Source organism: Polypterus senegalus, chromosome 6 (genome assembly GCF_016835505.1).
Source record: "Polypterus senegalus isolate Bchr_013 chromosome 6, ASM1683550v1, whole genome shotgun sequence".
NCBI classification, from domain to species: Eukaryota; Metazoa; Chordata; class Cladistia; order Polypteriformes; family Polypteridae; genus Polypterus; species Polypterus senegalus.
In genome coordinates this window covers 173620351-173692439 of record NC_053159.1, presented here as the reverse complement: position 1 = coordinate 173692439, position 72089 = coordinate 173620351, and the positions used below count along the sequence as shown (strand labels likewise).

At 41.2% G+C, this 72089-nt stretch overlaps 2 protein-coding genes across 3 annotated transcripts; one reads left to right on the top strand and one right to left on the bottom strand.

Annotated features, from left to right (window-relative positions):
• Window positions 1-13603: 13603 nt before the first annotated feature.
• On the bottom strand, window positions 13604-68950 carry zgc:172182 (coiled-coil domain-containing protein 89). 2 transcript variants are annotated; one of them, XM_039757569.1, is made up of 9 exons: window positions 68879-68950; window positions 54685-54739; window positions 54457-54575; window positions 44553-45025; window positions 37432-37529; window positions 36219-36355; window positions 30472-30548; window positions 27578-27677; window positions 26817-27200 (listed from the first exon to the last, which is right to left on the bottom strand). In XM_039757569.1, the coding sequence occupies exons 3-9, from the start codon at window positions 54514-54516 to the stop codon at window positions 27114-27116; spliced, it is 1032 nt and encodes a 343-aa protein (XP_039613503.1). In that variant the 5' UTR covers window positions 54517-54575; window positions 54685-54739; window positions 68879-68950; the 3' UTR covers window positions 26817-27113. The 2 variants fall into 2 exon arrangements, with proteins under 2 accessions (XP_039613504.1, XP_039613503.1); XM_039757570.1 differs by lacking the exons at window positions 26817-27200; window positions 27578-27677 and adding an exon at window positions 13604-13908.
• Window positions 19109-25363, top strand: atp5f1b (ATP synthase F1 subunit beta). Its single transcript, XM_039757568.1, has 10 exons — window positions 19109-19243; window positions 21624-21806; window positions 22329-22503; window positions 22700-22821; window positions 23026-23210; window positions 23430-23588; window positions 23669-23791; window positions 23875-24087; window positions 24294-24495; window positions 25107-25363. The coding sequence occupies exons 1-10, from the start codon at window positions 19138-19140 to the stop codon at window positions 25202-25204; spliced, it is 1566 nt and encodes a 521-aa protein (XP_039613502.1). The 5' UTR covers window positions 19109-19137; the 3' UTR covers window positions 25205-25363.
• Window positions 68951-72089: the final 3139 nt, after the last annotated feature.

Here is a 72089-nt window from a genome sequence, read left to right as displayed (position 1 = left end):
TGTACCGGATATGTGCGGGGTAAGTGTAACAGTTGTGGGGTCTGCGGTAGGAGTGATGGATGCATTCAAGGTGGACGTGTGAATTACATCAGAGATTGGCTCTCAGCCTTTTCTTATTTGCAGTGGTGATGGACAGGTTGGCAGATGAGATTAGACAGGAGTACCCGTGGATTATGATGTTTGCTGATGACATTGTGATCTGAAGCGAGAGTAGGGAGCAGGTTGAGGAGACCCTGGAGAGTTGGAGGTTTGCTCTATAGAGGAGAGGATTGAAGATCAGTAGGAACAAAGCAGAATACATGTGTGTGAATGAGAGGGAGGTCAGTGGAATGGTGAGGATGCAGGGAGTAGAGTTGGTGAAGGTGGGTAAGTTTAAATACTTGGGATCAACAGTACAAAGTAATGGGGAGTGTGGAAGAGAGGTGAAGAAGAGGGTGCAGGCAGGGTAGAATGGGTGGAGGAGAGTATCAGGAGTGATTTGTGACAGACGGGTATCAGCAAGAGTGAAAGGGAAGGTCTACAGGATGGTAGTGAGACCAGCTATGTTATGTGGGTTGGAGACGGTGGCACCGACCAGAATGCAGGAGAAAAAGCTGGAGGTGGCAGAGTTAAAGATGTTGGGAGAAGGATGTTAAGGATGGATCTGCCAGGCAAGAGGAAAAGAGGAAGACCTAAGAGAAGGTTTATGGATGTGGTGAGAGAGGACATGCAGGTGATGCGTGTAACAGAACAAGATGACGACGACAAAAAGATGTGGAAGAAGATGATCCGCTGTGGTGACCCCTAATGGAAGCAGCCAAACGAAGAAGAAGAAGAAGATCAGACAGTGTGATACTGTTCATATTAAATGCTTATTTGTAATTTGTTTGATTATACATTGTGTTATTTGGAACTGTCATTGAAATAAATAAATGTGCTTATAATTGTTGATATTCTGAAGTTAAATAGATTGATTGATAGATTGCAGTATTATTTTTGATGATGAATTACTGAGTTGTATAGTACATATTTTCTTTCATATTTATAGTCAGACGTGTATCTAGCAGACAACCTCAGGGCTCATCCACTGAGAATTACATTCCAAACCACAGGATGGCACTGTTGCCCAATGTCTTTTCTCTTCCTCCTTTTGCAGAACAGATGATTGACGGTTAGTCCACCTGTGATGTCACACCCGGCTTCAGTCTTCCTGAACTCGCCCTTTCTGTCTCTAGTCTTTAAAAACTGGCTCTGGCGCCATCTTGGGGCAGTCTGAAGAAGAGTCGTGTCTAAGTAAGATGACATTGCTTCCTTTGTACATTTTTTTGTTTACGATCCAACTATTCATAATTCAGGGCAGAGTGGTGGCTCTGAGGGTAGGGATCTGTGCCAGCAATTGGAAGGCTGATGGTTCAAATCCCGTAAATGCCTGAAGGGCCCTTGAGCAACGCCCTTAACCTGTAGTTATTCTGCCCTGTGGGTATGATGTTAACCTGCAAGCTGGAGGATCTCAAGGGTTGGTGGTGTCCAAAAATTGTATTTGTGATTATTTTGCTTACCCCTTTGGCAGATGTTTTTGCTAAATACAAGTAAAACAACTCCCATTTAAAGTTTTTTTTTTTAAATCTAGGTTTTGCAAATGCATTTTTGTACTGTATCTTATTGGTGAAGTGTAAAGGCCGTTCTCTGCTAGGGCTCAAATAAGACTAATGACAGAAAATGGCGGAGATCAGGAGAGGATCAGAGGACTCTTAATGCTGTGACTTAAATGTTTGGGCTGCATTTTCCATACTGCTGACAGGGCTGTAGAAATGAATGTGCACTTTGATTTCTTTGTAACCAGGGCTCATGAGGTTACCTCATTACAAAGTATATACAATTCTCATTTGGAACTTCCATACAGCTGCTGTTTCATTTCATCATTCGAGAAACAAACATCTGGTTAGTCGATGCCCTTGAAGTGGCTCTCTATGAGTGTGTGTGGGTTTTTGTGTTGGCGGACCCTGCAATACAGCAGCTTTTATGCTGTGGCCAATATGAGCTGATAAACACCCCATACTAGCAACAGAAGCAACAGAATAAGAGGAATTGGAATATATATGAATGCACTATTTATGAAATATCTTTGCATTTGCTGGCCTTTTGTTAGGCTACTAGGTTAGGGGGCATGCATTATCATTGAAAACAATGCAGGGGGTTTCTAAATAAAGAAAAATACTCATTTAAAAAAAAATAAAATACCACTTCAAAGTCATACTGTAAAATTATCATTTTATAATAATAATAATAATCTGTGGTGTAGCAATGGATTGTGCAGATTGTGCAAAGCACAAGAGCGTATGAGCTTGGAGGGCCCACTCCGGGCCATATAGAATTAAAAAAAATTGAATAACTTAAATCACTTGCACAGTTCATTGCGTTATAATTCACAGTTTCAGTGACATGTTTGCACCATCGCCAGGCAAGTCCAATCCAATCCATGATGATATTACATATTTGGCAGGCCTACAGTTTACAGAAATTTAGACTTCGGGAGTTCAGAGGCTCAGAGCCTAATCGGAGGGACAACACATCTTAGGCCAGGGGTCCTCAATCCCAGTCCTGGAGAGCCGCAGTGGCTGCAGGTTTTTGTTCTGACCTTGTTGCTTAATTAGAAAGCAATTCTTGCCAATAAAGCACTAACAAGCTATGAAATTAAATGAACTCTGCTATGTCAGGTCATTCTCGTATCCTAGATTTTCTTTCCCTTTCTATCATGCAAATGATTTGAAGGCTAAAATGGACGAGTAATTCTCAGTCCTTCACCTTTTTCTCTTCATTTTTCTTCCAAGTATTTAATTAAACCCAATAGTGCAGATAAATACACACAGGTGTAAATGTAAATAAGCTAAATAGAGAAATGCTGCTCTCTCTTGTCATTTGCATGTTATTGATAGGCGCTCCGGTTTCCTCCCACAATCCAAAGACATGCAGGTTAGGTGGATTGGCGATTCTAAATTGGCCCTAGTGTGTGCTTGGTGTGTGGGTGTGTTTGTGTGTGTCCTGTGGTGGGTTGGCACTCTGCCCTGGATTGGTTCCTGCCTTGTGCCCTGTGTTGGCTGGGATTGGCTCCAGCAGACCCCCGTGACCCTGTATTCGGATTCAGCGGGTTAGAAAATGGATGGATGGATGGATGTTATTGATAATAAGGAGCAATTAAAATAGCTGTTTAAGACAAAATTAAGCAATAAGGGCTCAAAATCACTAAAGTGAAGCAGAAGTGTTACTTTAGCAATAAGTGCTTTTTATTAAGCAACTGGGTTGGAGCAAAAACCTGCAGCCACTGCGGCTCTCTAGGACCGTGATTGAGGACCCCTGGGCTAGGCCACTTTACAGAGAAGTGCACATTCCCAAATACGCCATATGTGCCATAGCGGACGTGAACGGAAGAAGTTTTGAAGGACGTCACATGAATAGAGTAAATATACATTATTATCGTAAATAACTGTTACTTTTGTACTTTGGTTTGATGTCAACAGTTTTCGAAGTTCGAACTCGTAAACGATAAATCATAACAATTTTGTTGCCAAGTTGTGGTCCCCGTTAGTCAGCAAACGCTGAATATTTGAACAATTTGACGCTTTTTATACTCTCACCATACCACGCCATGTTGGCCAGCAGCAGCGGATCTGGCAAACATTCTAGGAGTGGTGCTGCTAAATAAGGCATGCCTGCAACAGGAATTGAAAAACGCTAAGCTTACCAAGATTTCTACCTTTCTCAAAACTGAGCAAATGGCCAGCGGTGGTAACTGAGAATGCTGATGCTCGTGAATCGTCGCAATGGCCACAAGCAGGTTATGCAGACAGTGCAGTGAGTGGAATGGTTGCAACTACCGAGTCAGGAAGTAGTGATACGGCTTCAGATCAGGTGCTCTCTGCTAAAACCGTTAACAATGGAGAAACTACTAAAGACAAAGAAGTAATATACTGTATATGACAAAGCAATTTCCAACCGGAAAGGCAAATTTCTTGGAACCATTGGACATCTCAGTTTATGATGTTCGTTTTCTAAAACGGGTCGATTATGTAGTAGTATCCTGTCAGCCGGTTTTGTCGTTTTAAATTGTCACAAATTGAAATGGTTTCATTTTATAGCACAGAACAGTTTCTACTTTCTAGCTTATTTTACATTATAATCATCTTCCTTCACAAAGTTGTCTTGGAAAGGCAAGGGGGTCCACATCTTACAAATATTTATGTACTAGTAATACTACCCACACCTCCTACATCCCATTCTCAAAATGTACTTTATTTTTGCTAACTAACAGAAGCTATAATAAAGCGATTAAAAAACTTATTACAGATTCCATTTCGTTTAGTTTTGTTTGTCACCAGTGTGTGATGTGATAGTGTCGTACCCAGCCAGCTCTTAGGATCTAGTTGTGGATAAATTATTAACAGTTATGCTAGACAGGAGGGGCCCACATCAGGGTGCTACAGAGGGACCTTCAGCAAGCTGGCTACGCCACTGATAACAACAACAACAACAAAATAATAATAATAATAATATAATAATAATAATAATAATAATAATTATATATTATTATTATTATTATTATTATTATTATTATTATTATTATTATTACTAGTAGTAGTAGTAAGTCTCAGCATGAATCAAGTCTGCAGCTCTACACTCACTGGTGTTACTAGACTCGTTTTTAATATGATTTATTGAGGTTGGGAGCATGCGCAGATTATAGCGCGCTGCCGCACCTGCCACACGATTTAACACCCGGATTGAGATCCGAGTGCAGCTGTGCAGCGGGTGACACCCACAGCACAAACAGTGTTGTTGCATGCACCAATTTCAAAAGAGCACGTTCATTGAACACGCTAAGTTTTCTAAGAACGGTAAACTTAACGTAACGTATTTGCAAGTGAAAAACTTGAACGCGAGCGAGTTCAGTTTTATGTGACACTAGCAAAATACCCGCGCATCGCAGCGGCGAAGTACTGCCTTCAATTTTTTATTAAGATGAAAATTAAACATTTTTAAACTGAGGGAAAATATACCAATAATTATTTGTTAAGGATCTCTTTGTATACCACATTGCGAGTTCGGCCCTCCGGTTGTAATATGACCAAGCTGTGCGCTGAGCTTACTCTTGAGTATGCAACGTACAGTTGGCCATGTGAACAGTAATCTTGTCTCAAATCTCACGGCTTGGATTGCTGCTGTCATAATCGGTTTGAGTTTCATGGTTTGTTTTAGTTACAACAGTATTTGCAGAACTTGTGTTAAAGTGACATTCGGCATCTGTCAAGCGTTGTATGCATACAGCCGGGTTCATCGATAACTTCACATCCAGCTTTTGAGAGTTTAAACATTCATAAACATCAAAGTGTCCACTACTGAAATCGTCACCTGTGAGTCTAAGATGTTTAAGAGGCACTGGCAGTTGTCGAAAGGTGTAAAATATTTGGCCATTTCAGTACACTTGAAAGCGACAACCGAACAATTCAGCGGCAGCCATCAACTCACATGCAGAACCATAAGTGAAGGGCTTAAGCGTTTCACTCTTTTAGTGCTCCCGTGTAGTATAATTATCTCCTGTACCGTCATCAGTCCACACCTTGAACCTGTCTCAGTCATTCAATACATAACACACAATGTTCCTCCGGATATCAAGAGTGAGCCTGATATGGCCGTGCAATATGTAACAAAGAGAATGGAAAAGGTAGGTGCCACCACCGGGCTTGGAAACCACTCAGTAAGTGACAGTTCTTTGATCGATGGTGATCACCTCGATAGACATGTTAATGGGATTACGGTTGGAACGATAAAGGAAATGGGTACCTGAACAATGTAAAGTAAGTCTAAAATACCTACATAATAACTATAATCGTAATAAACAAACAAAACAGCGGAGAAGCCGTGGATTAAATAAAAAGGCTGTAGTTATCAGCAGGGAGACGTGAATCCCGTGGCGAAGCAAGGAAGGGAATGTATGGACCGGAGCGACGGACGGCCTTATATAGGCAGGCAGCCAATAACGTGGGAGGCGTGAGGATGGGGACCCAACACCGCCTCACACGGTGACCGAGCTGCAGGCTATGGACGTATATATGTACGTAAGTAGGATTTAGTTAGCATTGGGAACCTGCGTACCAAATTTCTTGAAGATGGGCCCATAAGTAACAAAGACCGTTGAAAAGTTCAATATGGCGGCCGACCGTGGCATCATACCACCGAAATAAGAACGTACATCTGTTTCGGTTAGCGCAGGGAAGCCACCTACCAAATTTCGTGAAGATGGGGCCATAAATAAGAAAATTCAACATGGCAGACTTTGTCGACCGTTATGACCGTTACGTGTAGAATTTCGAAATGAAATCTGCTCAACTTTTGTAAGGAAGCTGTAAGGAATGAGCCTGACAAATTTCAGCCTTCTACCTACACGGAGAATTAGTGATGAGTAAGTGAGTGAGTGAGTGAGGGCTTTACCTTTTATTATTATAGATTATGGATCTGGTTTAGGTCCACATTAAACGTTCTGCCTTACCGTGTAATGTAGGGGTAGAGCCGAATCCGAATACAGTATTTTGATAAGTACACATAGTTGATTTTTACGAATTTCGTAGGGTGGCGCAGTGGGAAGCGCTGCTGCCTCGCAGTTAGGAGACCCAGGTTCGCTTCCCGGGTCTTCCCTGCGTGGAGTTTGCATGTTCACCTCCTTGTCTACGTGGGTTTCCTCCCACAGTCCAAAGACATGCTAGGTTAGGTGCATTGGCGATTCTAAGTTCTAAATAGTGTGTGCTTGGTGTGTATATGTGTGTGCATGCCCTGCGGTGGGCTGGGATTGGCTCTAGCAGACCCCCGTGACCCTGTAATTAGGATATAGCGGGATGGATGGATTTATTTCGTACGAATTGTTTGCCATTTATTTCTATTCGGAAAAAATAACGTCAAATCAAATAGGCACTGTCTACATCTGCCTGCTTGAGCTTAAGCTGCACCTCCGCTGACACGAGTACGCGGTGAAACTCCGCTTTGGCTTTTAGGAAGACGTTGTACTTCACGGGGCCACTTCCCCGTTGGACATGTATGTGACGTGAATTTTGACCGGCAGTGTAATCGGTTAGTTCACCTACACGCTGATTCCACAGTCACCATTTCTATCACGCGGTTGGAAATAGAGCGATAATTTATATGTATACTTGCATCTATTTAATTTCCATTTTGATCGGGAGGATATTAGTATATATATAGTTATACGTGTTTGTTGCTGGATATAAGTCAATATGAGTGTATTTAAATAAAAAAAGTCTTCATAACTATTATATTTTATTCAAGAACACTGTAATAGCCTAATATAAGGCATGTACAATTGAACAAAGTAAACTCAGGTGTCATTTATTCTCACTCCTTAAAAATGAAACTCGTTAAAAATTGAAACGGTGAACTATGAACGTGAATTTATTCATTTTAATCTGTGTGAACTGAACTAGTTCTTGTGAGGTATGAACTTGCACAACACTGAGCACCACACTGAACAGTGTGAATTCAAACCCCATGTTTTCCCTGCAATTTGGAGGACCTGCCTACAGGGCTGGATGCTGGTTAACGTCATACCCAGGGCGGAGCAACTGCCGATTTAATAATAATAATTTATTTTATTTGTGTGTGATATTATGTTCATTCAAGGAACATCGGCAATGTCACATACATAATTTACACATTATGTAATTCATTATTACAATGTTTCAGTGAAACTGTTCTAACAGATGTGAATATCTGGAATGAGCTGCCTGCAACTTTTGCCTGTTAAGCTGATTTATTAGCCTACGCTGCCCACTAGTGGCAATGAATTTAATTGTCATTTTGCCTGTCCTCACTCTTAAAAGATACGCATACTGCAGTGGTTCTCAACCTGTAGGGCGGGCCCCCGAAGATGCGAACAAAAGAAAAGAAGAATAACAAATATGAAAAAAACATCTGTTAAAACCAAAACAAATGAACTTAAACTACATTCTGATACTAGAAAAATAAATATAGAGCAGCGCTTCCCGATTGGGGGTACGAGCATTTGTTGCTGGGGGTGCCGAAATCCATCGAGGAAGAAAAATGAAAAACATTATTTGTACAAAATGTTAATTTATCTATCCATTCCTAAATAATTAAATGGGCAGGCTATTTCGTATCAGTGCAATACGCTGCTTGTTAAAACGGATGACTCCCGCTCTTACGTGCACTTAGTGCTGCGTGGTTATTATGAACTATCATATGAACTCATATTTTTTCATACTTCTTCTCAAACCAAGGGGGTGCGAAATCGGCCTCGTCCGTCACAGGGGGAGCGAGGGTAAAATGAATCGGGAAGCGCTGATATAGAGTTAGATAAATGTCGGTAAAAAGTAAGTAGGTATAATAAAATATGTATCTAAAAAGCGTTACGGGGGGCGCGATTAAAACTGTTATGAAAACTCGGGTCGCAAATACTTAAAGGTTGAGAAACGTTGATATACTGTATTAAAAAATCGAGAGTGCGTTCCCCTTGACTTTCTCGTATACTGAGATAGAGGAAAAGGTAATCAGAACCACTTCCAGTTGCGCAATATTTTCTTAAATGTGATATCTCTTTTTATTAGCATATAAATCGAAAAGAGCAGCGGACCCTGGATAGAGCCTTGTGAAACACCATATAGAATATCAGGTGTCTTTAAAGTATAATTACCACAACTAACTAAGAATTTTCTACCTGCCTGGTAAGACTCAAACCAATTTAAGACCCTGTCGGAAAGGCCCACCCATTGACTAAGGCGGTTTCTAAGAATATTGTGATCAATGGTATCAAATGCGGCAGTCAGATCTAAGAGGATGAGAACAGATAAACGGCCTCTGTCTGCATTTACCCGCAAGCCACTGACTACTTTAACGAGTGCAGTTTCTGTGCTGTGATTTGTTCTGAAACCCGACTGAAATTTATCAAGAATAGCAGGTTTATTGAGGTGGTCATTTAAATGCATAATGACTGCCTTCTCTAGGATTTTGCTTAAGAAAGGTAGGTTAGAAATGAGTCTAAAATTTTCAAAAGCAGAGGAGTCAAGATTATTTTTCTTGAGCAGGGGTTTAACTACAGCAGTCTGGGAAGACCCCCGTGTCTAATGACGAGTTTACTATGTCAAGAATATTATCAATTACCACGCCGAATACTTCTTTGAAAAAATGTGTTGGTATTGGGTCGAGGACACAGGTGGAGGGTCTCAGTTGAGAAATTATTTTATATAAATCAAGTAAATCTATCCTGGTGACAGAATTGATTTTGTTTATAATAGAGTACTGGGCTTTAAGAGGATCAGTATTGGGGAGATGTACTATATTATTTCTAATATCATTATTTTTTTATGAAAGAATACAGCAAAAGCCTCACAAGTTTCACTGAAAGTATTTTGGAGGCATTCCACTGGGTTTAGCAGACGATCAATTGTAGAGAACAAGACTCTGGGATTACTAGCATTGTTATTCATAACTCTAGAGAAATAGCAGCGCCTCTCAAGACGGACAGAAAATGACACATCATATAAAATTGACGAAAGTATAGGATAATTGTTATAATTGGAGACATTTTCCAATTGTTTAAGAGTTTTTTTAAAGGAATCTATGTATTTTAAATGAATTAAATTAACTTTTCTATGGGCGCCCCACTATTTTATTTTTAGTCACATATGACCAATAAAATCTTAGAACAAGAAAAAAATATTGTTTAGTTTTTTGTGCATTTTTGAATAAAATTGTGTTACTTAAAAATCTTTTGTGTGTGTGTGTATATATATATATATGTATATATATATATATATATGTGTGTGTGTGTATATATATATATATATATATATATATATATATATATATATATATATATATATATACATACATACATATTTTAGCCACTCTAATGCCACATGGACCTTGGCACGTTATTAAAACCTTGACTTGACTTGGGAGGAGATTCGAGAGAAAAGACATTAGTGACAGAGGGGAATCAAACCTGCCATCTTAAAGTGAAACGCAAAATTCATTCCTGTTCACTTCCAATTTCTGAAAATTCAAACCATGGTGAAACATCACACGTGTGAAGCAATGGAAATGTGCATTTGTCTGTTGGAGAATCGAACCTACAATCTTTCTTAGAAAATCCCAAAACTTTATTCACTGAGCCAATATCACTAAATCATTGAAAAGAGCATTTAATCAAATTTGTATTTAAATGATGAAAATCTGGTACATTAGTTTCAAACCTTCGACCATTCGACTAAACATTCCACCTGCTAACCACTTGACCACTGCTGCTTAACTGTCATTTTGAAGTAATTTGACAAAACTTCAATATCAATTAATCAAAAAATATTTTTTTATGAAATTAACTTGTGTACATTGGTCATGAACACCTTCAACCGTTTGATTAAAAGTCCAATGTGCTAACCACTTGACCAACACCGCTTATTAATATACGAGTTAATCTGTTTTGGCTAATAGTGCTATATACAGTATACTGTATATATGTGTATTCAGTAAAAGTATAATATAAGGACATGAGAAATTGAAATTTGACAAATTAACGTACAGATCTCCCATTGTCACAGGAGATCAGCAAGTGTACAAAGTCTGAAGGAAATCAGTTTAGTAAAAAATTGATTTTAAAATTCGACTCAGACAAACAGAAAGGGCAAATTGAATAAAATTGTGTGTAACAACAACAACAACAATAATAATAATAACCTTCTTCTTACATATCTTTCTGTCCTCTGCATCTTCTTCTGTTACACTCATCACTTGTATGTCCTCTCTCATCATATCCATAAACCTTTGTTTAGGCCTTCCTCTTTTCCTCTTGCCTGGCAGCTCTATCCTTACCATCCTTCTCCCAATATACCCAGCATCTCTCCTCTGCACATGTCCAAACCAACACAATCTCGCCTCTCTGACTTTCTCTCCAAACCTTCCAACTTGAGCTGACCCTCTAATGTCCTCATTTCTAATCCTGTCCATCCTCGTCACACCCAATGCAAATCTTAGCATCTTTAACTCTGCCACCTCCAGCTCTGTCTCCTGCTTTCTGGTCAGTGCCACCGTCTCCAACCCATATAACATAACTGGTCTCACTACCATCCTGTAGACCTTCCCTTTCACTCTTGCTTATACCAGTCTGTCACAAATCACTTCTGACACTCTTCTCCACCCACTCCACTCTGCCGGCACTCTCTTCTTCACCTCTCTTCCACAATCCCAGTTACTCTGTACTGTTGATCCCAAGTATTTAAACTTACCCATCTTCACCAACTCTACTCCTTACATCCTCACCATTCCACTGACCTCCCTCTCATTCACACACATGTATTCTGTCTTGTTCCTACTGACCTTCATTCCTCTCTTCTCTAGAGCATATCTCCACCTCTCCATGGTCTCCTCAACCTGCTTCCTACTATCGCTACAGATCACAATGTCATCAGAAAACATCATAGTCCACTGGGACTCCTGTCTAATCTCGTCTGCCAACCTGTCCATCACCATTGCAAATAAGAAAGGGCTCAGAGCCGATCCCTGATGCAATCCCACCTCTACGTTGAATGCATCCGTCACTCCTACCGCAGACCTCATCACTGTCACACTTCCCTCGTACATATCCTGTACAACTCTTACGTACGTCTCTGCCACTCCCGACTTCCTCATACAATATCACAGCTCCTCTTGAGGCACCCTGTCATGTGCTTTCTCCAGGTCCACAAAGACGCAATGCAACTCCTTCTGGCCTTCTTTAAACTTCTCCATCAACATTCTCAGAGCAAACATTACATCTGTGGAGCTCTTTCTTGGCATGAAACCACACTGCTGCTCACTAATCATCACCTCACTTCTTAACGTAGCTTCCACTACTCTTTCCCATAACTTCATGTTGTGGCTCATCAATGTTATCCCCCTGTAGTTACTACAGTCCTGCACACCCCCCCTTATTCTTAAATATTGGCACCAGTACACTTCTTCTCCACTCCTCAGGCATCCTCTCACTTTTCAAGACTCCATTAAACAATCTGGTTAAAAACTCCACTGCCATCTCTCCTAAACACCTTCATGCTTCCACAGGTATGTCATCTGGACCAACGGCCTTTCCATGTTTCATCTTCTTCAAAGCTGTCCTTACTTCCTCCTTGCTAATCCATTGCACTTCCTGATTCACTATCTCCACATCCTCCACCCTTCTCTCTCTCTCTCTCATTCTCTTCATTCATCAGACTCTCAAAGTACCCTTTCCATCTGCTCATAATAATTATAATAATACTGGTGCCTTAATGGGTTGTGTGGTTCCTCATAGAGCCATTGCTTGACAAGCACCATTTTATTCTTTTCATTCTTGTCGTTTATGCAATAAAAAATTATTTACTTTACTTTTAAAGATAAACACAAAGTGTAACACACCACAAAGCATGGGATGAACAGGATAAACCAAGTAAAGCAGTATCAATGTGTTTACAGCAAGCCCCATTGAACAACATACAACCACTAGAAGGATGAAAGACTAGAAATGATATTTTAATAAAACAAAAACATATGGGACTGCTAAACTTTGTGCCACACATATTAGAGAAAACTTGTTAAATGTCAATCATCTTTAATTAAATACAGCATGTCTGTAAGCCAGGGAGGCACAATGGTGTAGTAAGCAGTCAGGGTTCGAGTCCTGCTTGGAGTTTGCATGTTCTCCCCATGTCTGTGAAGCTTTCCAACGACACTCTTACTGGTTCTTTAATGACACTCTATATTTCATTACTGGGTTGTGTGGTTCCCTGTAGAACTATTGCTGACACAGCACCATTTTATTTTGGGATGGATTCTTTGTATATGAAGTTGGTTCTTTGTGCTTTGAAAAACTCCCAAATATAAAGGGTGAAAAAGCCCAGAAATCTTACACGTATGGTAGGCTGCCTAGCAGGACACTAACAGATTAAGAAAACCCTGGAGTTATCCTGAATTATTGTATAAGCAGCTAAAGTCCTTTTTACAATCATGATTTATTGGTATTTTACATATCTGTTATCATTTATTCATGGTTATTTAATGTGTAAAGCCTGAATGCATCTAAATAAATAAAAATTCTTTCTGAAACCTTCTTGTGGATTGGCCTTTTGGGAACCAAAAATATTTCCCCTATGGCATTGCTCTGAAGATCCACTCTGGTACCTTGATTTTTAAAACATGCAGATTAAGTGCATTGGCCGTAGTGTGTGTGTGTATTTGTGTGTATGTGTGTGTGCTCAACCTGCATCATGTCCAGGGTTGGTTCCTGCCTGGTGCTCATTGATTGCTGGGACAGGCTCCAGCTTCTCCATGATGCTGCTCAGGGTAAATGGGCTTGAAGATGAATGGATGGATTTCAGTTTAACTTCCAGCAAATGATGATTTGTGAGTATAAAATCTGAATGCTAAACAGGAAGTGGTGATGATGTTACCTTAATTCATGTGACCTATGTTGGCTTCATACCCCCGAAACCCCACAAGCAGGCCTAGTGTAGATTAAGCAGGTTAGAAAATGACATGTGTCAAAGACAAGATGAGGAATTAGAAAAAAAAAGGTTTGGGGATAGCCAGCCATCTATTATTCTTGGCTGCAAATGGATTATTAAGCACACTGACGTGACAGGGTCGAGTCCAACACAGAACTGATTGCATGTGGAAAAGATAGCACTTTTATGGCAGACCAGAGGAAATGACGTAACTGGAGTTGGAACTGGAAGTGAGGTCATCTGTGGAGCCGGAACTGGAAGTGAGGTCATCTGTGGGGTCGGAACTGGAAGTGAAGTCATCTGTGGGGTCGGAACTGGAAGTGAAGGTCATCTGTGGGGTCGGAACTGGAAGTAAGGTCATCAGGGCCAGGTGGAATTTCCCGTAACTGGTCTGCAGAGAAGGGAGAGAAAGGGTCAATGCACATCACCTCCCCCTGGTCAGGTATGGTGTTACTTTCATTCAAGCCCTTTTAGCTGCATCCCATGCACGCATGTGTGACACATGACACATGTTTATATGACAGGCAGGCATTTTCATGTTTATAAACTATTTCACAAATACGAATGTTAAAATCAACCAATGCATATCTCAACCCATCAGTTCCATGATGAGGTCACTGGGAAGAGACTCGGGATCAGAATCAGAATTTATTGGCCAAGTATGCAGACATACAAGGAATCTGACTCCAGTTTTGGTGACTCTCCAAGTATATGTTGCATAATTGACATACACACAACAGTTAATCACACAATAAAAAGAAAAAACACAAGATTGGGAATGTAAATATATATATATATATATATATATATATACAGTATCTATGCATACAAAGTGCAGAGTGCAGCTCAGTGCAAGAAATGCTGAAATAAACGCTGAAAAGAACAAAAAGTATTAACAATATGTGAACAGTATTGTAAGACCCTGGGAAGCCTGGGCCATATTGCAGATGGTGTGTTGACTGATATGACACAATTTGTTTTGTAATGACAGCACTTTAATATGAGGAACAACTAGTAATTCACCCTAAATATTAAACGCTTACATATATTGAGTAATATGTTCCTTCACTCTCTCTTTTACTGAAGAATTTTCAATTCTCTACAGGACTGCATTCTTTTTATTAACATTAAATAACATGTGCACTTTGAGCTACACTATTTGTATGAAAATGTGATATATAAATAAATGTTGTTGTTGTATTATATGTGATATGGTATCTGCCAAATTATACAGAGAGTACATGACACGTGCATCTCCGTTATTGGGGCTTGTCAGGCGTACGCACCTTTGTATCCCTTTACGGGGATTGAACCTCGGCGCCTGAGACGATGCCTCTGATGCTGCGCTATGGTGGCTGGTTTGCTTATTTGACAGGGTGAAGATCTTAGTATTACATTGTTAGGTCTGAGTTGCAATCTGATTATTTAGGTGGTTACCTACCAGGTAACACTTGTGATTGGTTGGCCAATTAGCAAACATCTGCCATGTCCTCTCAGTTGCGAAAAGAAGCTCATAGATATGTGATACAGCAGGGGTCCTCAACTCTGGTCCTGGAGGGCCCCAGTGGCTGCAGGTTTTCATTTTAACCCTTTTCTTAACTAGTGGCCTGTTTTTGCTACTATTTAGCTTCTTTTAATTTTCATTGATATGTTTTGTTAAGATTTGTTCCCCTCAATTGCTTTATTTCTTTCCTTAAATGACACCCAAACAGAAATGAAATGTGAAGTGAGTGAGCCAACAGAAGACCAACTAAGTCAGGGCCTCAAACTCCAACCAATTTCACTCCAACCAGTTTCTTAATTAGGCGCTGATTCTTGTTGTTAATTGAACCCATTTTTTAATTCCATGGCTTGTTGCTGCTCTCAAGGTGCAATAGCAGACATTTTGGAAATTGCTGATTTTTCTCTATTTTGGGGACCTGAGCAGATCAGCATTCCTGAGACCTTCATGTTTCTTTATTTTCCAATATTGTATGATGGTCACAGATTGCTGGTCCTGTTTTGGTTCATTTTGTATCTCATTATTATTTGGCTGCTAATTAAGGAAAAAGAAACAATTAAGGGGTGGGCTGGCGCGCTGCCCGGGGTTTGTTTCCTGCCTTGCACCCTGTGTTGGCTGGGATTGGCACCAGCAGACCCCCGTGACCCTGTAGTTAGGATATAGCGGGTTGGATAATGGATGGATGGATGGAATCTTCAAGAGAAAGTCAATCGACATTAATTTAAAAGAAGTTAATTAACAGCAGAAATAGGTCACTAATTAAGAAAAGGGTTAGAATGAAAACCTGCAGCCACTGCAGCCCTCCAGGACTAGAGTTGGGGACCCGTGTGATACAGTATCTGCCAAATAATACAAAGAGTACAGAGGAGATTATAGTGTTACATTCTTAGGTCTGAGTCACAATCTGATTACTTGAGTGGTTATACTGTATATTGTATACTTTCTTAATGAGCTTCATTATGGCACAGTGATTAGCATTACCGTCTTTTAGGTTCTTCATCAAGAGGGCCACAGTGGCTATAGAGTTTCATTCTACCCTTTACTTAACTAGCGACCAGTTTTTTCTGCTAATCAACTTAATTTCTTTGATTTGCTATTTAAGACTCAGACAGTTTAAATCAGGGCAGAGCAACGTCAGTCCTGGAGGGCCACAGTAGCTGCTTCATGAGAGGCCATTTATTAGTAATAAACCACTTATTGCTCAAGTGCCATTTTTGTGCTTCATTTTAGTTTTCTCCCTTGTTAAGATTTTGAACCTTGGCTCTGCAGGAAACAGATAACTAGTTTTTTGAGACGAAGTGGGAGATGCATGCAAAAGGCAAAAGAAAACAAATAAAATATAATGAAGAGACTGAAACCTAGACGAGGGGATCAACGTAAAAACCAGACAAGACACTAAGGTCAATAGCAAAGAGAAGGTTTAGAGGATTTATCCACCAATCGGATAAAAGCTGGGTGCAAGTGCCTAACTTTTATCCCAGCATGCTGATAAACTCGAGGTCACACCCCTAGAAACGCGGGATGCGACCCTAATAACGGTTGTGCAAAATGTAATAAGAAAAAGAAATAAGACCCTAAAATTCAGCCCTGATCATAACACTTAAATGTTTCTCTTAATCGTAAAGAGTGGCATTCCCTGTTTTGTGGCTATTAGCAATAAGATGTAAATGACAATTATAAATGCGTGTATTCATTTACATTCGTTTGCTGCGCATACACTTTTACCCAAAACGGCTTACAACAGGGGTAAACATTATCGAGTAACATTATTCATCATGCACTATTTGGTTTAATAAAATACTCAGAAGGAAACTGAAGAGAAAATGCATAACTGAAAATGACTCAAATCATTTGGATGATACAATTAAAATGATTTAAAAATCATATGACGCTAAGCTGCATCCGGACCTGTAAGTGGTCCTCCAACTTGCAGGGAAATCATGGGAGTTGGTGGCAGGAATGGCACCTCATGCAGCTCTGAGACGACAGACAGGACTCCTTTCGGTTCTCTGTGTGAGTAGCTCTGCTGCAGCCGCCAACAGGAAGGCTGCTCGCATTATGAAAGGGATGGGGGAAAGCTAATATTAAATCCACGCGTTTGAGAGTTAACTTCCTTGTAAAATAAAGCATAAAACCGTTTTGTCAAAGAAAAATCTTCTAACTGTGATGTCTTGCAATTAAACACCCCTCTCAAATCTTTCAATTTACCTTTCAGCGCTGCATCCACTGATGAGTAAATTATTTGCAGTATATGGTTATTTTATTGTTATTTTTGTCAGTCATTCAGAGAAGTGTGCAAGAAAGAATTTCATTGTACTGATTAGTAGTGCAAGCTGTCTCCGCTGCAGTTCATTTCACATAATTCGATAATTTGTTTATTTCGCAACTTTCCTCTTGAGCCTTTTTCTAGTTTGTGTCGGTGAGGGATGGTCGACAGTTAGTCCGATGACGTGATTGGACGGACAGGAGCACGCAGGATCCAGCCTTGGCCACTCGCGCCGCGCCCCAACCTCTCTCTGTACACCTTGTGGCTCAACAGTGCAGCACTGAAAGGAAGTGCGCGTCGGGGTTTGTGCCGTTAGTCCCAATGGCCAGTCCATCCCTGTAGGTAATGTAAGATGAATCGGTAAAATAACAATGATAACAAAATATATTGTTTTAAGCAACTGGGACCGTATAGTCAGTCCGGGCCCCCAGTCTGCGATCTTGGTTAACCTATTTTGTTAATCCACCCCCGCTGGTACCCTCCATTATTATTGTATGTTATTTTGCAAGCAGATTCGGCAGGGGTGTACGGGGCCGGTTACGTAAAACGTTGTTACCGGTATGTGTGGACTGTGTACACTTGCACGCTAATTTAATAAAAATAATGTTAACACACACCGGAGTTTCTCATTACAGTATTCAGCTACATTTTTCCAAGATAACACGCGGACTTTATCAACATATAACTAGAGAATATAACTTGACAAATCTGCTCGAACGGGACCTCAAAGCGTCGCCCCACTTGCTACCCCCAAATGCCGCTCTTGTTTGCAAGTTTGGCATTTGCTATCTACATGCTAATGTTATAATCACTATGTTAAAATGTCACTCCCTTCTAACTTATTTTAAAGGACACCAGTGCATATCAACATCCCAGAGATATGTCTCAGGTGAACTGGCAACTCCAATTGCCCATATGAGTTTGCGTTAGTATGCCCAGTGATGAAGTGGCACCCGGCCCAGCCTAAATTTTCTTGTTTTTCACCACCTAAAATCTGGAATAGCCTGCCAATAGGAATTCGCCAGGCAAATACAGTAGAGCACTTTAAAACACTGCTGAAAACACATTACTTTAACATGGCCTTCTCATAACTTCACTTTAACTTAATCCTGATACTCTGTATGATCAATTCATCACAATAACTATTCATAGTGGCTCTAAAATCCGTACTGACCCCTCTTTCTTTGTGGTGGCGGCCTGCTATGTGCTATATAAATAAATGTTGATTGATTGATTGATTGATTGACCTGATGGCGATAAGGGAGGCTTCAGCCCCATGACCTTTAAAACTGAATAAAAGTAGATCTGAAAACTTAATGAACAAATATTTAAAATGTGTCGAAATATTAACACTTAATTTTGATAATTTCTGCATTTCCTTTATATTAAACTACGACTGAATTTGTGTTTTTGATCAAATACTTAACCCATTTGCTCAGTCATTGCGAATTCTGTGAATGACGCTATATTAAATTGTGACTGTGCTTCTGGTTACACTTTAAGCAAGCATAGCCAAACGAGCTACATTACTGTCGTCAGACAAAAAGCTGTTAAAAAAGAATTACAAATAGGTTGAATTGCACCTTTTAAATAAATATAACACAAGTTAGAAATAATTTCAATTCACGTACAGTACTGAAATCGTTATAATTAAAACTAACTAACAGGAACTAGACGAACATGAACGTGACGCTATCGATGGCAGCGCCTGAACTCCACCCCTCGCTCTCTTTTGCGCATGCACCAAACGCCACGGGCCGTCACAGGTCGCGCATGCTCAAAGACAACGCTGTGCGAGTCTATATAAGAGCGAAAACCGGCGCCGTCCCCTTCCACCTTCAGCCATTTTAAGCATGTTAGGAGCTGTAGGACGCTGCTGCACCGGGGCGTTGCAGGCCCTTAGGCCTGGGGTTAACCCCCTGAAAGTCATCCAGGGATCACCTGCTGCTTTGTATTCACGTAAGACACGAATATTTTATATTGACTTTAATTGCTAACGAAGTTAACGTGTAGCGCTTTAGTTTGGCTTCCTCTTAATGGCAGCGCCTCGCATTTCTATGACTGGGCCTCAAGTTTCTTAATATGTTGAATTGTTTTGATTGATTTCTTGTAATAGGCACATTAAATTGTTAAAGTGAAAGCCTTTGTCATCCATCCTTTGTTTTATCAGCCGTTTAAATGGGACGTTTGGTGTGAATCTCAAGAGTGACCTTTATTTGACATGCATCTAAGTATGGGCTAATTGCAGCCTTACTTGTAGGCCTACACAAAAACTTATATTGCAAAGTGATCAACGATTTGATAAACGAGATTACCGGCCAATTAATGATATTCAGTATTCTGTTGGAAGCGTAATTCCTGAACCCGAGATGTATATAGACGTTGTGTTCGATTTGTCCTTCGCACTTTGACATCCTTGAAGTTGAATGGCCGTTTCCCTCGCTTGCTTCAAGGAAGAAGCTTTTAACCTTTCACTTGAAGGATCTTTATTAAAGTGCTCGAGCTGATGCGAAAGTGACAGTGAAGGTGTTTGTATACTGCGTGCTTATTTCGTTCCACCTTCACGTAGGTTTGCTTTTTTATTTTTTCCACATTCACGTAGCTGACACTATGAAGTCATCAGTGCTGCCGACATTTGTACGTGTAATTTGATGACTTTTGCTCTTGTTCATTAAGTCGGATACTGATATAAAAGGTGGTAATTCAGCATTTTGTTACACTTGATTTGTAGCTCTTACATGAATATGTATAATTTAGCGAAACATTTACAGCCGCGATTACAGTAAATCGGATTTTGAATATAATAGTTCATTTAATTGTTAAAGTCTTCTCTGAACATATTATCTGTTAATTTGCATTGCTGAAATCTGTATCGGAGAAGGCTCTTTTATCAACTGTGGCAAGTTAGATCTAGCTCCAAACATTGTGGTGTCAAGGGCAACTTACCCACTTTTTAGAGAACACATGTCCTTGATGCCAGCTAATTCTGACTGTAAATATAAAGTAGTTTTGTGGTTTCTAACAGTGATTGAATGTAAGGATGCATGTAATACAAGGAAAGTTGCAACTGCCAAGTGTACTGTAGCTTTGGACATTCCCGGCCATTTATTCTTTATATACCTTGCACTTGAAGTATAGGTATGGACAAGGCATGTGTAAGGAAACAGTCTCCCAAACAGCCATACTCCAACATGGGATTCAAAACACTGCTCTCAAGATTACAGGTGAATTGGGCTTCAATTTATAAAACGGGGCGTATTGCAAAGATAATTTTAATTTAAGGTCATTCTAATACTTTTCTGTGTAAGGGTGACATTTTGTATGTTAGCTTAAGCATTACATTCTTTTACTTTAAACTAAGACATGGTTTGTACATTATGTAGCTATCTGCAGGCCTAGTCTTGTACATAAGGAATAAGCACAGGTAAACCTGTTTATTTTAATAGCACTAGACATTAACACGTTTTTGTTTCCTCTCCAGCATTGTACTGTTGAAGCTATACCTACATTTAATAATACAAATAACATGTTGCATATTTAAGTACTTCAAAATAATTGAAGGCCTGTTGAATGGCAATATTTGTACACAGTTGCACTGAAAACCTCTTTGATATCACATTAGCCTTTTAAAAGATACTATATACAGAGCCACTTATGAGATCTGGTGCTCCTTCTCAAACACTCAGGTCTGCAAAAAAAAAAATTGGCAGGTAATGCCACCCCATTATGGCATGAAATCTCAATTCAGACCCTTCATGCTGTCCATCTACATTTGAAATTCCGACTCCCTCAGTGTGTTAAGAAGCATTTGGATATTCTCTTGTTTGGTGAATTTCTGTCAAACCGATATTAGCTGTTAGGTTTTGGAACCCAGCAGGTGTAACTAGCTTGTATTTTGTTCTGAGCTGTTCACTTGTGATGGTTCATTTTCTAATGGCCCTGTAACACTGATTTCCCACAAAAACAGTCCTCACAGACTAATGTTTACTCGATTATGCTGACCTGTTTTGTAAGTCACTTTGGGTAAATGCATCAGCTAAGCAAGTAAACCTACTAAAACCTAATTCAAAACATGGTGCACCTCATGTGCAGATTGTAACATGCTGAAAGAATTCAAGACCCTGTTTAAAGTGACCTCTTATATAAATGCTTGGATGGTTAAATGTTCTGTCGGCTTGAAAAACTGCAGGGAAATGTCAAAACAAATTCCATGTCTTCAGACTCATGACATAGTATGGAGAAATGTTTTTTTCCTTAACCGAATTAACCACCTTTTTGTAACGATGTTTCTTGCATTGCATTTTTTTATTTGTAAATGTTAAATTGTTGACTTTTGCAGGTAGAAACTATGCAGCACAGACTGCACCCTCTGCAAAACCCGGAGTTGCAAATGGACGTATTGTGGCTGTCATTGGTGCTGTTGTGGATGTCCAGTTTGATGAAGGTCTGCCTCCAATCCTCAATGCATTGGAAGTATCGGGGCGTGACACTAGGCTCGTGTTGGAGGTGGCCCAACATCTTGGTAAATTCCTCATTTGTTAATAGTTTTGTTGATTTGTTTATTATGAGTCTTGTACCCATGGTTGTAGTGTGTGTGCGCAACATGAATATATATCTTTTAAAATATATAAATGTGTATATATATATATTTATATATATATATATATATTTTTTTTTAAAGTTAATGCCATGGGTTGGGAGAATTCTTTTACAATCTGATATAGCCCTAAATTATTTTCAGTATTACATAGTAGGCTTCCATAGTTAGCGTCTTAATTTTAAAAACTTGTATAACTGGTATTTTTTTTGAGTGAGGTTGTATACTCTTAACATATTTGTATTTAATAGATAAGTTAACTTTGAGGAATTGTAAAAAAGTGAAAAAATGTTTTAAAATCGGTCTACTACTCTTTTGGGGATGTCACTGAAAATTTAATAGGTGCTTTTAAAGATTTTAAAAATATCTATTTGTACTAGTATTAAGAGCTAGTTAGTTTCCCTTTTAACAGTTTACTATCCTAACGTAAACCCCTCTCTTTTTTAGGGGAGAATACTGTCCGAACAATTGCCATGGATGGAACAGAGGGTTTGGTGCGTGGTCAGAAAGTTCTTGACACTGGAGCTCCAATTCGAATTCCAGTTGGTCCTGAAACATTGGGAAGAATTATGAATGTAATTGGCGAGCCTATTGATGAAAGGGGACCAATTACCACCAAGCAGTAAGTGTTAACTATGTGTTTAAAATACAGTCAAATTAAGCAGTTCAATATAGGGGTAGAGTATTGCCTTAAGATATTCTTTAGAATCAAGGATAGATTTTTGTTGCATTTTTACTTTTTTGTAAATGTTGCTTATTCCTATGGACTCTGCTTTGTTTATAATTAGCAAATTATTAAAAATACCCTTTCTTTCAAGGACGGCTGCCATTCATGCAGAAGCTCCAGAATTTGTGGACATGAGTGTTGAGCAAGAAATCCTGGTGACTGGTATCAAGGTGGTAGACCTTCTAGCTCCCTATGCCAAGGGTGGGAAAATTGGTGAGTATCAAATTTTAGAGTTAAGGTTCACCTCATTTCTGCTTTTAAAAACTCCAAAAACCTGTTAAGTCGAGCCGTTAATTTTTGCCAGAGCATAATAAATGCAATACTTAATATCTGTTCCAAAACATCTAGAGTAAAGTGACTCGTTTTATGTTTTCTATCGAGCAAGTTAAATTTTTTTCCTTTTGTCTCCCCATTAAGGCCTGTTTGGAGGTGCTGGTGTAGGCAAAACTGTACTTATCATGGAGCTGATCAACAATGTGGCTAAAGCCCATGGTGGATATTCAGTGTTTGCTGGGGTGGGAGAGCGCACCCGTGAAGGCAATGACTTGTACCATGAGATGATCGAGTCTGGTGTAATCAACCTGAAGGACACCACATCTAAGGTAAAATATTAGACTGTCATCAATGTTGGATAAAATTGTAAGCCACTCAGATTTAGATTGTTTTTGTTTTTTTTTTGTAACATCAGCCTAAACCTTTTTTTTAAAGTATAAATTAGAGTTAACAATATTAGTGAAACTGATTTAACCCCCTTGTTTATAAACATGTACATTTAGAACCATGCAGCACTGATGTTTTTAATTGGTGGCATACTTTTACAGGTAGCACTTGTATACGGACAAATGAATGAGCCCCCTGGTGCTCGTGCTAGAGTTGCCCTCACTGGTCTAACTGTTGCTGAATATTTCCGTGATCAAGAAGGACAAGATGTGCTGCTTTTCATTGACAACATTTTCCGATTTACTCAGGCTGGATCAGAGGTAAATCTCTTGCCATTTGGTGTTTTATGTCACTAAGAGGCTGTGTTTTGTTGTGTGTATATAATACCATTGTGTTGTAGGTATCTGCCTTGTTGGGTCGTATTCCCTCAGCTGTAGGTTACCAGCCAACCCTGGCCACTGACATGGGTACTATGCAGGAAAGAATTACGACAACCAAGAAAGGCTCCATTACATCAGTACAGGTAAGTTTGTGTTCCCATTTGTATTAAATCTTGAGTTCATATTTGTGCCGATTGTGAATGTGGTCCATGTTTTAATTTTTTAGGCCATTTATGTGCCTGCTGATGACTTGACTGATCCTGCTCCAGCTACCACCTTTGCTCACTTGGATGCCACAACTGTGCTCTCTCGTGCAATTGCTGAGCTGGGCATTTACCCTGCTGTTGACCCACTGGATTCTACATCACGTATCATGGACCCCAACATTGTAGGACAAGAGCACTATGATGTAGCTCGTGGAGTGCAGAAAATCCTTCAGGTAACTTGCTGTTGAAGTTTTCAAATTTAAGATCCTTAAATGTTTACTGTTTCATTATAATTGTACATGTTAAATATTGTGCAGTTCCTAAGACTTTGTAATGGTTGGCTGTAGTTTAACTCTGTACATATAATGCCAAAATATCCTTATTTTGTTCCAGTGAAAGCACAGCTTTTTTATTGGTGAACTTTTCAAATTTTTTTTAGGACTACAAATCCCTGCAAGATATCATTGCTATTTTGGGTATGGATGAATTGTCAGAGGAAGACAAGCTGACCGTGGCCAGGGCTCGCAAGATTCAGCGCTTCCTGTCTCAGCCCTTCCAGGTAGCAGAAGTATTTACTGGTCATCTTGGAAAACTGGTCCCACTTAAAGAGACAATCAGTGGATTCCAGAGCATTCTTCGTGGTAAGTGTACTTGTACATTTGTTTGATTGTTGGTTTCTGAAACATTGCAGTACTTGAAGCTAAGATGCTTAAAAGACTGTTTCAGGTAACACGTGGTTGCAACGGGTGGTCTCTTGATGTTTAGTACTGCATTGCCATTGATCTTTTAGATGGCTTCTAATTTTTAGAGCTATAGACTTCTTAATGTTAAGGATTAGAAGTATTCTAAATTCTGCATATCCATATCAATTTATAAAGTATGAGGGATGTTCAAAAAGTTTCCACATTTTTTTTTTAACTATTAATTTAAAAAATGAATGACATCACTTTTCTACATAGTCACCTTTATTTGTGATGCAATTTTCCCAGCATCGTACCAACTTTTTATTGCCCAATTACTACTACTCCTGACTTTACAGTTTCCGATGAAATATAAGTGTGGAAACTTTTTGAACATCCCTTGTATTTTGAGGTCCTGTTTAGTCTATAGTGTCTATTTTAAGGATCTTAAATACATTAGTTGAAAGAAGAGTAACATTTAAAATACTGAAATTAGTGAGTAATTTGATCTAAATGTGATTGTTTTAATCTTTTTTTTTTTTTTACAACTGTACTTTCATGATTGATTCTAGGTGAGCATGACAGTCTGCCCGAACAAGCCTTTTACATGGTTGGCCCAATTGCGGAGGTGGTCCAGAAGGCAGAGAAATTGGCTGAAGAACATGCGTAATCAAAATATTGACTGAAACATTCAAGGGAGCACTTGGCTTTATGACGGGGTGTAAAATTCAAAACTGGTCAACTGTCTTGTCATCTGAGGTTTTGTTCTATTTAATGTTTTCCATTTAAATCTGGAGTTGGAAATAAAATCAATTATGACAACAGTTCATTTTTTTTCCCCCGAAGGATTAATCAAGTTTATGGAGATTGGGGTTGGAGAGGGGGCACTCTGATCCAAACCATGCTATGTAGAATGTGGAAATGCTTGTGTTCTGGGATTGATGTCAGCATACAGTACAGGCCAAAAGTTTGGACACACCTCCTCATTCAATGTGTTTTCTTTATTTTCATGACCATTTACAGCACTCCATCACTCTCCTTTTTGGTCAAATAGCCCTTACACAGCCTGGAGGTGTGTTTGGGGTCATTGTCCTGTTGAAAAATAAATGATTGTCCAACTAACGTGACTTCTGCACAACACAACTGCTGGTCCCAACCCCATTGATAAAGCAAGAAATTCCACTCAATAACCCTGATAAGGCACACCTGAGAAGTGAAAACCATTTCAGGTGACTACCTGTTGAAGCTCATCGAGAGAATGCCAAGAGTGTGCAAAGCAGTAATCAGAGCAAAGGGTGGCTATTTTGAAGAAACTAGAATATAAAACATGTTTTCAGTTATTTCACCTTTTTTGTTAAGTACATAACTCCACATGTGTTCATTCATAGTTTTGATGCCTTCAGTGAGAATCTACCAAAGTAAATGGTCATGAAAATAAAGAAAACACATTGAATGAGGAGGTGTGTCCAAACCTTTGGCCTGTACTGTATGTGACATCTTTGAGAATTAAGCTTGGTTCTTACCCATCACACTTTTATGATATACATTTATTCCCGATGGGAAGTTTAGTTTAATGTCTAATTTTTGGGAAGAAAATAAAGTTCTTGGGGTATTTATGCCAACAGTTGTAGTAAGTAAATGAAATCAAACAGCCACCAACTAGCTTTCTCAAGCTTGCAATTCAAATCTGTCAATCTACAATGCCAGTTTGCTTAATGGCATGTTATGTTTTTAGGGTATTGTTGGATTTTCTGTTTTCAGTAAGAACTAGAGAACAAAAGATCAGATAAAAAGCATGATGTATTTATTTGATTTTCTAAGTGAATTTCACGAAATTTTTTTCCATGATTTTTCTTGGCCATAAATTAGTTTTGGATTATGAATGGACAGTTTTTTTTCTTCATTTAGATCAATGGCTTGTAATGGGGAGTGTGGAAGAGATGAATAAGAGTGCAGGCAGGGTGGAGTTGGGTTGAAAAGTGTCAGGAATGATTTGTGACAGACTGGTACCAGAAAGAGTGAAAGGGAATGTCCACAAGACGTTAGTAAGATCACCAGCTGTTATATGGGTTGGAGACCGTGGCACTGAGACAGAGTTGGAGGTTTGCATTGGGTGTGATGAGGTTGGACAGGATTAGAAATGAGTGCATTAGAGGGTCAGCTCAGGATGGACCGTTTGGAGACAAAGTCAGAGAGGCGAGATTGCGTAGGTTTGGACATGTGCAGAAGAGAGATGCTGAGTATATTGGGAGAAGGATGTTAAGGATGGAGCTGCCAGGCAAGAGGAAAAGAAGGCCAAAGAGAAGATTTATGGATGTTACAAGAGAGGACATGCAGGCGATGAGTGTGACAGAGCAACATGCGGAGGACAAAGACATAGAACAAGATCTGCTGTGGTGACCCCTAATGGGAGCAGCTGAAAAAAGAAGTTCTTGAGTTGCAGCTTCAAACCTGCAGTTTTGGCTGCCGTGCTACTGATTTAAGCTTGGGGTGACTAAATTCCTGCAAAAGAGGAGGAATGTGCAGGATATTTCACAAATGGCTATCTAATACAGAACATGTGGTTTCTCTAGTACTCGTTACTTTATCATATGACGCAGTTTTGCATTCAGTTCCTTTTCCTTCATGAGAAGATCACTGCTGTGTTTCTTGTAAGCTTCATATTCCTGCAAAGAAAAAGTTAAAAAGTAAATGGCTTTTTTTAAGACACATTGAGGTCTTACCAAATGCTTTCTTTGGAGAGCCTGCCAATTTGTGTTATCCAGAAGGGAAAACTTAACTTTTTTTTCAGTCTTAATGTTCTAAGCAATGGCTCTGAACACAGCACCTATAGAAAGTACTCACATCTTCAAAACAGTTTACTTAGTAGCCAACACCCTGAAAACCTGATGCACAGTATGTTTTAACTATTTACATTGGGTAAAAACTATAAGGTAAATTATTAATGTTTGAAAAATACTGTGTACGCTCTCTGTAGGTGTTATGTGTGGTTTACAGCAGCACATTACAAAATGAACTTGAAATAATTTGCTTTGTTTTTTACCTTTGAAAGTTCGCTGTAATTCACTTGTGATTCTTCCAGTTGGCTTTGGAGCTCCTGAACTCGCAGATCTGCATTGACTATTGAAGCCTCCTTTTCAAACCTAGGTGAGATTTTTTGTAAAATGATAGTTGTAAATTCTATCAAACTATAAAATTTGAAATTGCTTATTAAGGTAGAAGTAATTTGGAATGTATCGGAGTATGTTCTCTATTTTAATTTAGATCAGTGACAGTAGCTGAAAAGATCTGGTACTTGACTGGTGATTCCAGAATATGGTACTGCATTTATTGAGGTCCTTTTTACCATATTTGACTTTCTTTTGCTGGCCTAAATGCGCTATATTTTTGTATTTCTAGCAGTGAGCCCTGTATATGACAAGTAATATTTGCCTTTAATTGCTAGAATAAATGGATTTGTCGTGGGTATGACATTAATCTGCATCTAGCACTGCAAGCATGTCCTTCAACTTGAAAGGAAAACTTGGGGGCTTGTGGTAGGACAGGCACTCCAGCCACCATAATAAAACCTCACACTGTTTCAGTGTGGCACTGAGTTGTCACCCACTGCACTCTGGGCCCAATCCGGGTGTTTCGTCTTGTGGTGGGTGCAGCAACGTGCTGTAATTGGCACAGGCTCCCAACCTCAACCAGGGTGCTAAAGGCATATGCACTACCAAAAAGGTAGACCTCATTACTTCTGTGTACACAAGCCATTTGGCTTATCACGATGCAGTGTCGTCGTCTAAACCAGACTGTACTTTGAATCGCTACACAATGAAGTGAGGTGGCAAACTTAAAAGCAGGTTTGTAGGTATTTGTCTACTGAGGTTTGGGTACAGTGGCTGTAGAAAGTTACCACAATTTGCTGTTACAAGTGAAACTTACAACACTGACTTTTTTTTTGACATATATAGTTTACTCTGTTGACGGATGCATTCAAGGTGGAGGTGGGATTACACCAGGGATCGGCTCTGAGCCCACCTTTATTTGCAATGGTGATGGACAGGTTGACAGATGTGATTAGACAGGAGTCCCCGTGGACTGATGATTGCTGATGACATTGTGATCTGTAGCGATAGTAGGGAGCAGGTTGAGGAGATATGATCTAGAGAGGAATGAATGTCAGTAAGAACAAGACGATACGTGTGTGAATGAGGGAGGTCCGAGGAATGATGAGGATGCAAGGAGTAGAGATGGCGAAGGTGGTTGAGTTTCAATACTTGGGATCAACGGTACAGAGCAATGGAAATTGTGGAAGATGGTGAAAAAGAGTGCAGGCAGGGTGGAGAAGAGTGTCAGGAGTGATTTGTGACAGATGGGTATCCGCAAGAGTGAAAAGGAAGGTCTACAGGACGGTAGTGAGACTGGCTATGTTATATGGGTTGGAGACTTTAGTGCTGGAGGTGGCAGAGTTAAAAATGTTAAGATTTGCATTGGGTGTGACGAGGATGGACAGAATTAGAAATGAGGACATTAGAGGGTTGGGAGACAGTCAGAGAGGCGAGATTGTGTTGGTTTGTGCAGAGGAGAGATGCTGAGTATATTGGGAGAAAGATGTCAAGGATTGAGCTGCCAGGCCTACGAGAAGATTTATGGATGTGGTGAGAGGACATGCAGGTGATGGGTGTGACAACAAGATGACGAGGACAGGAAGATATAGAAGAAGGTGATCCGCTGTGGCAACCCCAAACAGGAGCAGCTGAAAGACGGCGACATGTATAGTTTGACTGCTGCCCAGAGTGTTACCAAACACTTTCGGCTTCGCTTTTGTTAAATAGAGACACGGTGTCATACCTCATGCAGTTGTGGTTGCATTTAGCTCGTTTTATGACCTGCTAAGCATCAATTGATTTTTATGTCCTGATATGTAAATCCTTCTAAGTGAGTGGGTGTACTTCACTTTCTTTTTCATATGACTGTAGGATATAATTAAGTGAGCAAACTCCAGGAAAAAGATCACACGCCATGACATTCTCAAACACACCTAATGCAAGTCACGTTTGTGCATGCCAGTTTGACAGATCCCAGCCGGGTGGCACTAAGTGAAAGGCAGGAATAAGCCCTAGACAGGAGGCCAGACCATCACGTAGGATCAAATAAAAAAAAAAAATCCTCCTTTTCAATGCAATAATTGAGGATATGCATATCACACTGATGAGCATCCTGCTTACTGTGCTGCTCCTCCTCCTCCTCCTCCTCCTCGTGCTCTCACCCGCCGACACATGGGAGTCTACATGAACTCTGACGGTGTCTCATGGATGTTAGCCACAGATCCTCTAACCCTTTTAAGCTGTGAGGTCGGAGCTGCCATGGTCACATCTGCCCGTTCCCCCAGATGCTTGCTGGGATTGAGAGCTGGGAAAGCCAGAGTCCATGGCTTCATTGTGTGCCTCAGACCATTCACAAATGATTTGGGTGGGGTGCATTATCCCGCTGAAGGATACCACTTCCCTCAGGGAGTACTGTTGCCATGAAGGGGTGTACTTTGTTAGCAATTACATTTAGGTAGGTGGTACGCGTCAATTTCACGTTCACTCTATGCAAGGGTTACCCAGTAGAACATTGCCCATCGCATCACACTCTCCTCCGCTATCAATATGCTTGGATATTTTCATTCAATCGGCCTCGTTCATTTCATGATAGACCCCACGTATTTACACAAACTGCTTTCCTGTCCTTACCCACCGGATTCCTCCCTGCTCATATTCAGTGGCAGTTAAAATGGATGTTTGTATGGTGCGCGGTAGGTGAAGATGAAGTCAGTCATGGTTTCTGGACACACCAATTACTGTACACCAGAGGTTTGGACCCTGGATGGTCAACTGAATGGATGCACAGCCATTTTGTATGCCCCTCATTCTCACGTCTGTCACACATCAACACAAAAAAAATTACCTTTTTTCTGCCTTTTTTCGTGCGTCGTCAATTTCATCAATATCATTTTCTAGTTGGTCAATCTCACTCTGTTTCTCCTAAAATAAAATAAGAGTTGTAACAAATGTGCACCACACACATTCTTTATGTTCTTTCCCGTCTATTTTCCAAATTCACTTTTTTTTTCTAAATATGCAGACCTGTGGCTTCACACAGCACACCTCTAACCCCCACTGCTCTAGCACAGCCGACCCAGAAGAAAGAAGGATGTTAATGGTGGGACCCTGGAGCCAATCTGGACAGTTGCAGGACCCAGCACAAGATGGGATGCCAATCAATGGCAATTTATAAGTGTTGCCCAAAAATGTTTCCAATAACTTTTCTATTCAAGTTACAATTAACAGAAAATATTTTGTTAATTTGAAATGTCCTACTCTTGACCAGTCCTACTCTCACATGTATGTAACATTTATCTGGAGCAGGGGACCCCAACTCCGGTCCTGAAGGGCTGCAGTGGCAGCAGGTTTTCATTCCAACACTTTTCTTAATCAGTGACCTGTTTTTGCTGCTAATTCATTTCTTTTGAATTCATTCCCTGTGTTTGGATTCAGCGGGTTAGGAAATGGATGGATGGATGGATGAATTCATTTTATTTAACTTGCTCTTGAAGAATCAGACCCCTTAATTGTTTCTTTTTCCTTAATTAGCAGCCAAACAATGAGATATAAAATGAGCCAAAACAGGACCAGTAAACTGTGTCCATCATACGAAATCTGAAAATAAAGAAAGGTGAAGGCCTCAGGAATGTTGATCTGCTCAGCTCCACAAAACATTTTAACGGAGCTCTTAGAAAAGAGAAAATCGACAATTTCAGTAATGTCCGCTATTGCACAATGAGAACAGCAACAAGCCACGGAATTAAAGAACAGGTTTAATTAACAAGAAGAATCAGCGCCTCATTAAGCAACTGCTTGGAGTGAAATTGGTTGGAGTTTGAGGCTCTGACTTAGGTGGTCTTCTGTTGGCTCACGCACTTCAAATTTTATTTCTGTTTGGGTGCCATTTAAGAAAGAAATGAAGAAATTAGAGGAACAAATCTTAAAAAAAAAGTTAATTAGCACCAAAAATCAGTGCACTAATTAACAAAAGGGTCAGAATGAAAACCTGCAGCCACTGGTGCCCTCCAGGACCCCGGAGTTGGGGACCCCTGATCTGGAGACAACCATTAGTGAATCTGTTTTATAAGTGGGCGGAAGCAATTAGATGGTTCACTGAGTGTCACATTTCTAAACCAATCCAGTGCCTCATGAAGGCGGAGCTCAGAATAGGGGCGGGGATTTAAACAGCAAAGAGCACCACTGTGCTTATTAACTCGATCCTGGCATTAGACAGCCCATGCGCATGATGGATACACCTTGTATGGCTGAAAGTTCTTCTGAAAAGACCCTCATAAAACATGTTGTGTGTGCGAAGAGCAGGCTATGTGTTAAATCTTGCTTGAAGATGCCTCAAAAGCTTGGATATTGTAATCTTTTTAGTTAGCCCATAAAAGGTGTCATTTTGCTTGGCTTCTCACTACATCCGTAATGGCTAACGCGGCACTTGCAACATTGTAAATGATTTGTTGATTATTGACCAATAACGTTCCATTCAAAACTCTTTCTTTCGTCAACTGGTATGGCAGACCCCCGTGACCCTGTGTTCGGATTCAGCAGGTTAGAAAATGGATGGATGGTATGGGTGTTTGTATGAAAGTGCCTTGTGATGGACTGGTGCCCCCGTCCAGAGTTGTTCGCTGCCTTGCACCAAATAATACCAGGGCAGGCTCTGGCTTTCCATGATGCTGAATTGGGTGGTTCAAGTTAGAAAATATATGGGTGGAGGAAAGGATACTAAGAAGATGTGTTGAATGTGAAACATGTAAAGTCTTTCTTTCTTTCATCAAATCAAATAGGCGGTGTGACATGATAAGATTTCAAGGCCGTGTGAAATCCAGAGTGTACTTAGAATATAAATTCTACAAAATACTCGCAATTGTCGATTCTTTTGCGGATCTGAAATATAAATTAGTCATTGTTTCCTTTTGGGGCGAGCTGGGCTTTTCTTTACTTTCTTTACTTACAACAGTGTAAATGATTTGTATTTGGGGGGGTGTGAGTTGGTTTTTCTTTTTTTTTTTTTACTTGCGACATTAGTACTAGGGTGTTGTACCATGTTAGCCATTATGGATGCAATGAGAAGTCAAGCAAAATGACACTTTTTATTGGCTAATTAAAAAGATTTGTCAATGTCCAGGCTAAATTGCCCTCCATGGCCTAGTCATTCTGGCTTCTAATCATGCCCTGTCTCTAACTGGCTATTTCACTCATTCCTTACCCACCTACAGTATCAGCTCATGTGTTGTTAGCATACTGGCAAAACAATGGCTGCTGTCGCAATATCCAGGTGGATGCTACACATTAGTGGTGTCCCTACTCACTACGAAAAGTGCCTTGAGTAGTAAGAAAAGCGCTATATAAATGTAAAGAATTATTACTTATTGTTAATGAAGGTTATTACTAACAAATTTGTGATGCGACATATTTTGGAATGACGGGACAATGCAACCGGATGGACACACAGACAGACACTCATACTTTTATTAATGTGGGTTGCAGTAATAAAACACCTGAGGCCACAGATCCGCCATGCCCTCAACCCTCTGCAGTTCGCATACCAGGAGAAGGTGGGAGTGGAGGATGCCATCATCTATATGCTACACCAGGGGTCCTCAATCACGGTCCTGGAGAGCCGCAGTGGCTGCAGGTTTTTGCTCCAACCCAGTTGCTTAATAAAAAGCACTTATTGCTAAAGTAACACTTCTGCTTCACTTTAGTGATTTTGAGCCCTTATTGCTTCATTTTGTCTTAAACAGCTATTTTAATTGCTCCTTATTATCAATAAGATGCAAATGACAAGAGAGAGCAGCATTTCTCCATTTAGCTTATTTACATTTACACCTGTGTGTATTTATCTGCACTACTGGGTTTATTTAAATACTTGGGAGAAAAATGAAGAGAAAAAAGGTGAAGGACTGAGAATTACTCGTCCATTTTAGCCTTCAAATCATTTGCATGATAGAAAGGGAAAGAAAATCTAGGATATGAGAATGACCGGACATAGCAAAGTTAATTTAATTTCGTAGCTTGTTAGTGCTTTATTGGCAAGAATTGCTTTCTAATTAAGCAACCAGGTCAGAACAAAAACCTGCAGCCACTGCGGCTCTCCAGGACTGGGATTAAGGACCCCTGAGCTACACCAATCCCTTTCCCACTTGGACAGAGGCAGTGGTGCTGTAAGAATTATGTTTCTGGACTTCTCTAGCACCTTCAACACCATCCAACCTCTGCTCCTTAGAGACAAGATGACTGAGATGGGAGTAGACTCACACCTGGTGGCATGGATCGTGGACTATCTTACAGACAGACCTCAGTATGTGCGTCTCAAGAACTGCAGGTCTGACATTGTGGTCAGCAGCACCGCAGGGGACTGTACTTTCTCTGGTCCTGTTCAGCCAACATACATCAGACTTCCAATACAACTCGGAGTCCTGCCACGTGCAAAAGTTCACTGATGACACTGCTATCGTGGGCTGCATCAGGAGTGGTCAGGAGGAGGAGTATAGGAAACTAATCAAGGACTTTGTTAAATGGTGCGACTCAAACCACTTACACCTGAACACCAGCAAGAGCAAGGAACTGGTGGTGGATTTTAGGAGGTCCAGACCCCTCATGATCATCTCGTGATCATCAGAAGAGACTGCAGAGGGTACAGACCTATAAATATCTGGGAGTGCAGCTGGATGGTAAATTGGACTGGACTGCCAATACTGATGCTCTGTGTAAGAGAGGACAGAGCCGACTATACTTCCTCAGAAGGTTGGCGTCCTTCAACATCTGCAGTAAGATGCTGCAGATGTTCTACCAGACGGTTGTGGTGAGTGCCCTCTTCTACGCGGTGGTGTGCTGGGGAGGCAGCATAAAGAAGAAGGGAACAGGATTACTTGGCCACTAACCTGGCCACAACTCTCTGTCTAACTGCTGTGTCTGTGTATAGGAGAGCAGTAGATCCCGCGACAATAAATAACCGTGCTGTTCCCTGTTTCAAGCTGAATAAAGCTGGTTTTGCTAAAGTACTGAGACTCCGCCTCGTGCAAGACAGGGACTCCCACGTCACACTATATATAAGGTTATTTTATTTTTCATTCCAATTCAACAATTTGGACTACTGTATATACTCACGTATAAGTCGATCTTGAAGCCTGAAAAATCGGCCCGTTCAAAAATGCGACACATTTTTTTTTTTTTTTAACATCTTCTTGCCTCCTCTAATCTTGCCTCAGTTTCTCAGACACATCGAATTTTGTTGCAGCAGCGCAGTTACCAATTTCTTTTGCCACTTCAACGACGTTTAATTTAAAACCAGCTTCATATTTTCTTCTGATTGAACGCTCCATCGTAGATGAGGGATGCTCTTACGATAAAGGTGTATGAGGATGTGAGATACAAAAAACACAAAACAGTGCAAATGTCAATTTGTAATAATTTGGGTCTTCCCGTGTCGTGTGGTCACGTAGGCACAATAGAGAGAGAGGTAAGGAGCACATGCTGATACAGCGCATTGCCGGACCCACATAGAAGATAAAAGGCCGTGTGCTCTGTGGTTACTCTCTCAGGTGGACGTTAACATATCGTAATCTCTTGGACCAATAGCGTGAGTTTACCGCATTCAACTTATATGACCGACATTATAAAATACCAGACTTACACGTATCTGTGAGTATATAGGGTATATTATTAAGTCCATTACATGAAAATACAAATGAAAAGCTATTTTCATTCCGTATTGTAATGTGAAAAAATAGGACAAACATCGAGGGGGATGCATATTGTACTTTCACAAGGAACTCTATATATCCATTGTGGTGGACAGCCGGGACCCCTGCCCAGCTAGGATGCCCCTTCAGTATATGTTCAGATGGAACAACCATGGACTATTCAATACCTCCCCTTGGATGATAGATAGCAACCCCCCTGGGCTGGAGCATTGCCGCAGTTTCCAGCAGGGCTCCATGAGAACTGGAGTTTGGTGCCACCAGGGGGTGCTGCTGCTGGGACTCCTTAGCCCTTATGGGCAGTGTTTTTGCCACACCCGGAAATGCAGCCGGAACTCGGCAAGCAAGCACCTGGAGCACTTCCGGGTGCCTTCTAAAAGGAGCCAGCAGCCACCACACAGGGGCGTGAGAGTCAGGAGGAGGAGGACAAGGCAGCCTAGGAGGAGTGGTGGAGGAAGAAGAGTGTGCTTTACTCTGTGTTGTGGTGACTTTATTTGTGTTGGTTGATGTGCTTTGGGACTGTGTTATACCTGAGGGACATGGAAAAGGCGTGGACCCCAGGTGAAGAAAACGAAATCATTTTGTTGATTTTAACGTGCCTCCGTTGTCAGTCTGTGTCAGGTCGGGCGCATGTATAGCGCCTTTTCACACCATACACACTATTTCAACATAGAGACACCAATGAAGCGAACAAGCAGGGATTTGGGATGCGGAGAACCTTGGGATACATAGACAGGGCTTCACACTCCGTTTCCAAGAATTGTGAGATAGCAGCACTAACCACCATTCCACCCACTACTTTATTTTCAACATCAAAAACCAAACCCACCCTAAAGGAAACTATTAATGAGACAAATGCCGTGTCACACAAACCCTGAGGTCCGGCTGGCTTTACCTCAATGAGTTTGCCCCGCTGCATCGACAGCTCCAGCAGCTCTTCTTTCTCTTTAACTGCCACTTGTAATTTGTGCTGCAGCTCGGCCTCCTTCTGGGCAGACTTCTCGGCATTTTGTTTCAGTGTTGCATCTAATTCTAAAGAAATGAAAATAAAGATTAAAATTGGTAGTCGCTTGTCTCATGTCCTGGCACACTTCTCTTCACTGATTGATAATGGAACTGCTGACGGCAGCGGTACAATGAATTCTGAGGTGTGTAGAAACATCTGTATCTGCTCGAGTTCAGGAAAGGCCACCAAAGTCATTGGACATCACTTCATCCTACAACAAGATAATGAGCCAAACATACTGCTGAGGCCACATGGGATTTTATCAAAGCTAAAAGATGGAGAATTCTTGAATGGCCAACTTAGTCACCCGATTGAAATCCAACTAAGCAGGCCTTCCATAAGCTGAAGAGAAAACTTAAAGGGACAAGCCCCCCGAAACAAGGAGGAGCTGAAGATGTCCGCATTAGAGGGTTGGCAGAGCATCACCAGAGAAGACCCTCGGCACCTGGTGATGTCTGTGAATGGCAGACTTCAAGCAGTCATTGCGTGCAAGGGATACACGACAAAGGACTAAACATGACAATGGCTTTAACAGACCTGCCATTGCTGTGCCCCAAACATTATAGTGCCATGAAATGGAGGAGCCATGTATGCAGACACCTTCAAATGAAAGTCTGCAAGGTGCACTTTAATCACATCTGACGTGGTTAGTTTGTAATTTTAAACTGGGGAGCAGGTGGGGAGATCAAGGAAAAATGAACCTTTACCCCAAACATAATGGAGGACACTGTAGTTTTTCCACCGTAATTTCAGTCCAAATCCATTAACACAAGCATTACAGAAAAAAAAAATAAAAAATCAATTGGCTTTCTGGGGGCTTGGCATGCCTGACTTTCATGCCCCGCAGTGGACGACCTAAACAGGCAGCATGTTTGTTATTGTCACAGTGATATTTGTAACGAGGCCACAAGAGTGAAGGGCCTGAGTTGCCTCGAAAGCTTGCATATTGTAATCTTTTTAGTTAGCCAATCAAAGGTGTCATCTTATAACTTCTCACAACATTCATAATGGCTAACACGGTACAACACCCAAGTACTCAAGAATTTCAATATAATTTATATCGGTTTTGTTTTTGTAAAAATGAAGAATGAATGGCACTTACTTCTGCACCTCTCTTTAGATTCCTTCAACTCTTTCTTCAGAGAGTCACTCTCACTTAGATATTGCTTATTCACGATTTCAAAATCACTCGACTTCTTCCTAAAAGATGAGCAGAAAGAAGACAGTCAGACGACCATGATCGCCTTTGTCAAAATATTGGGAGCACATGGAAACGGTTCCAAATGTTTGGTAGGAGAAGGTGGCACAACGGGTAGCTCTGTGGCTTCACGCATCCAGCAGTCCTCGGAGTGGAGTTTTCACGATTTAATTGTATTTGTGACTGTTCCTTCATCTACTCTCAAGATGTATGTTCGTTGTGTGTGTGTTAAGTTAATGGTCCTTGTTTGGGGGGGTGTGTGTATGAGTGGACCCTATAATGGACTTGACCTCCTGTTTAGAGCTGATTTGGATTAACCAGATTTGAGATGCAATCCGAATTACAAGAAATCTGCTACTGCCAACTCTAAGAAGCCAGCATCATCACGTCTGCAGATGATCCCACAGTTATTAGGTTAACCACTGGGGGACCGCATGCAGAAGAGAATTGGCAGGACTGGTAACCTGGTGTCATGAAAATAATCTCTCCTTAAATGCAGACAAAACCCAAGAGATGATTATTGATCCTAGGAGGAGGAGGAGGAAGGAGCAGCATACCCCAATATACATCGGTGAGATAAAGGAAAGGAGGGTGAAGACCTTTAAATTCCTTGTAACTTACATCAGTGAGGTTCTCACCTGGTCCCACAACACTCGGCAGCTTTTTTTTTTTTTTTTAATTTTATTGATTTTTATTGTAATCACACAGCATTCCATATAAATAGATCAATTTTAACAACAACAGCATCGAAAACAAATCAACCCCCACTCCTGATAGATAGATAGATAGATATGAAAGGCACTATATGATAGATAGATAGATAGATAGATAGATTATACTTTATTAACCCCAAGGGGAAATTCACATAAACCAGCAGCAGTATACTGATACAAAAATCAATATTAAATTAAATAGTAATAAAAATGCATGTAAAAGCAGACAATAACTTTAAATAATGTTAGCATTTACTCCCCCGGATGGAATTGAAGAGTCGCATAGTGTGGGGGAGGAACGATCTCTTTAGCCTGTCAGTGGAGCAGGACGGTGACAAAAGTCTGTCACTGAAGCTGCTCCTCTGTCTGGAGATGATCCTGTTCAGTGGATGCAGTGGATTCTTCATGATTGACAGGAGTTTGCTTAGTGCCCGTCGCTCTGCCACAGATGTTAAACTGTCCAACTTTACTTCTACAATAGAGCCTGCCTTCTTAACAAGTTTGTCCAGGCGTGAGGCGTCTTTCATCTTTATGCTGCCGCTCCAGCACACCACCACGTAGAAAAGGGCACTCGCCACAACCGTCTGATAGAACATCTGCAGCATCTTATTGCAGATGTTGAAGGACGCCAACCTTCTAAGAAAGTATAGTCGGCTCTGACCTTTCTTGCACAGAGCATCAGTATTGGCAGTCCAGTCCAATATGTCATCCAGCTGCACTCCCAGATATTTATAGGTCTGCACCCTATGCACACAGTCACCTCTGATGATCACAGGGTCCATGAGGGGCCTGGGCCTCCTAAAATCCACCAACAGCTCCTTGGTTTTGCTGGTGTTCAAGTGTAGATGGTTTGAGTTGCACCATTTAACAAAGTCCTAGATTAGGTTCCTATACTCCTCCTCCTGACAACTCCTGATGCACCCCATGATAGCAGTGTCGTCAGTGAACTTTTGCACGTGGCAGGACTCCGAGTTGTATTGGAAGTCCTGTGTATATAGGCTTAACAGGACTGGAGAAAGCACAGTCCCCTGCGGCGCTCCTGTGTTGCTGACCACAATGTCAGACCTGCAGTTCCCGAGACGCACATACTGAGGTCTGTCTGTAAGATAGTCCACGATCCATACCACCAGGTATGAGTCTACTCCCATCTCTTTCAGCTTGTCCTTAAGGAGCAGAGGTTGGATGGTGTTGAAGGCACTAGAGAAGTCCAAAAACATAATTCTTACAGCACCACTGCCTCTGTCCAAGTGGGAGAGGGATCGTTGTAGCATGTAGATGATGGCATCCTCCACTTCCACCTTCTCCTGGTATGCGAACTGCAGAGGGTTGAGGGCGTAGCAGACCTGTGGCCTCAGGTGGTGAAGCAGCAGCTGCTCCATGGTCTTCATCACATGTGACGTCAGAGCGACAGGCCAGAAGTCATTCAGTTCACTAGGACGTGATACCTTTGGGACTGGGGTGATACAAGATGTTTTCCAAAGCCTCGGGACTCCGTTTGAAGATGCACTGTAGAGGACTCCCCAGTTCCAGCGCACAGGCCTTCAGCAGTCACGGCGATACTCCATCTGGACCCACTGCTTTGCTGACATAAAGTCTCCTCAGCTCTTTGCTTACCTGGGCTGCTGTAATTGTGGGTGGGGATGTCTCTCCTATGCTGGTATCAGCAGAAGGATGGGTGGAGGGTGCAGTACTCTAAAGTGAGAGTGAGTTAGGGTGGTCAAACCTATTAACCTATTAGACGTGCTCTCTCCATGTCTCTCTCAATGGTGGCACCCCGCTTCGAGCTGCAGCCAGTGATGATCTTCACCCTATCCCACACTTCCTTCATGCTTCAAAGACTTTGTTAAATGGTGCGACTCAAACCATCTACACCTGAACACCAGCAAAACCAAGGAGCCGGTGGTGGATTTTAGGAGGACCAGGCCCCTCATGGACCCCGTGATCATCAGAGGTGACAGGGTGCAGAGGGTACAGACCTATAAATATATGGGAGTGCAGCTGGATGATAAATTGGATTGGACTGCCAAAACTGATGCTCTGTGTAAGAAAGGACAGCGCAGACTATACTTCCTTAGAAGGCTGGCGTCTTTCAACATCTGCAATAAGATGCTGCAGGTGTTCTATCAGACGGTTGTGGCGATCACCCTCTTCTTTGTGCTCCCTCCCCAGCACACCACCGCGTAGAAGAGGGACGCCTCACGCCTGGACAAACTGGTGAGGAAGGCAGGCTCTATTGTAGACACGGAGCTGCACAGTTTGACATCCGTGGCAGAGCGACGGGCGCTGAGCAGGCTCCTGTCAATCATGGAGAATCCACTGCATCCACTGAACAGGATCATCTCCAGACAGAGAAGCAGCTTCAGTGACAGACTGCTGTCACCGTCCTGCTCCACCGACAGACTGAGGAGATCGTTCCTCCACCACACTATGCGACTCTTCAATTCCAACCGGGGGGTAAAGGTTAACATTATACAAAGTTATTGTCTGTTATACCTGCATTTTTATCACTCTTTAATTTAATATTGTTCTTTATGTATGTTGCTGCTGGAGTATGTGAATTTCCCCTTGGGATTAATAAAGTATCTATCTATTCTATTTAAGAAGAGACTTCTTGATCCTAACCAGTCAGGCTTCAAGAGGAGCCATTCTACCTAGACGGCTCTACAGGTCAGACCATGAGATTTGTGGATCCGCCTATTCACAGGTTTGTCACTGATAATTTGATGGAAATTATTCTGTGACCATGCTGTAGCCCTGCTACTTAAATGGACTGTGAATCCCAGCAACCCTGTGAGTAGTGCAGTCATTAGGTTGCTTCAGTAGTTGCCACAAGGACTGCTGGGTGATGGCAGTTAGTGGTATTTGTTGTTTCATTGCTTCACTGCACAACTGGATTACCATCAAGAGGTTTAAAGTTTGAGGAAATAAGCAGTCCCTTGCGGTTCATTGAAAGCGTTGGTGAGTTTTGCTTGTGATTTTTCTGTGCTTTGGGATTTATGGAATTTCTGACCTCTGGGCTCTGTTTTTGTCTTTTCTTTAGATTTATGTGTTGGGACATTGTCTTTCTTGACTTGCCTTTGTAGTTTCAGGCAACCCCTTTGGCCTCTTGTGCTCCTCACATCATATTTATTTACATCTGTATAAACTGCCAAATGGCAGTCAAGGTGCCGTTGTCTAGCCTGTAGAGGTCTGTGCATCCCTCCATGGATATGCCTCCCCAGACCATCACTGACCCACCACCAAATCGCTCATGCTGAACAATGTTACAGGCAGCATAACGTTCTCCACAGCTTCTCCAGACCCTTTCACGTCTGTCACATGTGCTCAGGGTAAACCTGCTCTCATCTGTGAAAAGCACAGGGCACCAGTTGTGAACTGTGAACCTGCCAATTCTGGTATTCTATGGCAAATGCCAATCGAGCTTCACGGTGCCGGGCAATGAGCACAGGGCCCACTAGAGGACGTTGGACCCTCAGGCCAACCCTTATGAAATCTGTTTCTGATTATTTGGTCAGAGACATTCATACTAGTAGCCTGCCTGCTGTAGGTCATTTTGTAGGCTTTGGCAGTGCTCATCCTGTTCCTCCTCGCTCAAAGGAGCTGCAGGTTTTCATTCTAACCTTTTTCTTAGTTAGTGATCTGTTTTTTCTCCTAATTAACGTCTTTTGAATTAATTTTAATGGACTTGCTCTTGAAGACTCAGACCCCTTAATAGTTTCTTTTTCCATAATTAGCAGACAAACAATAAGAGACACAAAATAAGACAAAACAGGACCAGCAAACTGTGTCCATCATACGATATCTGAAAACAAAGAAAGGTGAAATTCTCAGGAATGTTGATCTGCTCAGGTTCATAAAACATTTTAACGGAGCTCTTAGAAAAGAGAACATCAGCAATTTCAAAAATGTATGCCATTACACAATGAGAGCAGCAGCAAGTCATGGAATTAAAGAACGGGTTTAAATAACAACAAGACTCAACGCCTAATGAAGCAACTGGTTGGAATGAAATTGGTTGGAGTTTGAGGCCCTGACTTAGTTGGTCTTCTGTTGGCTCACAGACTTCACATTTCATTTCTGTTTGGGTGCCATTTAACGAAAGAAATGAAGTGATTCAGAGGAACAAATCTTAAAAAAAAACCAAAACAAGTCAAATAAAATTAATTTAAAATAAGTTAATATTAGCAGCAAAAACAGATCACTAATTAAGAAAAGGATTAGAATGAAAACCTGCAGTCACTGTGGCCCTCCAGGACCGGAGTTTGAGCACCCTGGTCTAAACAGTAGGGATTTAGGCATGCAAGTGTTGGATAATTTTGTCTATTTTGTGGCAAATAATAAATACATCAGTACAATACGACTGACTGTTGTCACACACTTACACACGGGAGTCAGTTTATGGGCTCATATAAATGTGTTTCTCCACCGGACCAGGGATTGGCACTGTACTCTAATTCTTTTTCCTCTTTCCTTCTGCAGACCATCAGAAGAACCTCATAAAAACAATCACTTCCGCTTCTGGTCCCTCAGAACCCGCCTCCTAAAGATGTAATTTCCACTTCCTGTTAGTCAGCTACAGTATATAATGGCCATGTTTATCCCATTGTATCTTCAGTTCTGCTTTGGACTCATTTTTGTAATTTTTTTTTTTTTAAATTAAGATAGAAGAATGATTAACCTTAGTGAATGTAGATTTAGAACCAATGAGGAGCACCTCAGTTTTATTGCTATTTAATTGGAGAAGGGTCATCCATAACTCTATGTTTTGTAGACAGGCCAGAAGAGTAATTGGAGGGAAAACAGAACTGGATTTAGTGGACAGATAAAAGCTGTGTGTCATTAGCGTAACATCCATCCATCCATCCTCTTCCGCTTATCCGAGGTCGGGTCGCGGGAGCAGCAGCTTAAGCAGAGAGGCCCAGACTTCCCTCTCCCCGGCCACTTCTTCCAGCTCTTCCGGGAGAATCCCATGCTCCCAGGCCAGCCGAGACATAGTCCCTCCAGCGTGTCCTGGGTCTTACCCGGGGCCTCCTCCCGGTTGGACGTGCCGAACACCTCACCAGGGAGGCGTCCAGGAGGCATCCTGATCAGATGCCCGAGCCACCTCATCTGACTCCTCTCGATGCGGAGGAGCAGCGGCTCTACTCTGAGCCCCTCCCGGATGACTGAGCTTCTCACCCTATCTTTAAGGGAAAGCCCAGACACCCTGCGGAGGAAACTCATTTCAGCCGCTTGTATTCGCGATCTCGTTCTTTCGGTCACTACCCATAGCTCATGACCATAGGTGAGGGTAGGAGCGTAGATCGACTGGTAAATTGAGAGCTTTGCCTTACGGCTCAGCTCCTTTTTCACCACGACAGACCAATGCACAGCCCGCATCACAAACAAATGAGAAAACTATTTTACACTAGTTAGTGTTGCGTGGTGTCTCTGTCTCTCCCATCTTACTGCTCATTAAAATGCTTACAGTATAATCTCGCTATTATAATCAAAAAATCTTGGGTCGAGACGTGATTTTATCGGAGACACTTTTAACGTCCTGCGAGACAAGGAAGTGAGACAAAAGGACAGCTGCTGTACAGACTTTTAAATGATCGACGTGCAGTGCGACATGCAGATTACGCAGCACGGCCCAAGCAGCAGCAGCAAGCCAGCTGATCGAGCATAGAGGGAGGTAAAAAACTGTATTTGTTTCCCATTGTATCACCGTATAAGAGGGGGGTTTCCGAGGAGCGACTGCATCTCCTTAGCGTGCGTTCAGCCCCCCTCTTCAAATCGCGAGAGGCAGAGACGCGAAGTGGCTGGCGCGTAGCATGCCCTTGTGGGGGGGGGAGGGGGAATAACTCATTCACTACAGCTTTATTACTGGCAAATATCAAAAAATAAAAAATGAATGAAAATGAATGAAATGAAAATAACAAATTTCTTTAAATTGTATATCCTGCTAACCAAACCTGGGGGTGGGCGAGCAAAAAGAAAAGCTAATTAATGTTATATGTGGTATTTTATTAGATATATAAAAAAAACTAAACATAGAATTTTAATTATGCAGATGGACTGAAATGTAAAGTTTTGCTTCTAGAGGAATAATTGTTTCTAGCCTCCTTGGGGTGCATTCAGCCCCCTCTTCACAACGGTGCATAGCGCTACATGGGAACGGGGGGATAGGGGTTTAGCGAGTGAAGCGAGCAGGGGGCGGAGTCTCCTAGTTTGTTAAAAAAAAAAATAAAAGATGGGAGAGATGATGAGGCTACTAAAACAAAAAGTACCGCCTTGTGTTTATGTAAATTATGTAAATGTTATTTTGCTCACCTGTATTCATTGTCAAGCTTTGTAAATTGCTCCTTACACTTCTTAAGCTCCTCAGTGAGCTGTGCCGCCATATGCTTTTGCTCTTCAAGTTTACTGCTGAATAAACTCATGTTCTCCGACTTCAGCCTTTCGTTCTCCTTCTTGAGATCTGCATTCTGCCTCTTGTATTCGTCCTTATACTTGATTATCTCTTGGTGATTCGTTGCTAAACTCAGGAACCTGTCCTCGAGCTGAGAGCTTTTCTTCTTTTCGCTCTTCAGATCTCTCTCCATGTCGTCTTTCATTTTATCAAGGTCCGTGTTGATTTTCTCAAGGCACTGGCAACGCAGCAACACCTCGTCAGCCCGCACCTTCAGACTGCAGATCAGGAAGGACTGCTCCTCGATCCGCGACCGCAGAATACGTTTCTCTGTCTCTTCGTCCAGCGGCAGATCACAGAGGTCCTCTTTAGAAAGGCTGTCATTGTGCACATCCTGCACATTTAAAGAACACAACCGCTGTCATTTTTCAACACTTCTAAAATACGTATTTTTAATCACTGCATTGACACCAATTCAATTATATAAGAGAAATTTATCAATAATCAAAAAAAGTCCATTAATAATTATTAAAATAAAATTAAATCCTTTTCTAAAATGATAAAATACGTCACTTTTGCAATGGAGAGCTTGGTAGGAATCGGAAATGCAAACAAGTTAACATTATGAGGCTATAAGATAACCTACATACCCTTACCTGCGTTTACTCTAATTTAGAAATACTAGCTGTGCGTGGCCGTGAGGACGAAAACCAACCCAAAGACTCCCTAGCAGTTTTACTCTATTGGTGAACATGGAGATCCGTCAGCTCACTCTTAAGAATTACCCAGTGCAGAGGACGTGGACCCACCTGTGCTTGCTGCCTTTCGTAAGAAGACCCTGGCAATACCATATCTTAGCCGTATCACTGGCATGTGAGTCCTATTAAACTTTGTCTTGAGAAAATACCTCCGGATAGACAATGTTTTTAGTGAAAACTTCAAGATTTGCCCTCCGTTGCTGAGGTGTTTCACTTACACATTGTTAAGCCACAGTGATTGCTTTGTTTTGATGTCTCTTCATCTGTGTCATTAGCACAATCATCGTTGTTACATGGCGGAAATTTCTGCGCACAGGCCTTTCGTAGTGAGAAGTGAGGTGCAGGAAAATGCCAAAAAATGTAAAATGCATGCATGCGCCATCTAGTGGCTGTGGTTGAGCGTGAGCAGAACAGACTGCTACATACACACACAGGTCTTTCATTTATACTATACATGTCTAATAATATAATATACAGTCGATTCCGGTTAATTGGACCACCGGTTAATCAGACCAGCCACTTATTCGGACTGAATCCTAAAGAACCGAAACAGATCATATTACATAAGCCTAATATTGTTAGCTTATTTGGACCTAAATTCTGTTTAATCGTGCCAAAGAATGTGAAAGATAATAAGAAAAAGAAGCCACAAGTCGCCCTCGGAAAGCGGATGTAAAGCGGGTCAGCGACATCGGGAGGACCCCTGGGCTCCCCAGGAGAATTTATGCTTTTATCAAAGGTCAGGAAGTCGGAAAATTTGTACCAAGTGCAAACCAGTGGGGGTGAACATGCCTGCCCTATCTTTCCTAAAATGGACCGCCCAGTAGCTGGCGACATGAAGTCGAGCGTAAACAAGTGCAGTGCATCGAAAGAATGCGTCAGATCACACTAGACAAGTTCTTCAAACGTTGACTGGAATTTGGTAATGTAACCTTTTTTATTGCACTTCACATGCTGAGTGTCGTGTAGATCGTTTCGAAGAATTTGTAGATTTCTTTTTCAATAAACAAAGTTGTAAGCAACCGTACATGTACATGTACGTAGTTCTTGTTTGTACGTTCGCCATACGCGTGTGCAGCACAATAAAAGTCATAATGACATTTTAATATGTTACTTATAGCACGTCCCATCTTGGTTGCACATGTATAGGGCATGTTCGTGTAATCAGACCAACCGGTTATTAGGACCAAAATGATCGCGTCCCGATTAACAGGAATCGACTGTAATATAATATAATCTACATATATATATACATACACATACTTATACATACATACACACACACACATATACATACAGTGGGATGCAAAAGTTTGGGCAACCTTGTTAATAGTCATTATTTTCCTGTATAAATCGTTGGTTGTTACGATAAAAAATGTCAGTTAAATGTATCATATAGGAGACACACACAGTGATATTTGAGAAGTGAAATGAAGTTTATTGGATTTACAGAAAGTGTGCAATAATTGTTCAAACAAAATCAGGCAGGTGCATAAATTTGGGCACCACAAAAAAGAAATGAAATCAATATTTAGTAGATCCGCCTTTTGCAGAAATTACAGCCTCTAAACGCTTCCTGTAGGTTCCAATGAGAGTCTGGATTGTGGTTGAAGGTATTTTGGACCATTCCTCTTTACAAAACATCTCTAGTTCATTCAGGTTTGATGGCTTCCGAGCATGGACAGCTCTCTTTAACTCACACCACAGATTTTCAATTATATTCAGGTCTGGGGACTGAGATGGCCATTCCAGAACGTTGTACTTGTTCCTCTGCATGAATGCCTTAGTGGATTTTGAGCAGTGTTTCGGTCGTTGTCTTGTTGAAAGATCCAGCCCGGCGCAGCTTCAGCTTTGTCACTGATTCCTGGACATTGGTCTCCAGAATCTGCTGATACTGAGTGGAATCCATGCATCCCTCAACTTTGACAAGATTCCCAGTCCCTGCACTGGCCACACAGCCCCACAGCATGATGGAACCACCACCATATTTTACTGTAGGTAGCAGGTGTTTTTCTTGGAATGCTGTGTTCTTTTTCCTCCATGCATAACGCCCCTTGTTATGCCCAAATAACTCAATTTTAGTTTCATCAGTCCACAGCACCTTATTCCAAAATGAAGCTGGCTTGTCCAAATGTGCTTGAGCAGACCTCAAGTGGCTCTGTTTGTGCTTCCTCTTCATCACTCTCGCATACAGCATCTCCTTGTGTAAAGTGCCAATGGTTGAACGATGCACAGTGACTCCATCTGCTGCAAGATGATGTTGTAGGTCTTTGGTGCTGGTCTGTGGGTTGACTCTGACTGTTCTCACCATTCGTCGCTTCTGTCTATCCGAAATCTTTCTTGGTCTGCCACTTCGAGCCTTAACTTGAACTGAGCCTGTGGTCTTCCATTTCCTCAATATGTTCCTGACTGTGGAAACAGACAGCTTCAATCTCTGGGACAGCTTTCTGTATCCATGATGGTGAACAATCTTTGTCTTCAGGTCATTTGAGAGTTGTTTTGTGACCCCCATGTTGCTACTCTTCAGAGAAAATTAAAGGAGGAGGGAAACTTACAATTGACCCCCTTAAATACTCTTTCTCATTATAGGATTCACCTGTGTATGTAGGTCAGGGGTCACTGAGCTTACCAAGCCAATCTGAGTTCCAATAATTAGTTCTAAAAGTTTTGGAATCAAAAAAATGACAACGGTGCCCAAATTTATGCACCTGCCTGATTTTGTTTGAACAATTATTGCACACTTTCTTTAAATCCAATAAACTTCATTTCACTTCTCAAATATCACTGTGTGTGTCTCCTATATGATATATTTAACTGACATTTCTTATCGTAACAACCAGCGATTTATACAGGAAAATAATGACTATTAACAAGGTTGCCAAAACTTTTGCATCCCACTGCACATACATACAGATAAATATACATACACACATACATATATATACACGGTGTATAGCAAAATCCCCGCGCTTCGCAGCGACGAAGAACAGCTTTTAAATTTTTATTAAGAAAAGAAAACCTTTTTAAATTGAGGGAAAATATACTAATAACTATCTGTTAAGGATCTCTTTGTATACCACGTTGTCAGTTCAGCAGTCCGGTTGTAATATGACCAAGCTGCACACTAAGATTACTTTTGAGAATGCAACGTATAGCTGGCCAGAAGAAAAGCAATGTTGTCTCAAATCAATGGCAACCTTTTGTAGGGTCTGTCCGTGAGACTTATTAATTGTCATCGCGAAGCAGAGCCTTACTGGAAATTGGAGGCATTTGAATTGAAATGGGAGATCAGAGGGTATAACGGTGATGCCAGGAATACATTCAGAGTGTGGAGCTCTGCTGTTTTTTTGTGTAGCTGCCTTCACACAGCTTCTCCGCTGCTTTATAAACGAACGCCATATAAGGCCGTCGTTTCTCCTTGCTTCGCGGTTCTGTACTGTTTTATTGTTCGTTTATTATGATTCTTATAGTTATTGTGTAGCTATTCGAGACTTGCTTTACTGTTCAAGTACCCATTTCCTTTATTTATTCTGCCGCTTGTACGCTATTTTTTGTTCGTTTATTACGATTATAGATATTTATTGTTTCCCTTCTTTAGCTGACTGCCTGCTCATATAAGACGCTCCACTGGTTTTTTGTGAAGTAGCCTTTACACAGCTTCTCTGCGGTTTTATAAACGAACGACGTATAAAGCCATCCTCTTTCCTTGCTTTGCCAAGGAAGCTGCCTTTTAATTTAATCCACGGGTTCTACGCTGTTTTATTGTTCATTTATTACGATTATTACAGTTCTCTTTATATAGCACGTTGTCAGTTCAGCACTCTGGTTGTAATATGACGAAGCTGCGCGAGCGAGAATGCAACATATAGTGTTGTCCAGGAGAAAAGCAATCTTGCCTGAAATCAATGGCAACCTTTTGTAGGGTCTGTCCCTGAGACTTATTTTTTCTCATTGCGAAGCAGAGCCTTACTGGAAATTGGAGGCATCTGAATTGAAATGGGAGATCAGAGGGTGTAACGGGGATGCGAGGAATACATTGAGTGTGGAGAAACTCTAGAGACAGCGTGTGTATTAACTTGTGGATTTTTCTGTGAGTATTTGGTGGCAGCGTGACGGTTGCTTCCGCAAGACCGCGTTAGCTGTGGAGCTCAGCTCAGAGCATATTCTTTTCCTACCTTGTCAATTGTGTAATGCATTTTTTGAACAGGTTTGATGCATGGAAGTGATCACTCATACTGCGTTCAGTCAGTTCACGTGAGCTGCTCTCGTGTGATGTGATGTCCACGGCTTTATTTAATGTTAGCTAAGACCCGGCACTTAAAAGTTTCTCGCTACAGCAATTTTAACTCCGTTACAAAGTGATCCAAAGTCTCTTCCTAGAACTATTCGGACCTTTTGCTGTGGCACTCCAAATGCTGGTCAGATGTGTCTTGTTTGCTTTAACTCTCTCTGAGATGTTTCTAGAACTAGATTTGAGTCCACTTGTGGTAAATTGAACTGATTGGACATCATTTAGAAAGGCGTATACACACATATATCTAACTGTGTATAGAAGGCCCCACAATACACACTGCATGTCAGAGCAAAAATCAAGCCACGAAGTCCAAGGGACTCTCTGTGGATCTTCTCTGTCAAATTGTGGTGAGGCACAGATCAGTGCAAGGGGATAAAAGAATGTCTAAAACTTGGTGTGTTTCCCAAGAGCATAGTGGCTTCAATAATTGGGAAATGGAAGAAGTTTAAAAACATCAGGACTCTTCCTAGAGTTGGTTGTCCAGCCAAACTGATTAAACGGACAAGATTGTGGCGGGGGGATTGTTGATGGCTGGATGCATGCTAAGGAAAAGCAGTTGGATCATCTACTGGCTTCTTGCTGCTGCTCCCAAGCTGCATGTTCTGCTTGTTGTTGTTTTAAGAGCTGGGAGCACATGATGTTGTCTGTCAAAGGCATTCCAACAACTGCTTGGTTAGATGTCCTTGAACTTGTTTTAAATGTGGTCTCACTGCCTTGTCTTGCGTGACGTTAAAGTGTCTGTCGCGCGGACATCAAATTGTCTTCCGAGAAGATCATGTCTCGTCTCCCTAGTCTCCCTCCTAGGATTTTTTTTTTTTTTATAATAGAGAGATAAAAAGTTTATTCCCACAAAATACCATTCAATAAAGCTCCATGGAGCACAAGAAACAAAGTAATTTTCCAAGAACACAATGCCAATCCAACATAGTACTGTAATCCAAAAATGTAGTCAAACACAGAGCATGAAGGTCAAAACTTCAAAAAGATACCAAAGCACAAGCACAGCAAAAACACAATTAACTCACCGACTTCATAGTGCATTCACAATGAATAGCCAAGAACTGTGGAAGACCCTCTGAATTTACAGAGCAGAGGGCCATTCCTGGCAGTGATTACTGGGTGGCCTTGCCTCTTGGGGGACTACCCACAAAACACTTGAAACATAACAAAGGCAGCATAAATATATAGACAAAATCAAAAGCAAAGAATCTCTTATATATATTTCTCTTCTGGTTCGTCTTGCTTCCACCTCAAAACTGGTCCAGCCCACACGTAGCCGACACAGCATTTCTCGATTCCTATTCATCCTCTTCCAAATCCTTCCCCACGATACCTGCGGCTCCTGTTCAAAACCAGTCCTGCCCACATGCATGTGACACAGCATTTCTCAATTCCTATTTGTTCTCTTCCAAATCCTTCACCACGCTGCCTGAGGCCTCCCATACACCTTGCTATTTTTGTTATAGTGCGACGGTTGTTTCCTAAGCCTTTGTTATAAAATGAACGACAGTATCTTTCTCTGTTGACGGGTTTTTGTACAACGTCATCTCTATTCCGCGATCCGGCAACTGCCTGTTCCTATCAGTGGGTTATTTTTTGACACAAACAGTTGACAAAGGCAATGCACTCTCACTATGACACAGGGCAGTAGATTTTGTTGCATGTGTTTCACATTGGGACAGATTTGGAGACGTTCTTCCTGTTGTTCTTTCCAATGCAAATCAAATTATCACAACAAGTCAGGAGTACTATCAATACATGGCAACATTTGGAGTTTATGATGGTGAAGCTGAAATTCAAGCTGTTTCAGAGATTCTCCATGCTACCATTGTCATTTACTTCAAACACGACCCCAACATCCCGTCTTGCATTTACAATTCTGGAAATACTCTCTTCATTTACCTTTTGTACTCAGGACAACTGGAAAATTGGCCACTATGAAGCCCTCCTACCGATTTCGATCATGTCTCCACAGCAGCATATAATGTCTAATAACACCAACACATCAGTCCTTAGTCATTCTTCTCTTCCACAAAACACTACAGTTTCGTCTACTGGTACAACCTTCCTCTGTGACATTTGTAGTAAACCTTTCAAAACAAAACTCAGCCTTGCCAAACACAAGAAAATTCACTGCAATGACAAATTGTTTCAGTGTCACACTTGCACAAAACGTTTCACAACGCAGAACTATCTTCAGAAACACACAAAAATTCACTCCGTTGAAAAATTACCTGACCCCACTCCAGTAACACATTCTTCCAGTGCGATTCCTGCAATAAAACTTTTCAAGCGCGAACCTCACTTGCTAAACACAAGAAAAGGCATTCTTCCCAACAACTATATGAGTGCCAGAAATGCAATAAGAAGTTCACTACACAGGATTGTCTGACTAAACACAACAAAACTCATTCACAAGTCTTGCAATGTGACATCTGCAAAGCAACGTTTTCAAACCAATGCAGTCTCAGCAGACATACACACAATCCTCTTCCCGTTACCACAGGTACTTCTTCACCTCATTCCTGTCTTCCCATCCAAGAGTACAACATTGGGACTCTAGACCAGCAGTGCAAACACTGTCATGCACTATACTCGCCTGCTGAGCGTAATATATCCAACAAGTATTCGAGGTGCTGACACGACGGTAAAGTAGCTTTACCACCTTTGCGGGAGCCACCTCTGTCTTTACAACAGCTTCTTACACAGCAAACATCAGAAGGTAATAATTATCGTGAACACATTCGAGAATACAACTCTTCTCTAGTGTTTGCTTCCATGGGTGCACAGATAACTCAACCTCCTGGCCACGGACCATACTGTTTTAAAACACACGGGCAAATTTATCACCAAATCTCTCCACTATACGCTAACACTTCTACCTCTCCAGGATATGGACAGTTGTATGTTTTTGACGCAGTGCAAGCTACTGAAGTACGCTTACAAAATAAAGCAAACTCTGCATGCAGCGAAAATGTACTTCTCCAGCTAGATTCCATGCTCAGAACCATCAACCCCTTCGCTAAATGATACAAACATATGCATGAAATCGCTCAGTCCAATCCAACAGCATCTGTACGAATGATTTTCAAGGAAAATCCTGGGCAAGATTTACGGCGATACAATGCCCCGACATGTCACACCGATGTTGCAGTGATTTTCATCGGAGAAGATGGCGAACCTCCTGCTGAAAGGGATATTTGCATCTATCCCAGAGGCAACACCTATAAACAGATTTCCACACTCAATATGAATTGCGATCCTATGGTTTACCCACTTTTATTCCCTTACGGAGACATTGGCTGGCACAAAGATTTACAACATGTTCCCGATAAAAGAACTGATAACCGAATCAGGCTTACTCAATGCCAATTTTACGGGTAGAGATTATCAATGAGGAATATATTTAGTATTTTGCACTCCAGCGGCAAACTATTCTAACAGTACGTTGTAGATGCGCATGTTAAAATGGAGGGCGTGCATCTCAACTATCTCAGATTACATCAACAAGATCTGCGCGTTGAACAATACAAAGGACTATCAAACGCACTGCAAGCAAAGGCTGAAAATAACAACGTATGTGTAGGAAAAGTGATCATATTACCGTCCACATTTCCAGGAAGTCCAAGATACATGCATCAAAACTATCAGGATGACATGGCCATAGTAAGTAAATTCGGAAAGCCTGATTTATTTATCACTTTCACATGTAATCCTGCTTGGCCGGCAATTCTACATGCAATGATACCCAAAGACTGGAGCACAGACCTGATATTGTAGTACGAGTCTTTTGGATTAAGCTGCAGGAATTACTTAGAGACATTCCACAACAATATCTTTTTGGGGTTGTTATCTCTTATAATGTATTTATGTAATCGAATTTCAGAAGCGTGGCCTTCCTCATGCCCACATGCTATTTACTCTTCACAATAATTCTAAAATAAGAACCAAAGATGACAATGATAAATATGTCACTGCTGAACTCCCTAACCCTGTCCGTAAGTTATTTGAAATTGTTATTAAATGCATGGTACATGGACCATGCGTTACAGCAGGTACCCCAACAGCATTGCGCATGAAGGATGGCAATGTTGATTGCTTAAACAATCTGCGACTTTGCAAACCATACACGACCCAATCTTGTCTTGTATATAAACGTCTACGCGTGGAAGTATGTGTGTGTCTGTCTGTCCGGCCTGGAAGTGAGAGGTGGAGTCAGGGTGAGGGCTCCACCTCCGAGGATACGCAAGCAAGGCCAGGACGTCGGCAAAACAAAACCTCCAAAGAAAGTCACTCGCTTAGCCGCTAATACAGAAGCCAAGCGAGCACATCGGCAAAACGGTATCCCTTTTACTTTTCCTACATGCCGCTAATAGACAAGCAAACACGTTGGCAAAACGAAACCTCCGAAGAAAGACAAAGCCACTTAGCCGCTAATGCACAAGCGATGCGAGCACATTATCAAAACGAAACCTCTGAGGAGAGAGATGCCCAGGGTAATTACATTCATTTATCTGACATCTCTACATTTCCATTTTTTTTCTGTTGATTTCAATAGTTTCCAGGACCTCGAGCTTTTTACAGCAAGGGCTTGCACAGCTAATTATATACAAAAGTGAGTTGTACCCTGTGCAACCTAAAAGGCAGCACCCCATGACCCATTTTAGGTTGGAACCCACAGTTTAAGAAACGTATTACACTAATTAAAAGAGATGCAAACAGATGACACGTGTAAACAGGCTACTCAGGACCAAACAGTTAAAATGCTTGTACCTGCCCGTTGTCATTTATCTGTTTCTTGGCTCCGTTCACATTCCGCTCGAAAGATGCCATGATGGGCCTCTATGGGGTACAGATGAAACTTGAGAAGAAATGTGCCTTTCACTCCAATGCTGATAAACATAAATAGTAAGGAAGGAAAATATGTTAGCATTATAGGACATGCAGTGTCTACCTTACAAAATAAATCAACAGAATCTGAGCAATAACTGAAAGTGTTACCTTTTAAGGAATTCAGACATGAAGCATTAGTTCTGTGAAGATAGTGCCGATCAACCTGAAAGAGGGGAAGTTTGAAATAAAAGAGTCAATTTCTCAGATGTTCATAGACAGCAGCTTCAGAATGGAGGATACAAAGCATGGTAATAGAGCAGACGGCCCCAAATGTGTAAAAATACTGATATCCACATGTAGTTTGGAATTTACTTAAGCTTCCAAAAGGATAGATTGGTAGTAATGAACGTTACAATCAGCAGGGATACACACACGTACAATGGAAATATTAATAATTTTAGCTGTGGAGCAATATATTAGCGAGGTGGTTGTTATGCTAAACTTCTTCTTGGGATAGACCGATTGATTTGTCTGTCTATTATACAGTATAATACCTTTATCAATGTTTGATAGTGCCTTTAATATCTAGCAGTCTGTCTATCTATCTTAAAGTATAAAAATAAATCCTCCTGCTCATACTGTTTTGAGCGCCAGAAGCCTCTGACACAAGGCATCCTAGATGGAATGCCAAGCAACAACATGGAACTGTGATGGTGCACGTTGGCTCCACGCTACAGGTTGCATCCCAGAGAGCCTCTTGATCCTGCTGACGTACCCGAGGGATGAGCCAACAGATTAGGACACAACACAAAGCAAGGGGTAGATGTATAAACGTGCCAAGTGCTTTTGTTAAAACCATCAAAAACCAAAACAGTCCTCAAAAGTGCAGTGCGTTCAATAAATAAATAATCCAATAAAAAGTGAAAGTGGTGGGTAAAATCAATCAAATACACAATCCTTGAGGTGAGGTGAAAAACAAACACAGTGCAGGGAGCTGTCCATAAAAACATGAGCCCTGATGCAACCCTTTAAAAATGTTCTTGGCTTAACCCCAAGAGGGTCCTTGCAGCCAAGGAGGTGCCTAACCAGCTGTTCAGCCCACCTTTTGTGTTGCTCCTAGGCTCGGGCCCTTACAGCCATCTCTGACTCCTGGCAGGTCACCATCCCCGAGCCTCCGACTCCTGCTGCCAGGTTCATGTTCCTTTCGGTCCATGGCTCTACCCGCAGGATACCTCACTGAACCTTCCATTCTCCATGCAGCCGGTCTTACGTAGAGTTGCTACATCCGAGCAGCAACTCAATCACTCCAACTCCTAGGTCACTCGGATGGAGTTGATCTCCTTCAGCCCCTGAGCATCGGCCACACGCTCCCACCAGGGACTTCCACCTGGCTGTCTGCCTTCTCTCTCTCTCTCCCCTCCACTTGCACCGGCTCTCTCCGCCTCCTGCCTTCTCTCTCCCTCCGTTAACCTCCATTCTTTCTCTTTACTATTCTCCTTTTTCTATTGTGCCAGCTTTTTCTCATATGCCTCCATGAGAACAATCGCACACCGCAGGAAGCCTATGAAGCAATTGAGAAAAACCGCACCCTCATGTGCAGGAGCATCTTGCCCCAATTACTCCACCAAACCCTGCACAGCTGTGCGAGCACAGACACCCACAGAAACTGAGTCGGCCAATTAGTTATTTATTTATTAAAATAGCCATCTTATTCCCAGCCGCTGACCTGTTATACCACAGGCACACTCATGAGCATATATATATATATATATATATATATATACAGTGGAGGAAATAATTATTTGACCCCTCACTGATTTTGTAAGTTTGTCCAATGACAAAGAAATGAAAAGTCTCAGAACAGTATCATTTCAATGGTAGGTTTATTTCAACAGTGGCAGATTGCACATCAAAAGGAAAATCGAAAAAATAACTTTAAATAAAAGATAGAAATTGATTTGCATTTCATTGAGGGAAATAAGTTTTGAACCCCTACCAACCATTAAGAGTTCTGGCTCCCACAGAGTGGTTAGACACTTCTACTCAATTAGTCACCCTCATTAAGGACACCTGTCTTAACTAGTCACCTGTATAAAAGACACCTGTCCACAGAATCAATCAATCAAGCAGACTCCACACTCTACAACATGGGAAAGACCAAAGAGCTGTCCAAGGATGTCAGAGACAAAATTGTAGACCTGCACAAGGCTGGAATGGGCTACAAAACCATTAGCAAGAAGCTGGGAGAGAAGGTGACAACTGTTGGTGCGATTGTTCAAAATGGAAGGAGCACAAAATGACCATCAATGACCTCGCTCTGGGGCTCCACGCAAGATCTCACCTCGTGGGGTGTCAATGGTTCTGAGAAAGGTGAAAAGAATCCTAGAACTACACGGGAGGAGTTAGTTAATGACCTCAAATTAGCAGGGACCACAGTCACCAAGAAAACCATTGGAAACACATTACACCGCAATGGATTAAAATCCTGCAGGGCTCGCAAGGTCCCCTGCTCAAGAAGGCACATGTGCAGGCCCGTCTGAAGTTTGCCAATGAACACCTGAATGATTCAGAGAGTGACTGGGAGAAGGTGCTGTGGTCTGATGAGACCAAAATAGAGCTCTTTGGCATTAACTCAACTCGCTGTGTTTGGAGGAAGAAAAATGCTGCCTATGACCCCAAAACACCGCCCCACCGTCAAGCATGGGGGTGGAAACATTTTGCTTTGGGGGTGTTTTTCTGCTAAGGGCACAGGACAACTTAATCGCATTAACGGAAAATGGACGGAGCCATGTATCGTGAAATCCTGAGCGACAATCTCCTTCCCTCTGCCAGGAAACTGAAAATGGGTCGTGGATGGGTGTTCCAGCACGACAATGACCCAAAACATACAGCAAAGGCAACAAAGGAGTGGCTCAAGAAGAAGCACATTAAGGTCATGGAGTGGCCTAGTCAGTCTCGGACCTTAATCCAATAGAAAACCTATGGAGGGAGCTCAAGCTCAGAGTAGCACAGAGACAGCCTCAAACCTTAGGGATTTAGAGATGATCTGCAAAGAGGAGTGGACCAACATTCCTCCTAAAATGTGCAAACTTGGTCATCAATTACAAGAAACGTTTGACCTCTGTGCTTGCAAACAAGGGTTTTTCCACTAAGTATTAAGTCTTTTTTGTTAGAGGGTTCAAAACTTATTTCCCTCAATGAAATGCAAATCAATTTCTATCTTTTATTTAAAGTTATTTTTCGATTTTCCTTTTGATGTGCAATCTGCCACTGTTGAAATAAACCTACCATTGAAATGATACTGTTCTGAGACTTTTCATTTCTTTGTCATTGGACAAACTTACAAAATCAGTGAGGGGTCAAATAATTATTTCCTCCACTGTATATATATATATATATATATATATATATATATATATAGGGTCAATTAACATAACCCATATCTACAGATAATGCATCTTTTATAGAGTACATCTTCAGAAGATGTACCATCACAAAGGAGCATCATCACTACGCACAATACAACAAATGCCAACCAGAAACCCTAGCTAACCACAGAGGTGTATGCCCTGCTGGGATCTCGTAATGCTGCCTTCAAATCCAGTGGCAGCACAGCTCTTAGAACAACTAGAGCCGACCTGAACTGGGCTATCAGAATAGTGAATCCAACATATGGCCACATTCAAGACTCCAAAGACATCAGAAAGCAGTGGCTGGGAATTCAAACAACTGTCTTCTTAAGAAATACTTATGAAGGCCTTGAAATCAGTTCATTACTTTTGAGTCTGGCACCTCCTGACATACCGGCACGAGAACCCCTTGACATATGATATACCGTTAGACTCATCTTGATGTCTAGTTATGCAAGATATCTAGCTTTTTGGCTTCTAGACTTCAAAAAATCCTAATTTTTTAGGCCATTTTTGATTATATTTTGTGCCCATCATCCTTGTAATAAAGAGCAAACCAATTGGTGTCTTTAGCAAAAATGATCAGAAGTTGTGTATGCCACGTCAACAGACCCCACGGGTTCAACCCCTAGTGGGATATGAGAGGTCAAAGTTACTCCTTTTTCACTTCGCTATTAATAAAGGCCTGTTTTTTGTTTTTTGTTTTTTTTTAATAATTCTATGGCTCTTTAGTATTCTCATTCTGCCCACACCAGTCATGTCCAAAATGGATTTTGCTTTTTCTCAGGTTACCATCCAAATATTTTCTGGACCAGAGCAGACCAACATTTCTCAGACCTTCGCTTTTTTTTTTCTTTTATGATATTTTAATGGGACAGATAACACATTAAAAAGACACAGATACACACACAGTGATTGAGTTAGCCTGGTCGCATTTTGGCTAGCTTGCCATCTCATTATTGTTTTGGCTGCTTGTTAAAGAAGAAATGCTGAGAAAGGCTCCAGCTTCCCAACAGCTTGGTTCAGGATAAAGTGCAATACAATATAATTTATTTTTGTATAGCCCAAACTCACACAAGGTGTGCCACAATGGGCTTTAACAGGCCCTGCCTTTCAACAGCCCCCCAAGCCTAGACTCTCTAAGAAGAAAAGGGAAGAAACCTTAGGAAAGGCAGTTCAAAGACAGACCCCTGCCCAAGTAGGTTGGGCATGCAGTGGGCGTCAAAAAAAAGGGGGGGGGGGGAAACACAACATAATACACAGAACAGAACACAAGTAATCCTCAATACAATATAACAGTGCAATAGAAATATGACAAGTACAGAGAAGAATTCAACAGTAGATGATATCACATTGAGTTTATATAACGGATAGACGGATGAAATAAATAAAATGGAAGTCAATTTAAATCAAGACAACTTAACGATAGCAATGGGTTAACAATGGAGAAAGTGGCTGGAATGAACAACTGCAGCCAAAGCTGCCCTCTAAAAATGGAGTTAGACACCCCTACTATACAGGTTTTAAAATAAATTATCATCACAAAAGCATAACATAGACATAAATATCTGACACACAAGCACTCTAAATCAATTCTTCTGACAGCATTTGTAGATCTTTGTATCAAATTACCCAGCAGCGAGTGTCACTGTTGTGTTTCTCGACCCAGGAACTTGGTAGGAACTTGGTCTGAACTGAGGAGAAAACATTTTCTTATCATTTGAACTTGATTACATTTTTAAAATAGAGATATATAATTAATAGATAATTGATAAATATAATTAATAAAACACACTGACGTGTCTTTCATTCTACAGGGAGGCATTGCGCTTCTTACCCAGCGACATCATAATGGATCTGGGGAGCATGTGGTTTAGCTAGCTGGGTATATCCAAGTTTAGGAAGAACAAAAGAGGGTGAATTAATATCATGTCGGATAGAAAATAAGGAGAATTTTCTGGTTTGACGTGGATATACCACATAAGAGGAAATTTACAGATGAGATTGGAGAGAATGATCCTAAAAATTGGGTTTAAAAAATGAAGATGAGTCCTCCTCAAAACCCAGGTTTCATACTTTCTCCCCCATTTGAGAATGAAGTAGATGATTCCATTCCACCTTCTGAGTCTTACATTTATTTACTAAGCAGAAGCCTTTATGTCCAAAGTGACTTACAAATGAGGTCAACATAAGCAAGTAAACATCACTCTGGGGGACTGTATGGGCACACATGTTACAGAACAAGGTGAAAACATTCATCACCAAAAGTGAAGAGCTGAGGATAAAAAGCTAGCTAGTTACCATTCCCTGGATATAAAGAGAATGTAACTTAGACAGAAACTCACAGAACGAGAGAGTCTCCAAACATATCAAGGGAGTAAGAAGCTCGAATGGAGGTGGACAGCTGGTCAAACCAGCTAGGGGCTACACGTGAAAATAATGGTCAAAAGAGCAACTTTAAGTCTGTTTCTCACCATTCTGTTGTGTTGTTTGGTGTTCTACACAACCTTTGCTTTGGTCTGTTTGCACTCCTGCCAACCATAGAGTTCCATCTCATTTTGGACACACTCAGCCTAATGTATGGTTAGAAAGTTGACTACTAGTATCTGAGGGTTAGAATTCATCTCTCAGCACACGGTCCACAATGATGAAAGGCTCAAGAGCTCCAAAATACTTGGATTATCAAAAACAGCATGCATGGTGTGGTAGTCTCACAAGACTTGGACACTGGTCCAATTCCCAATTCTGTAGCTGGTGATGGGTGCCCTTGTTCTCCGTTGGTTCATGAGGGCTTCCTTTCACAATTCCAAGACATGCAGTCAGATGTGTGGTGAAACTGGTAAGGCAATCAGTGTGGTGTATCGGTTAAGGTTTCGAACTGACCCTGTGAGCAAGTCACCGGACCTGCCTATGCTCCAGAAAACCAAAAGAAATGCAACCAATTGTATCATAAATTTAAGTAGCCCTGGATAAAGACGTCAGCCAGATAAGTAAATGAAACTGTCCTACAGAGGACTAGTTTCCTATTTAGTGTTGAAGTCACTCTACATCTGATGCTAATTTTATAGATGTTGTATGAAACAACAGTTGAGTTGAGTTGAGTTTCAGAAAATGGATTGGGTGGTCTGAACTGTTTGTTCAGGTCTTTCAATAAGAACTGTAAAGTTGTCATCCTAGTATACATGGATGAGTTTCTGGTGCTGTGGAAACCGATAACAAATGATAATGAAGAAATGACACCGTAATCCACCTCTACCCAGAAATATGGGCGTCGTAGAGGAGGGAAAAAGGGTAATAATTACCCAGGGCTCACTGGCGGTGGGGGTGTGGGCCTCAAAGATTGAAATGAAAAGTTTGTTTGTGAGAGGAAGGAGCCCACAGAGACCACTTATGTACAAGGCCCAGAGTTCTGTCCTACACCCCTACCCAGAAAGACCTGCCATATTCTTCTTGAGCGTTCAACAGATTTTCATTTTCAAGGCCCAGTTTGTCCATACAAGTGCCACGCTTGCACTTCCGGGTCTCATTGTTGCCAACTCTCTTCCTTTACAAATTATAGTCTTTAGACGCCAAGTCAGTTTGAACTGGAGCAGCAAATTTGGCTGCCATTCTGCTTGTGACAAAACATACTCTTACATGGCTGCCATGATCTCGCATGTTCTTTTTTTAGAGACCATTCCACAGTTATACTCTGGAGTACTTAAACATTATGTACAAATGTTTGTATAATGGGGGGCCTGGGATGGACTATCACTGCTGGCATTTTAACAAAGTGCAGGACAGGAATCAAAGTCTTAAGACACCCAAGGGCTCAGTGCACCAGCTAACATGGCCAGTGCTGAAAGCACACGATCAGTAGGGACACAAAATAATGGATGGACCCCTGGAGTTAATTACTCTTGGACATGGATTTGGAGAGAAGACAGTGGGGGAATGAGAAAAAGTAGAGTCCACCAACAACAGTGCAGCAAGGAGACTTGTTACGTTAAATGTGCGTCTCTGACTGCGGCCCTCCGAAGGTTTATTTTTCTCCAATGAGATTTTTGTTTTCTTCTCCTTCGTGTCTGCTGGTCAAACAATCACATTCTGGAATCAAGAACTTCACGTACATCCTAAACCAATGGAAACTGTTAAGGACTCTTGTATTTGCTTTTGTATTTTTCTCATTAATTTTAAGAACATCAAACTTTTTGTACTCAATGGGTTGTCATGTATGTACACTTAGATAATATTAACTAGCTGTCCCTCGCAGCTTCAACCGCATAGTAGTGAAACAGGACAAACTTTAAAAATCAATAAAAACATTTTAAAAAAGTAATAATTTCTATTGAAAAGAATATAAATTGATAGCTTTCGTATCCAAGGGCCTCTTGATATACAACATTTTTGGTTTTGCTATCAGGGTTCAAGCTGGCAAGGTATCTCTGGCCAAGCCGAAGGTCGGTACTCTCCCAACGTCAAATGTTGACATTGTATCTGATCAGCTCTGACGGGACAGCATCTCCTGAATGGGGAGAAGAGCACGTGGCTGTGATATCTAAAACACACATAGCTCTGATATCTCTTAAAAAAGTCAAACGTTAGTCCTTAACAATCTGTAGATGATAATGTCTGCTGAACAAACAGGTACCGCTAGATAAGCGGAGGCAAGGTGCGCTCTCACACGTGGCGAGAGGTAGACTGACTCAAACCGAGTCCTGAGGTCCCACCTCTCCCTCCCCTTGACCCGCTGCCTCTCTCTCGGATTCGCACAAATAAAATCGGTACCGCAACCAAACTATGATACTTAGCGCGATGAGAGAAGTCACAAAATCAACCGGAATGGTCAAGCAAATTATAGAAGAAAATCCTATCTAAATCCGTTAAGTAGTTCTCTTGTGAAAAGCGGGCAGACAACAGAAAGACATTGGATTTTATAAATATAGAGATTAGATCTGCCTTAATGTATAAATATTTTAATTACAAAGCTTTTTTCTGATAAGAGTGAAGGTTTTTTTTTTGCACTTTAGTGGTTAAAGTGGTTTGCTTAACAACACCTGGTTGATTTTGTATTTAGCATACTTAAATTTATTAGAAATTATCATAGTATTAATTAATGATAATAATTCAAGTAAATGTGGTATACTGTATCTTCATTTTTGTTGATTCATTTGTGGAAAGCACCTTAAATTGCATGCAAATGTATGATAAGGTGCTATATAATTGAGGTTATTATTATTATTATGATGATCCCCTTTGTCATGGAGGAGTTGTTTGTTTTTGTAGACACTGTGGTAAATTCCAATGTGTTTATTATGGTCTTGGACAGAGATGACAAGGGACCCCCCTTGTTTGGCTTTACAGCTTATATAAACTGGTTTCAGAAACCTGTGTTTGTTGCCCTGCTGGCTTTCATAAGAAGCCACTGGCGATACCATATCTTAGCCGTATCACTAGCATATGAGTCCTATTAATCAGATAGACAATGGTTTTAGTGAAAACTTCATGCCTTGCCCTCCATTGCATGTTTCACTTCCACGTTGTTGAGCCATGGCGTTTGCTTTGTTGTGACGTTGTGTCTCTTCATCTGTGTCATTAGCTAGACATTGTTGTTGCACGGCGGCGTTTGCTGCACGCAGGCCTTTAGTAGTGAGGTGCATACACGCACCGTCTAGTGGCTGTGGTTGAGAGTGACCAGATGGGACTGCTCCATACACACACAGGTCTTTCATTTATATATGTCTAACTAGGGGGCTTCGTATTGCCAAGCCACCCCCTTCCCCCCCAGTCTGGGTCTCTGCCGCTAGCATATGTGGATTTCACTTTCACCAAACAACAAATCTCGCGGACAGGCCTCTTAATTGGGAAGAAACACTACTTTACCCTGATGGCAACATGAATCAGATGATCTACAAGTCTCCAACTTAAAATCTAAAGCCAAACAATATCGTCATACTTCTGTCATATCACTTATGTCGATATATTCTCTCTTTTCGCTTTTACCTTTTCATCAGTGTCGCATTGAACTTTGATTTCGTGTGTGGAATTGCATCATGACAATGCACCTTATAACTGCCTGTGAGCGAATATCATTTCTTTCTCTCCACATGAACTGTGTCTGACAATAGCATTCACACAAATGAGAAATGATTGAACCGTGTGCGTGGTTGTAATACTTTTCCAAATCTCTTTGCATAAAGTCTTGTCTCGCGGGGCTTGAAATTTTCTCTCACGGGATTTCACTTTCACCAAACAACAAATCTTTTAATTCTCACAGATACACCTTTTCATTGGGAAGAAACGCTACTTTTCCTTGATGGCAACACGAATTAGACGATCTATAAGTCTCCGAATTAAAGTTTAAATCCGAACAATATATTCAATCTCTTTTCGCCGTTTCGTTATTTCACAGAGTAATAATTTCCATTTGTTTGTCGTGATGTGATCTTTGCTAACCTTTTCTTAAAACTTTAAAATTTTCATACTTGCAGTACATTATCTCTAACCTGAGAATTTTCGTACTTCCATTATTTCTAACCTGCTGTGCATGTGTACCACGCCAACGTTTTTTGAATTCTTTACAACGTTTTACTTTGTCATCTACTTTTTGTCTCTTATTTCCGGGCCCCAGGCGTGGTTAAATCTCTTTGCGCAAAGACTTGTCTCGCGGGACGTGAAAGTGTCTCTCTGAGAAAATCACGTCTCATCTCCTTACAAGATTTTTTTTATAATAGAGAGATATAAAAAACACCACTACTAGCATAGCATTGTCTCAGGTGTCCACCATCGACAGCTGTCAAGACCAAACAAGTATTTTTTAGAAGCAAATCTAAAATTTACAAGAAGAGACGCTAACTTCATTTTCTACACCCTGCCACATACCAGCACTGCAGATCTAGTTATTCAGAGGATGAACAGCAGAAGTAGGTCATTTTGAGGGTAATGCAGGCTAAAATATAAAGGAATATCTTAAAAATTATCTTCATCTGAATTTGTTTTCCAGGCTATTTTCTCGCAAACCCAGTAATAGGCAGCAAGTGGCTTACAAAACTACAACATGCGTTAAAATTTATTTTCAGGGCCCTCCTCCCCTCACATGACCATACTTAAAGCTTTCGAGGTTTAGGATTAATTATGTAGTCCTGGACTCCTGAAGTTCACTTCTTACATAGTCCACCCTGACCGATCCAAAGTACAGGACAATCTAAAGAGGGTTCACCTTTACTTGATTTCCAAGAAGAACATCGCCATATCAAACCAACCATCCATTTGGTAACCCAAAGATCTCTTCTCGTACCCTCTTAATCTAGTATTGGGGTCATGGAGTGATAGCCTGGCTCAGCTATAACATAACCCAGGCAGGAACCAACTCTAGATGGGCTACCAGCCCCAGTCCCTTTTATTCTGCTGGAATCCTGGCACTTCCAGGCAGGTGGTACAAGTGCATTGAGAAGGGTGGAGACGACACTGAGAAATGACATAATCAGTTTTGTTAAGGTTCGTTCCATTTTCTGATAAATCCCATTTTCTAACTTTAGCTTGACTCCCCATCATATATATTAGTATTTGAAGACATCAATGGATGCGTGGTAAACGTGAACGATACGTTATCACATGTGCCGTGTGTGCTGTCTGTTGTCCAGCATTAAGATGATAATGAACTGCAAAATAGGCATTTGAAGTAAACGGTGTGTCGCACTCTGTCAAAAGGACTGGCGTTAAGAGAGCCGATAACGAGGAGCCACAGGAGATGAACATATCAGTACTCAAAACAGCCGAATCAACAGATCTGCAGGATGACACCAGGAAAATCAGGTTGAAGGCCGCATCCACCTTCTGAATACGCAAAAGAAACCAAACTTTACTTTCTAATTGGAAATGGAAACATCCCACGACAAAATAGCCACTGTGTTTTAACATGCTGCACCTCCATAGACCACAATGCTTATCTACGCTCTGTGTGTTGTCAAAACGTGATGCGACAGTTAAAATGACAGAAAGATACTGTAGTAGACAGAGACACATCTCATATGCGTGTAGCTGCGGTGGTCTACATGTTTGTGTGTCTGTATCTCTCCACTGTCATAGAACTCATTACAACGTGCAAATTACTTTTTAAGCTTCAGTTACCTTGTGCCATTGAGCTCCTGAATGGATAACAGCAATTCTAGCTTTTTCTTTCATCTCAGCTTCAAGTATCTTTTGCTCTCTCTCCCCGATACCCCAGCGGCAGCATAAAACACACAGACTGGAGGAATTAGGGTGGGTGTTTAAGGAAGGAGCCATGTGGGTGGAGGCTTTGCGGTGCAGGATTTCCCCACTACTCAATACACTGCTTTATAATGGGTTATCCACAGACACATATTCTAATTTAAGAATCCCGTCTGGCCCACATGACTAATCCCAGTAATCACAGGGCACTAGGTAAGAGTAACACCTGGACAGGGTACCAGCCCAATGTAAGGCAAACACACACACACACACACACACACACACCCCACACTCATCTAACCAACTCCGACAGCAGCTTTTCCCATTCAGTGTATCTTTTGTATGGTGGTCTTCACTGAGTATGGACTCAGGGCACTGTATCCAATTCAGAGGTACAAAGCAAATTTAAAAATGTACAAAATGCATCATGTACATGCAAAAACACACAGTCGGGCATTTTCTAATCTGAACAGGGTCGCTGGGGGTCTGCTGGAGCCTGATATGGCTAAACACACAGTAAAACAAAGCAATTTCAAACTGATTAACATAAATATTCCATCTCATGACTGCATGCAGTTGGAGCCAGTCAGACCACCATCAAGAGCAAGGCAAGAACGAACACTGGACAGGGCACCAGAATATCACAGCAGGGCACACTTTAGAACAATTTTGTGGAGATTGGGCCACTTGGACAATCCTGTATGCCGATGACGTTGTGTTTGCAGAGGAAACCCATCAGGCCTTAGAAGATCTTACACAGCAATGGAAAACACGCCTCGAAGTATATGGTTTCTGATTGAATATCAAGGAAATGGAATATAAGGAGTGTGACGTGCAGACCAATGGGACCCAGAGCTCACTGAATTGAAATACCTGGGATTGTTCATCTGTACAGATGGTGACACCCTCCTGGACACCTGAGCTCAAGTCAATGCAGCTTGGCACAACTGGCACCAGGTCACCAGGAAGATCTACAAAGCAGTCTTCTGCTCAGCAGTCTTCTATGAGGCCAAATGCTGGCCAGCCTCCACCAAGCACAAGCAAGCATCGCAAGTCATGGAGATGCGAATGCTGCGATGGACACTCAGCCTCACCAGATTTGATCATGTTATGAAAGAAGATGTCTGGAAGTTCACACGCGTGGCATCGATTGATGAGAAGTTGTGTAGTCCAATGGTATGGCCACGTCATCCAAAGTGACGACAGCTTGATGGCCAAGACAGCTCTATGCCTGAGCCCACAGGGCAAGTGACCACAAGGAAGACTGAAAAAGCACTGGCTTGACCGAATCAGAGAGGAAGTGCAGCAAGTCAATACGCCCCTGAGGACGCCCTTGAATAGAACAAGTGGCGATTGGCGTTATCGACAGCCAACCCTGCATGAAAGTGGGAAAACAGCAAGGAAGAAGAAGAGGCCACTTAGCCCAACAAGCTCCTCAGCCCAATTCACCTCACTTCTCCAAAATAACATCAAATTGAGTTTTGAAAATCGTGAATGCATTATTGATACTAGTTCTATAAAATTGTACTTGAATGACATGACTCTAAGATTTTGGTTCAAACAAGATAATATACAGTAGAAGATCATTCAAATAGGCTGTCTCTCCACAAATAAGACATTATCATTTAGCAGTGGGTGATGCACTCTACTGTGGTGGGCTGGCATCCTGCCTGGGGTTTGTTTCCTGCCTTGCACCCTGTGTTGGCTGGGATTGGCTCCAGCAGACCCCCGTGACCCTGTAGTTAGGATATAGCGGGTTGGATAATGGACGGACGGATGGATGATGCACTCTTAAAAATACCAGTTCCATAATAGCACTTTACTGTGTTGTGTGGTTCCTCATAGAACTATTGATTGACAGTAGAATCAGATAATTGTGGAAAGGGTTCTTTTGGCGTTGAAAAAGTTTGAAATATAGGGATAAAACAAATCTTTCTTGCATAGTGAGTTACCTAGCAGGGTAGAAGGGATCAAGAAAACCTGAACTTGGCCGCTGTGGTGGTAGGCAGCAGGAATGATTTTAATATCATGAAAATATTGGTACTTCACAAACTTGTTATTGTCCGTTGAAAGCGATTTATGAAGTCTATTTAATAAATAAAGGTTCCTTCTGGAACGTCCTTGTTGAAAAATAGTTCCCCTTTAGCACTGATCTGAAAAAACCACCCTGGCACCTTTACTTTCAAGAGTGCGACAAGCTCCCGGAGGAGCGGACCGTGGAGATGACGCTTTGGGAAATACGGATAAATAACAATACGAAACTGTGTGTAAATCCTTTAAACGTTTACTCGAACTTCCAACATACTTCAAAAGCGTGGTAATTGAAACCTGTTTGCACAGACACCAGTGAAATTGTAGTATAAACGCTTTGAAAAAGCTATCACTGTTTAAGCATATAGCATCGCCTCTTTTTAGCTCATATATCACATGGGAAAGCAAATCAGGAAAAACATACGTGCGTGCGACCCATTACGTCGTTAACCATTAAAAAGGGGGGCGAATGGAAAAAAAATATTTGTTAAAAAGTTTGTAAAATCAGCTAACATTTTTTTATTTATATTTTTTCAATAACTTTATATATATTTGTATTTCCCTTGATTACGATCCGCTCATGTAAAAAAACAACTTTGCGAACAAATGCGCATATTTACAGATATAATACTACAGAAAATTAAGACATGATGTTGACCTTACGTTTCTTATACATGCTCACTCCTCTGTATAGTTCATAAATAGATAGATAAATAAATAAATCACTGCACCTCTATTTGTTGTCTTCCATCGCCTCAAGCAGAGTTTGTGAACGAGGGCTGCTCACTTTACCGTTGAGCGACGCCTCCTTGGTTGCTATAACAATGCTGATACGGCGACTTCCGAGGGACAATTTGCTTATTACTTCCATTCACCGAGGCGATCCAAAGGTAACCCATTAATGTTATGTTTTGACTGACGTATTTATCAATGTGGACTGTCCAGTATTCGGGAAGTAAGAACGGGCCAGTAATGACATTTCAGAATTGTCTAATTCAGGCTTACTCAGAGGAGTATTGCAAACCGAAATGGTGTTACTGTACCTAGTATATTATTTAATAACTAATAAATAAGCAGGGACTGTTGTCATAATCACGTATTTTTTGTTAATCTAATACATTTTTATACTGAAAACATTATATTCCCATTTTCTCAAAACACACTTGTATTAAGTTGATTTAACAATAAGACTTATGTAGATGATGTTTTATTTGCATAAAGTGTGATATTTTGCATAAAAGCCCCCTCTTTTGTTACCGCGTGTTTAATGCACCGCCTGTCGGGTACAGTAAGTGACATTAGCGGTCGTTATCTGACGTTTTTAAGGGCTCATGACACACAGGGAGATAAGGTCGTAAAAAAATATGACGATAATTGTTGACAAAATTAATTACATAAAACCGAGGGGGTGGTCCCCAATTCCCCTAATGTTCGACTGTGAAGATACAAATTGGGTACCGTTTCCCGCTGGTCGCCAGTTATTAAAGCAAAAGTGCGCATGCTCCTTTACCCAAGGACACGCGTTCCTTAAGTCCAAGGTACAAGCACAAAGGAGTCCCGTTAGTGTTTTTGCCTTCTTTTGATATATATATATATATATATATATATATATATATATATATATATATATATATATATATATATATATATATGTATATATAATGAGCATAATCAGACACACTCATTTTGTTCTGTTTCTGAGCGTAACCCACTTTTTTCATGGGTCCCCAGCACTTTGGTTTTTCCGACATTGTAGTCTTGACACAACTTGAGAATCAGGAATAAAACTCCGAATCTACTGAACACTCCATACGTAGTGGTAACGGTCTGCTTTTAAAAACCTAAAGAAGGTATACGTCAAAAAAGAAGACTTTAACCACGTTTAACTTAAAGTTAGTCTTTTCGAGAATCCATTTCTAATGTTTTAACGCACCAGTAGATGGCGATGCAACCTCGTACTGCTGGCGTCTGCAACTCCGTCCATAATTGCGGCAGTACAGTCGTGGCCAAAAGTTTTGAGAATGACACACATACTGGTTTTCGCAAAGTTTGCTGCTTTACTTTTTTTTAGATCTTTTTGTAAGATGTTTCTATGGTATGCTGAAGTATATTAATTTCATATTAACTTGTTTTACCTTAGTTTTAATTGACGTGACTCGGACCCCTTAGTTGTTTGTTTTTTCCTTATTGAGCAGCCAAACAATAATGGGACACAAAACAAGCCGCCACATGACCAGCTAACCTGAAAATTAAGAAAGGTGAAGGTCTCGGTCATGTTGATCTGCTCAGGTCACCAAAAGATCTTAGAAAAAACAGAAAATCACCAGTCTGCTGTTGCAGAATAAGAGCAGCAACAAGTCCTGATATTCAATAACAGTTTTAATTAACAGCAAGAACTGGCTTCTCATTAAGAAACTGGTTTGAGTGCAACTGGTTGGAGTTTGAAATCACAGTTTATTTGGTAATCTGTTGGCTCGTTTCACATCTCATTTCTGTTTGGCTGTCATTTAATGAAGAAACAAATTAATTTAGAGGACTGAATCCTTAAAAACAGGGCTATTAAAATGAAGGGAAAAGGAGTTAATTAGCAGTGAAAACTGGCCACTGATTAGGAAAAGGGTTAGAATGAAAACCTGCAGCCACTGCGGCCCACCAGGACTGAAGTTCGATACCCCTGCTCTAAAGTTTACTCAGAATGGGCTGAAAAGCCAAACATCATCCAATGAGCGCTCGATACACAGATGAAAACGCCCTGTTGATGAGAGTGCCCAGAAGAGAATGGTTGGACTGGTTTGAGGTGACAGAAAGGATGTGGTAGCTCAGATAACCACTCTCTACAGCTATGGCGAGAAGAAAAGTATCTCAGAATGCACAACACATCAAAATCTTGAGGTGGATGGGCTACAACAACAGAAGACCACACTTAAATTCCACCCCTGCCATGCCAAGAACAGAAAGCTGAGGCTGCAGTGGGCGCAGGGTCACCAAAACTAGACGGTTGAAGACCTGTTCTGACGAATCTCCATTTCTGCTGAAACACAAAGGGTCAGAATTGGGTACCAACAGCATGGATCTAGGCACCATACCTGCCTTGTGCCAATGCTTTGTGTAATGGTGTGGGGAATGTTTTCTTGGCACACTTTAGGTCCATAAATGCCAATCAAGCATTGCCTGAATACCACAGCCTATCTAAATATTGTTGCGGACCGCATGAATCCATCTTCTAATGGTTACTTCCAGAATGATAACGTGCCATGAAACAAAGCAAAGGTTGTCTCAAACCGGTGTCACAAACATGACGATGAGTTCAGTGTTCTAAATCTGAATCTAGTAGGAGATCTTTGGGATGTGGTAGAACGGGAGATGAGAAGCATGGATGTGTGGCTGACAAATCTGCAGAAACTGAGGGATGCAATCATGTCACCATGGATCAGAATCTCAAAGGAATGTCTGGAATAGCTTGTGGAATCCATGGTATAAAGACTTGAGACTGTTTTGAGAGCAAAAGGAGCCCCCCTGCCCAGTAATAATCAAGTGGTCCTAATCATTCGCTAAGTGAATGTAGATCAGGGATCCCCAACTCCGTTCCTGGAGGGCCGCAGTGGCTGCAGCTTATCATTCTAACCCTTTTCTTAATCAGTTACCTGTTTTTGCTGCTAATTAACTTCTTTTGAATTCATTTTATTTAACTTGCTCTTGAAGACTCAGGCCCCTTAATTGTTGCTTTTTCCTTAATTAGCAGCCAAACAATGAGATATAAAATGAGCCAAAACAGGACCGACAAACTGTCCATCATATAATAACCTGAAAATAAAGAAAGAGGAAGGTCTCAGGAATGCTGATCTGCTCAGGTCCCTTTACCTTGGAATTAAGCAGGTGGCGCAGTGGTAACGCTGCTGCCCTGCAGTTAGGAGACCTGGGTTCGCTTCCTGGGTCCTCCCT

Excerpts from the sequence above, each read along its gene's own strand:
- atp5f1b (XM_039757568.1), top strand. The coding sequence starts at position 19,138 with ATGTTAGGAGCTGTAGGACGCTGCTGCACCGGGGCGTTGCAGGCCCTT. Across the intron at positions 22,822-23,025 it reads TGCCAAGGGTGGGAAAATTG|GCCTGTTTGGAGGTGCTGGT; the intron begins GTGAGTATCAAA and ends CTCCCCATTAAG. Across the intron at positions 24,088-24,293 it reads GAGTGCAGAAAATCCTTCAG|GACTACAAATCCCTGCAAGA; the intron begins GTAACTTGCTGT and ends AATTTTTTTTAG.
- zgc:172182 (XM_039757569.1), bottom strand. The coding sequence starts at position 54,516 with ATGGCATCTTTCGAGCGGAATGTGAACGGAGCCAAGAAACAGATAAAT. Across the intron at positions 37,530-44,552 it reads AAGCTTGACAATGAATACAG|GAAGAAGTCGAGTGATTTTG; the intron begins GTGAGCAAAATA and ends CTCATCTTTTAG. Across the intron at positions 27,678-30,471 it reads CGAAAAAAGGCAGAAAAAAG|GTTTGAAAAGGAGGCTTCAA; the intron begins GTAATTTTTTTT and ends AATCTCACCTAG.